This window comes from Mustela nigripes, chromosome 6 (assembly GCF_022355385.1).
Source record: "Mustela nigripes isolate SB6536 chromosome 6, MUSNIG.SB6536, whole genome shotgun sequence".
Taxonomy (NCBI): Eukaryota; Metazoa; Chordata; class Mammalia; order Carnivora; family Mustelidae; genus Mustela; species Mustela nigripes.
The window spans coordinates 87,425,012-87,489,858 of NC_081562.1; the positions used below are offsets into that span (position 1 = coordinate 87,425,012).

At 45.4% G+C, this 64,847-nt stretch overlaps 2 protein-coding genes across 4 annotated transcripts; both read right to left on the minus strand.

The window, feature by feature from the left end:
• Positions 1–29,820: 29,820 nt before the first annotated feature.
• LOC132020709 (keratin, type II cytoskeletal 2 oral-like) lies at positions 29,821–37,921 on the minus strand. The gene is made up of 9 exons (XM_059404861.1): positions 37,304–37,921; positions 35,991–36,211; positions 34,551–34,611; positions 33,802–33,897; positions 33,043–33,207; positions 32,816–32,941; positions 32,003–32,223; positions 30,666–30,700; positions 29,821–30,248 (listed from the first exon to the last, which is right to left on the minus strand). The coding sequence occupies exons 1-9, from the start codon at positions 37,919–37,921 to the stop codon at positions 29,821–29,823; spliced, it is 1,971 nt and encodes a 656-aa protein (XP_059260844.1).
• An 11,755-nt stretch (positions 37,922–49,676) lies between these two features.
• KRT3 (keratin 3) lies at positions 49,677–55,451 on the minus strand. 3 transcript variants are annotated; one of them, XM_059404864.1, is made up of 10 exons: positions 55,199–55,451; positions 54,792–55,003; positions 53,513–53,733; positions 52,893–52,953; positions 52,456–52,551; positions 52,022–52,186; positions 51,474–51,599; positions 50,968–51,188; positions 50,588–50,622; positions 49,677–50,129 (listed from the first exon to the last, which is right to left on the minus strand). In XM_059404864.1, the coding sequence occupies exons 1-10, from the start codon at positions 55,449–55,451 to the stop codon at positions 49,768–49,770; spliced, it is 1,752 nt and encodes a 583-aa protein (XP_059260847.1). In that variant the 3' UTR covers positions 49,677–49,767. The 3 variants fall into 3 exon arrangements, with proteins under 3 accessions (XP_059260847.1, XP_059260846.1, XP_059260845.1); XM_059404863.1 differs by having other exon boundaries at positions 54,792–54,997; positions 55,070–55,451; XM_059404862.1 differs by having other exon boundaries at positions 54,792–54,997; positions 55,034–55,451.
• Between the last annotated feature and the right edge of the window lie 9,396 nt (positions 55,452–64,847).

Here is a 64,847-nt window from a genome sequence, read left to right on the forward strand (position 1 = left end):
GAATCGAGACTTCACTCTGTGGACAGTGGCCCTCAGTGCTGACTGCACATCAGGACTTCTGGGCAGCTTTTCAGAATCCAGGTCCTCAAGCCTTGTTCCTGACCTTCTGAATCAGAATCTTAGAGAATGCTGGCCCAAGTGCTGGTGTTCTTTTAGAGCTACAGTTTACTTTAATTCTAAAGTACTAATTCCTATAACATAAACCACTGTATTAAAGGAGGAAAAGTCCCACGTCTTTATGAAAAGCTGGGGAAGCAATAAGAGAGTCACCTGCCCTGTTTTCAGACTAGATAGAGATTGCTGATTAGTCTAAGAGGCTGGGTAGAGCAGCCAGCCTTTATATGCAGGTGAATATGCTGAAGAGTGAGAGATACCACCAGAGTGCTGGAAAGGAGGCAGGGAGCTTTGAAACCCATCGCTGAGAAAAGGCAAGTAAAGGCACACCAAGACCTGGAGCATACATGTATCTGATGGACCTCAAAAACATCACAATGATGGAAAGAAGCCACACACAGAAAGAATGCATTCTGTATGATTTCATTTACATGAAATTCTAGAAGAGGCCAACTAACCCATAGTGACAGGAAGCAAGCCTCAGCCTGCACCTGAGGATTGGCAGGTGATTGACAACAAAGGAGCATGGGAGAAAATTTTGGAAGATGTCCTGTATTATAATTGTGGTTGTACTTACATGGGGATATACTTTTGTTAAAACTCATTGAAATGTATTCTGAAAATGGCTGCATTGTTATCATATGCAAATCATCCCTCAATGAAGTTGATTTTAATTTTTTTTTAGGGCGCCTGGGTGGCTCAGTGGGTTAAGCCGCTGCCTTCAGCTCAGGTCATGATCTCAGGGTCCTGGGATCAAGTCCCGCACTGGGCTCTCTGCTCAGCAGGGAGCCTGCTTCTCTCTCTCTCTCTCTCTCTGCCTGCCTCTCTGCCTACTTTTGATCTCTGTCTGTCAAATAAATAAATAAAATCTTTAAAAAGGTAATAAAATAATGTATTAAATAAAATTTTAATTTTATATATAATTATAATAAAATAATTCATTAAAATAATTTTTTAAGGATTTTATTTATTTATTTGACAGAGATCACAGGGAGGTGGAGAGGCAGGCAGAGAGAGAGAGGGAGAGAGGTGGGGAAGCAGGCTCCCTGCTGAGCAGAGAGCCCAATGGGGGGCTCAATCCCTGAACCCCAGGATCATGACCTGAGCCAAAGGCATAGGCTTTAACCCACTGAACCACCCAGGTGCCCCAATTAAGTTGATTTTAAAAAGGGAACAAGAAGAGGAGGAAGGAAAATTGAACACTCATGTTGAAGAGAACATGAGCTCTGAGGTGTCCTTTGCAATAGCTATTCCAAGGAACTTTACTGCAATTCTCTGTCACCATATATACCAAACTGTAAGTCCCTTAAAAGGATAGCCATGTTATATTCCTCTCTGTGGCCGGCAACTGCATGGTACATGGACAGAATCGGTGCTTGATGAAATTAAAATAAATAGATGACTAGAAGGGAAGTAGGCAAACTCACCCAGGAAGATCATGTAACATGAAAAGAACTGTAGATCAAAGAGGGAACCCAGGGAAATATCAATGCTTAAATATTTTTTCATTTTATTTTTAATTGTAAAATGTTTCAATCATACAGAAAACAATATAGCAAACACCTGTGTACTTACCACCAAGATGGTAAGTACATCTTAAGAGAGATGGACATGTCTCTCTTTTAATAATTAAATGTTATAGAATCTCCAATTTGATGTATGTGTGGGGGAAAAAATACATAAGAATCAACAGCAGATCTGAACATGAAAAGTGAAACAGTAAGCCTTTGGAAGACCCCAGAGAGTGTCTTCATGACCTTAGAGTATAGAGCAGAGTATAGGACACAAAAAGCACCACACTAAAGAAAAATATGATGAATTTATAAAATTAAGTAATTCTGTTGATCAAAAAAGCTCCATTAAAGAGTGAAAAGGCAACCCACAGAGTGGGTGAAAATATTCATATATCTAACAAAAGACTCATCCAGAACATATTAAGAACACTTGTAAATTCACAAGAAAAATAGAAAAATGGGTTGAAGATGTGCGTGAAAGAGGATACCCAAAATGGCCAGTGTATGTACAAAAGGAGCTCAACATCCTTAACTACTAGAGGACGTGCAAATTTTTAAAAATCACAAAGATATATATAGTATCCCCTCCAAAAAGGCTAAACTACCAAAGAAAGGAAATATTAAGTGTTAAGAGTATCTGCTGTAGCTGAACATACCATACACTATGGACACAACAATTCTACTGTTAGATGTACACAAACCATTGAGTGCGTTCATGTATTAACCACAAGACATGTACTAGAATACTCATTGCAGGTTTGTCCATAATAGCTGAAAATCTAACTCAGACACCGTGTCCAACAGTAGTAGAGTATGTAAATAACTGGGTTTAGCCACACAGCAGCATACTTTTTTTTTTTAATTTTATTTATTTATTTGACAGAGAGAGAGACAACGAGAGAGGGAAGACAAGCAGAGGGAAGTGGGAGAGGGAGAAGCAGGCTTCCCACCGAGCAGGGAGCCACTTAACAACTTAGCCTCCCATGCACCCTGAACATAGCAGCATACTAATGAGAACAAATGATCTGCAACCACAGAGTTGGTTTTGGAAGAATTTTGCTATATTGTGTTAAACAAAAGAGCCCAGACACAAACTGTATGATGCTACTGAAAAATGTTCATGAAATATGAAAATATTTAACCCTAACCTATGCTGTTAGAAATCAGATTAGCCCTTTCAAGGGGGGGGGGATGGGTGGGAGACATAGCTGGAAGAGAGACCAGAGTGGGGACATCTGGGGCAATGGGAATGTTTGTTTCCTGCTCTAGGTGCTGGTTACATGGATGGATGGAGAAGGCAGAGGTGCTCGGGACTGAGGGGTGGGGAGTGAGGGGGCACACAGGAGTATTAGAGGGTAGGTGGCCACAGCAGGTGGTGAGCTCAGCTGTGGCAGAGCCAGACATAAGGAATAACAGCAGATGCCTTCTTCTTTTCCTCCAGCTCCAAGAGGTCGGAATGTGGAAAACTCAGTAATGCCTTTGTTATATAGAGACCTTCCCTTTGTGAAAGGTTGAATCATTCTGCTTTATCCTAAGGGAAGTAGTTATGCAATCTCAGTAGCAATATTTAACCCAACCTCCAGGGAAAAAAATATGTAAGATACTTACAGATGCACAGAGTGATGACACACCCCAGACATCCTGCTGTTTAAAGGAAAAGAAAAAAAAATCACGAGAACATAGAGCCCCCTCCTACTTGAGATGTTACTTAAGAAACCTCAAAGATTAGAGACCTCCAAAGGTATCTTTGTAAAGATAAGGACCACGAGGATCAAAGAGGAGATGGAACCTGTTCAAGTTACACAGTGAGGACAGGTAAACCTCAATGATCATCTAGCAATTCGTAGGGTTCCCCTCCAGTGCTCTTTCCATGGTTCGCTCACCGAATATCCAGGCTTCTTTCTCTGGAGTCCCTCACTCAGTCTAGGCCTTGCACCCCCGCCACCATGCCTAAGGCCCAGCTCTACTGCTGCTGCTGCTGCTACTGCTGCCAAGGCAGATCTGGTCTCCAGACAGAGGGCTCTGTGGGAACCAGGGACCATGCTCCACCTTCTCCAAAACTTCCTCTGTTAATAAAGGAGCCTCCTCCAGAGCTACCTCTCATGTCCCTTCCCTGGCTCCTTACCATGGCACAGGCCATGAAAGCATGTTAAAGATGCTCCCCCCACAAAAAGATATAGTCCCAGAATTGCAGAATTTGGTTCTCAGACGATGGGCTGAACCGCTTCCCAACGCCACTATGTTGCTTAGCCCTCAGCTAGAATCTCTTTTTTGTTTAAAGATTTTATTTATTTATTTATTTACTTGTTTACTTATTTATTTGAGAGGATGGGAGAGCAAGTAGGGGAAGGGGCAAAAGAGGAGTGAAAGGGAGAGAATCCCAAGCAGACTCCATACTGAGTGGGGAGCTCAACATGGGGCTTGATCTCCTGACCCTGAGATCATGATCCTGAGATCATGACCTGAGCTGAAACCTCCTCACCCTCCTCTTCTTTCCATGGTCTGTTCTGGTCTTCTTTCCTGGATCTCCCATGAAAATTCAAAATCCCTCTAATTTTGCATGCAGCATAACAAAGGCCTGTTTGTCTCACCCTCTCCAGATTTCCATGGGGAGAAAGGGAGGAAGAGGATCTCACCTTTCAAAAGCAAAGAATCAATAAATTCTTCAAAGCAAAGAGCCACACCACTACATATGTCTTAGAACAGCTAAAGTTTAAAAATACTGACAACTTGCTCTGGTGGATGCAATTTAACTGCAATTCTCATACAATGCAAAATGGCACAACCACTCTTAAAAACAATTTAGCAATTTTTTTATAAAATTAAAGATACAACATATGACCAAAAATCCCACTGCTGGGTATTTACTCTAGAGAAATAAAAGCTTACATTCACATGAAAACATGTACATGAATGCTTATAGCATCTCCATTAATAATCACAAAAATTGGTGACAACTCAAGTGTCCTTCAAGAGGAGAAAACAAACCATAGTACATCAATTCGATGCAGTACTCGTGGCAATAAAAAGAAGCAAACTGTTGCTACAACAAATTGGATAAATCTCAAAGGCGTTATGCTGAGGGAAAGAAGTCAATATCAAAAGGTTACCCACTGTGTGATTTGATGGTATGAGATTCTCAGAAAGACTGAACTATTGTGATGGAGGACAAATCAGTAGTTGCCCCTGGTTAGAGGTGGAGGGAGTGTGTCACTATACAAAAGTAACATGAAGGAATTGGGGGGGGGTGATAAAACTGTTCTCTCCCCTCTTGTTGTGGTGGTGGCTTCACAAATCTATACATAAGTAACTGTATTAAAATTTATAGAATAGTACACCCAATATATGATCATTAAAAATAGAGACAACGGAAAAAGGAACATGTTAAACAATAGCACAGCAGAGGGGTGGAGGTGGGGGGCCACTAACTTAGTAGGACACTAAATCCACAAAACAAATGGCCAAGTTTCTTCAAGAGTTAAATTACAAGGAATAAAAAGGGGGGTCTGAACCAATTGCAATGCATGAAGAAGATGTGGTATATATACACAATGGAATACTATGCAGCCATCAAAAGAAATGAAATCTTGCCATTTGCGACAACGTGGATGGAACTAGAGCGTATCATGTCAAACAAGTGATTTTAATGAAAACATTCACAAGACATTACAGGAACTGTGAACCTCAACCAGAGTTTTTTTTTTAATTTTTATTTGAATAGAGATGACACACTGGACTGGATTTTTTAAATCATATTAAAGAATTAATGTTTATCTTGTTAAGGGTGATAATGTTAATATGGTTATCTTATTTAAAGAGTCCTTATCCTTCAGAGGAACTTAAACATTATATATATGAATAAAATAGTATGCTGTTTGGGACTTGCTTCAGCATAATCTGGAGGGTTTAAGGGAGTGGGGAGAATAGAAATGAAACAGGATAATGAATTAATTGTCAACCTGGGTGATGGATACAGAAGCAAGCATTCATTGTACTAGTCTCTCTATTTTTATATTTATTTGAAATTTTCTATAATAAAGAGGTTTTTAAAAAGCTACTTAAAATTAAATAGAACAACTTCCTCTTCTGTTATAAATAAGTCATTTTTCCTTTATAGTAGTTTTTCTTTCCAGTACACTCAAGCAAGGACAGTTGTACATATAACTCACATTAACAACTGGCCCGAACATGGTCAGAGTAATAAGAAGTTGGATGGCGTGATCACAATCCAGAAATAATTTGGCGGTTTAGAGCGTGAGCCAAATCTAACAAGGAAGATTTAACAGAGATTAATGTAAAATAAAATCCTACAGGTGTATTCAAGCAAAGCAGCAGTATGGTTCAGCATGGGGAAACACAAATTCCTAATGGCTTGTATAAAATGGCACCAGCTCAGGATGAGTCAGCAGCAGGAAGGAGATGCCAAACTCACCTACAGGGCTGAAGGATATACAATAGGAAGCCCCATGCCCACTCTTTTCCTGGGCTAGTCAGGCCACTCTTGGAAGTCTGGGTTGGGTTTTAGGCATCCAGAGGATGGGATGTCTATGGTACAGCATCCCAAAGCAGAGTAGGAAATGGAAATATTCCACCTGGAGAAGGAATCCAATGAAGAGAAAAACCATCCTCAAATATTTGTAGACTGCCATGCATAAGAGGACTTAGGGTTGTCCCCTATGGCCACAGAGGGAAAAAACTTGGACCAATGAGTAGAATTTATAAGGTAGGACTCACCTGAGCATCCTCTGTGAAAGAGAGGTATTACCTTCCACAGAAAGGTGGGCTGCTGATTGTGGAATGGTGTTTTAGAGAAGACTTCAATGTCTAAGTGGGGAATCCTTTTCAGGGCCTCCAAAGTCATTTCTTGAGAGTCTGAATCTTCATAAATTAATTAATAGTGGTAACGCTTGAAGTAATAATGGTAATATCTCCAATTTATTGAGTACTTATCTTGTTCTGAGAGCTGTGCTGAGCTCTGGCATGCATTATATTATTTAAGCAGTCCATCAGTCAACAAGTAAACACTTCCTGTCCAGTATTACATAACATACAAACAATATATGACATAGTCCCTCTCTTTAAAGAGCTTATAACCTAGTTGTTAATCAAAATTTGCATACATGAACGAATATGAATATAAGAGGGCACCTGGGTGGCTCCATCATTAGGTGTCTGCCTTCAGCTTGGGTCACGATTCCAGAGTCCTGGGATCGAGCCCTACATTGGGCTTCCTGCTTGGTGGGGAGGCCTGCTTCTCCCTCTCCTATTCCCCCTGTTTGTGTTACCTCTCTCACTGTCTCTGTCAAATAAATAAATAAAATCTAAAAAAAAAAAAAAAGGTATATGCTATGAAGTATAATGCCTTCATCAGAAAGGATGAATACCCAACTTTTGTATGAACTTGGATGGAACTGGTAGAGATTATGCTGAGTGAAATAAGTCAAGCAGAGAGAGTCAATTATCATATAGTTTCACTTATTTGTGGAGCATAAGGAATAACACAGAGGACATAGGGAGATGGAGAGGAGCACGGACTTGGGGGAAATCAGAGCGGGAGACAAACCATGAGAGACTATGGACTCTGAAAAACAAACTGAGGGTTTTGGAGGTGGGGGGGAGGGAGGTTGGGTGAGCCTGGTGGTGGGTATTATGGAGATATTATTTTTATTACTACAATACTGACAGCTAATATTTTAAATCACTCTCTTCCTCCGTGAGTGCCCATTTCCAAATTGCTCATCATGAGCCTAGTTCTAATCAAGAGAAGACTATTTTCTCAATTTCCTTTATTTTTATTTTCCTCTTGTCCCAATAATAAGAGGGTTACATTTAAAAAATAATAATAATACAGGGACATCTGGATGGCTCAGTCAGTTAAGTGTTTAACTCTTAATTTCAGCTCAGGTCATGATCTCAGGGTCGTGGGATCAAGCCCTGGGCTGAGCTTGGCACTGAGCATTTAGTCTCCTTGAGATTCTCTCTATCTCCCTCTCCCTCTATCCCTTCCCTCCAACCTTCCCCCCCCACTCTCTCTCTAAAAATAATAATATAAATAATCCATGTTTTTAAAAAGGAAGCAAATATTCTAATAATCTAATGAAAAATATTCCCCAGAAGCTGAGACAAAAAGGTAAACATGCTAAATTATGGAAGTTTTGTTATCCATAAATGCTTTGAGACTTTTTTGTTGCTCTTGGTTTTAAAGGCAACAAAACAAAATGGACAAGGTCTGGATCTTTTTTAAAGTTGAGCTTTGAAACAAATGTTTACTTGATTTTTTTCCCCTATATTTTATTTTATTTTATTATTCTACCCTCTGCTTTATTGAAGCTTGTATTCTTTTTTTTTTTTTACTTTTTTTTTAATTAATTTTTTATTTTTTATAAACATATATTTTTATCCCCAGGGGTACAGGTCTGTGAATCACCAGGTTTACACACTTCACAGCACTCACCCAAGCACATACCCTCCCCAATGTCCATAATCCCACCCCCTTCTCCCAAACCCCCTCCCCCCAGCAACCCTCAGTTTGTTTTGTGAGATTAAGAGTCACTTATGGTTTGTCTCCCTCCCAATCCCATCTTGTTTCATTGATTCTTCTCGTACCCACTTAAGCCCCCATGTTGCATCACCACTTCCTCATATCAGGGAGATTATATGATAGTTGTCTTTCTCTGCTTGACTTATTTCGCTAAGCATGATACGCTCTAGTTCCATCCATGTTGTCGCAAATGGCAAGATTTCATTTCTTTTGATGGCTGCATAGTATTCCATTGTGTATATATACCACATTTTCTTTATCCATTCATCTGTTGATGGACATCTAGGTTCTTTCCATAGTTTGGCTATTGTGGACATTGCTGCTATAAACATTCAGGTGCACGTGCCCCTTTGGATCACTACGTTTGTATCTTTAGGGTAAATACCCAATAGTGCAATTGCTGGGTCATAGGGCAGTTCTATTTTCAACATTTTGAGGAACCTCCATGCTGTTTTCCAGAGTGGCTGCACCAGCTTGCATTCCCACCAACAGTGTAGGAGGGTTCCCCTTTCTCCGCATCCTCGCCAGCATCTGTCATTTCCTGACTTATTGATTTTAGCCATTCTGACTGGTGTGAGGTGATATCGCATTGTGGTTTTGATTTGTATTTCCCTGATGCTGAGTGATATGGAGCACTTTTTCATGTGTCTGTTGGCCATCTGGATGTCTTCTTTGCAGAAATGTCTGCTCATGTCCTCTGCCCATTTCTTGATTGGATTATTTGTTCTCTGGGTGTTGAGTTTGCTAAGTTCTTTATAGATTCTGGACACTAGTCCTTTATCTGATATGTCGTTTGCAAATATCTTCTCCCATTCTGTCAGTTGTCTTTTGATTTTGTTAACTGTTTCCTTTGCTGTGAAAAACCTGAAAGCAGCCCGGGAAAAGAAGTCTGTAACATACAATGGTAAAAATATTAGATTGGCAGCTGACTTATCCACAGAGACCTGGCAGGCCAGAAAGAGCTGGCATGATATTTTCAGAGCACTAAACGAGAAAAACATGCAGCCAAGAATACTATATCCAGCTAGGCTATCATTGAAAATAGAAGGAGAGATTAAAAGCTTCCAGGACAAACAAAAACTGAAAGAATTTGCAAACACCAAACCAGCTCTACAGGAAATCTTGAAAGGGGTCCTCTAAGCAAAGAGAGAGCCTACAAGTGGTAGATCAGAAAGGAACAGAGACCATATACAGTAACAGTCACCTTACAGGCAATACAATGGCACTAAATTCATATCTTTCAATAGTTACCCTGAATGTTAATGGGCTAAATGCCCCTGTCAAAAGACACAGGGTATCAGAATGGATAAAAAAACAAAATCCATCTATATGTTGCCTCCAAGAAACTCATTTTAAACCCAAAGACACCTCCAGATTTAAAGTGAGGGGGTGGAAAAGAATTTACCATGCTAATGGACATCAGAAGAAAGCAGGAGTGGCAATCCTTATATCAGATCAATTAGATTTTAAGCCAAAGACTATAATAAGAGATGAGGAAGGACACTATATCATACTCAAAGGGTCTGTCCAACAAGAAGATTTAACAATTTTAAATATCTATGCCCCCAACGTGGGAGCAGCCAACTATATAAACCAATTAATAACAAAATCAAAGAAACACATCAACAATAATACAATAATAGTAGGGGACTTTAACACTCCCCTCACTGAAATGGACAGATCATCCAAGCAAAAGATCAGCAAGGAAATAAAGGCCTTAAACGACACACTGGACCAGATGGACATCACAGATATATTCAGAATATTTCATCCCCAAGCAACAGAATACACATTCTTCTCTAGTGCACATGGAACATTCTCCAGAATAGATCACATCCTTGGTCCTAAATCAGGACTCAACCGGTATCAAAAGATTGGGATCATTCCCTGCATATTTTCAGACCACAATGCTCTAAAGCTAGAACTCAACCACAAAAGGAAGTTTGGAAAGAACCCAAATACATGGAGACTAAACAGCATCCTTCTAAAGAATGAATGGGTCAACCGGGAAATTAAAGAAGAATTGAAAAAAATCATGGAAACAAATGATAATGAAAATACAACGGTTCAAAATCTGTGGGACACAACAAAGGCAGTCCTGAGAGGAAAATATATAGCAGTACAAGCCTTTCTCAAGAAACAAGAAAGGTCTCAGGTACACAACCTAACCCTACACCTAAAGGAGCTGGAGAAAGAATAAGAAAGAAACCCTAAGCCCAGCAGGAGAAGAGAAATCATAAAGATCAGAGCAGAAATCAATGAAATAGAAACCAAAAAAACAATAGAACAAATCAACGAAACTAGGAGCTGGTTCTTTGAAAGAATTAATAAAATAGATAAACCCCTGGCCTAACTTATCAAGAAGCTTGTATTCTTTTTTAAATTTAATTTAATTTTTTCAGTGTTCCGATATTCATTGTTTACCTGATCTTAAGCAGGTAATCTGTGAGCACATGCAAATAGTCAGAACTAAAGGTGGGACTGAGAAGTCAAGTTTGGAGGGACTGAGGCAAGTGTCAGCCTCCTGAAATAGAAGAGTCCCTAGGTATCTGGACCAGATTTCAGAACCAAGGACAGAGCAGGAATCTGAATAAACTAAGCCTCTGCCTTTGAAGACCAAAGATATTCTACCCCAAAAATCTCTCTCTCTCTCTCTCTCTCTCTCTCTCTCTCTCTCACACACACACACACACACACACACGAAGAAAAAACAAAATCACACATATGACATTAGTATAAATGCAAGTTACAAACATGGACTCTAGGACTCTAGGCTCCAACCACTCAGGTTCAAACCCTGGCTGTACCACTTGCTAACTGCAACCTCTGGCATGGAATCATCTTTATGTCTCTGTGCTCATTTTTCTTATCTATAAAGTGAGGATAATCATGCCTACCTCATAGGATCATTGTGAGGATTAAACTATTTATGTGTGAAATTCTCAGAACAATGTCTGAACAGGTGGAACTTACTAAGTAAAACTTGGTTTCATTTATTGATTTTCCAGAGCTTTGAGATCTCAGGTGGGGGGAGGAAGAGGGAGTCAGAATGCTGCAGAGTCTTACCGGGAAAGGGGGCAGCTACCATTGAATCATAAGGAATGAGGACACAGGGACAGCTTTTGGCCATGATCTCCCACCAAAGACCCCAAGGGAGGTGATAAAGAAAAGCCGCCCACTGAGGTGACCCAGACTTGGCACTGCAGTTAGTCAGTTGGCTGCCACTGAGCCATTTGGAATTCTTGGCAAGGATTACTGTTGTGAGTATGAGAAGTGTTCCAGCTCCAGGGTGTGGCCTGCCCTGAGATAGATCCAGAAAAAGTGAAGTGAACTGCATGGCAGCTGGGCTAATTGTGAAGTCTGACCCAGTTGGCTTACCCCCAAAGACTCCCTCAGCACCCTCATCCTCTTCTCAACTCTCACTCACTCCATGCACAGTGCTAACATAACTTCCTGCAGGCCACATTTTCAGTGTATTGCCCTCTGATTCAGCAAATATCATGGGTCCCTATTATTTTGAGAAACCCATAGAGTCAAATCCATCATCATCTATTGAAGTTTAATGAAGAAAAATTAACAGAGAGCAGAGAGGAGGCAAAGCAGAGTTTATATACAAGTGGACAATAGGTGGTAATGGGATGGGTGATGGGCTCAGGGACAAACTCCTAAACTGAAGATGTCTACTGGGCCCCTTCTTGGCTTTGAGCCTCCAAACATATGAGAGTATAGTATCACCAGCCCTGGGGAGAGAGGAGCGATTGTCGAGAGGTGTGGCTAAAGGTAGGGAAAATGTCTACAGTCATGCATCAGGGCCCAGTCTCAGTATTTGATGCAGGAACGCTGGTCACTACTGGCAGTGTTCTGCATAATCCTAGCTGAGGAGGAGGAGGAGCTGCCCAGTCTGGAACTCTGATCCATGGAGGCGCTTGTGCTTCTGGACTGGATGCCCTTCCTCATACTGGTGAATGCACAGTCCCCTTGGATGCCCTGGTCACTTCTGTTGCCCCAGATGTCATTGCTGCTGCTGCAACTGCTGCCCCCAGCACTAATGCTCTTGTTGCCAGCTGTGTGGTTGACCACACTGCAAAGAGAATGGGTTGTTCAATGCCACCTGTCTGTCTAAATGTCCATTGCATGCATTCCTATCTAAGGAATGAGTGGCAGAGAAAATCCAAAAAGAGGAAAATCTAAATATATATATCCATCCATCCATAGGTGGGAGTTCTTTATCTGAAGGCAAATCCAGGACATACACTGCACAGGACATTTGATAAGTCCTACCCAAATATGGATCTCCCTTTGCCCCTCCCTTTCTTTTACTCTGGCAGTGAGGCTATAGAAAAAGCAATTTTTCTGAAGAGCTGAAGCTCTTGAGAAATCATGTCAAACACTAGAAATGGAATGCATCAGATACTCACGGATGCACACTGGACTCTTGACACTCCCCAACATCCTGTTTAGGAAAATAAAGTAAATATCATGGAAAACTCATGGGGACTCCTCTCAGCATCTCTGTTCAGAGTTATCCCCTGTGATGCCAGAGTACAATATTACAAGCTGCAGCATCAGGGACTGAAGTTAGGCATGAGAAGGGATCCCCTGAGGTTCTAGGTTGGGGATGCGGAGAAACAGAGATATAAAGTATCTCTAGATACTTGACTCTGCCATCACCTTGGTCTTGGTTCCCTCACCGGCAAAACTGGAATAATATACTTCTTTTTCAGTTTGTTGAGAAGAGTGAATTAAGCCACAAAGAATGTCAAGCACAGTGTCTGACCTAAACCAAAAGTGGCACAGCTCTTATTTGTGCCAGAGATGGAGAGGCAAAGAAGAGTGACTGGTGTGGAGGGAAGTAGAAACCAGTTTGGAGAATAGGAGGAGCAGGCTGCTAGGACAACCTACTATCTATCTATATTCTCCACCATATCAGGATTGGCTGGCATTGGCCTTTGGAGTGTACTACATGCCTGTTAGGAAGCTTTAAGTATTCAGCTCTAACAAAGTTGGTATTCCTGAGCCCAAAGGGGTGAGTGCTAGACAGTATAATTCAGTTATTCAAGCATTTGTGGAGACCCTATTTTGTCCTCTGCCACTGTGTCTAACCAATGACCATAAAATCATTTGAAACTTGATTCTCGAATTGTCCTCCTTGCCTTAGCCAGAGTTCCTACCCACCAGCACCTCCATCACTCACTTCCTCTTCTACTCCTCCACAAGTGTTTGCATTGTGCTCAGTTCCCCATCCAGCTGACCCCACTCACTCAGCAGCCTATCCAGGTAGGCCTGGAAGCAGCTGGTATGAGACTCAAAGAAAGGCTGCAGGTCATTGGCACTGGCCCTGGAGATGGTCAATTGCTCCTGCAGGAGGCACCACTTGGTCTCCAGCACCTCGTTCTCCTACTCCAGGAACCGTACCTGTGGTCAACCAGGAAACAGAGGTCATGGCCTACACAGCCTCTGGTTCATGGGCAGACCCACGGCCCCAACCTACGCCTCATGTTTCCAGGCCCCCCTCCCTACCATGAGCCCTCAACTTGTCGATGAAAGAGACAAACTTGTCATTGAGAGTCTTGATCTGCTGCTTCTCTTGGGTCTTCATCTCCCTGATCTGAGGTCAATCCCCATGTTCTGGGGCTGAAGGAGGCTCTGGTTGATGGTCACTTCCTGGATATTGAGGGGAAAGCTCCCTGAGCCCCCAAGGCCCAAAGCTCCTCCAGGAATGCTTCCCAAACCACCAGGTCTTCCTCCATTGCTAAAGGAGCCTCTTCCAGAGCTACCTCTCATGCCCCTTCCTCCAGCCCCACATAGACTCCCTCCAAAGGCACCTGTGCAACCCCTGCTGAGCTCCCAGTCTGGACAGCACCTCTGGCCACACTGAGCAAGACCTTCTTGCTCCCAGCAAGATGGTACAGGCTCCGGCTGCCAAAGGTACCCAGTACCATGACACAGGCTGTAGAGTTCCTGCCTCCTCCAGAGCATGAGGCTGACTGCGACTTAGTGGGGCTGATACAGCTCTGGCCAAACACCACAACAGCAGAGCAGCCCCTAGAGCCCTTGGTGGCCTGGGACAGCCTGCTGGACTGCTGGCTCATCATTTTCTCTGGGCACAGGAAGATGTCCTGGGTCAGAAGCCTCTGAGGAAAAGGCACCTTCTGATGCAGGGAAACAGGTGGCCCCTTTTATAGGCTCCAGTGAACTGGTTCATTTCCAGGATTTCATTCACTGGCTACAACTAATCCCCACACCAATTTCCTTCACTGTAATCCCAGAGTCTCCATTTCAAGTCTTTCCTGTAATTAGCCTTGCGCTGAATTTGTGTACTACCAAACCAGGGCCCTCCCTTGATGAATGAGGTTGGTTCCTGCCAGGCATGGCCCAGTCCCAGGGCCCCAGGTACCAGCTTCTCAGGAGGCAGCAGGTTCAATTAGGTGACTCTGTGGCTTTTTCATTCCCCCAAAACCCTGGGCGTCCTCTCGTGTCGCTAAGCTGTCTGCCTCCCAGAATGAATGAGGCACACACACAGATTCCTGTGTTTAGGAGAGACAGAGTGGAGAGTTATCTCCCTCCTACCTGTAGCACCTCCATATCTCACAGTGTGTATCCATGGAACTCACCAGAAAGCCTCCGTTAGTTTGTCCCTGTCTCTGTGACACAAGCAGCTCCTCTGGTGTCCCAGTCACAGAGGAGCAGGTGTCAAGCGAGAATGTTCCAGACTGACCCAGAGGCCTAAGTGAGTGGACATTGGGGTGACCAAGAGAATTCTAATGTCCCTTTCTGTCTCCCCTGGCTCGCTGCATGGTGTTATTGCTCCTGTTCAACTTGCTGCCCAGATGGACCCACATTCCCTATTTCACTCCCACACCAGGTCTCTTCCTCTTTCAAATATGCCTCCTCCATCCCCCTTCCAGGAAGCCTCCCCCTTTCAGGCTCCTGTGGTTCCTGATGTCTGCATTCCCTTCCTTTCTCTTCCCTGCATGAAGGTTGTAGCCCTGTCCCTTTGACAATAGGCACCATGAGTGCTGGGTCTTATCTGTCTGGTCCAACAGTACCCCCATCGCCCAGCACAGTGCCTAGTCCTTCGTGGGCTCACAGGTTTTGTAGAATGAATGGCTGCCCAGTTTTTCCTACTTCTGGTACTGCCCCTCTATGTGGGTCCCTATGTGTGTCCTACCTCTATCATCACACTAGACAAGAAAGCCTTGTCCCTTAAGACACTCACCCATCCAATCCATCTCTCACCCCAAGCTCAGGACAAAGCCCTGTAACTGTGAACTCAGGATAGGGTTTTAAGACACAAATTGTTAAATTAGCTGCTATTTGTGTGGATGGCTTCCCTCTCTGCTAAAAATGCCACCTGTGTATCAGGCCCATTTTAAGTGTACAGGAAATGCAACCAGGTAGCCCACAGGTGGGTGAAAGGACCCAACTGATCAGAAGGCCTTGAACCTCCCTTAAACTCCTACATTCTATTACCCCTCATAAACGCCCGCACATCCCACCTTGGATGCTTGTGGTGAAAGTCTGACCCCCTTGGGGGAGAGAGGCTCCATTGTCCTCAAAATAAACAAAAGACGGATGATTCCATTAAGAACTCCACACTTGTGGTAATAGCAATAGCCATCCTAGCTACAAGAAGAGATCAGAATCTGGTGGTTTCTGGTGAACACGGGCTAAGGAAAAGGACACAATACAGTGAGGGGATGGGGAAGGCCTTCCCTACAGAGCAGTTAGAAGTGCTGGAGCACTCCTGGCTGCTGTAGCATCTCCTCTAGAAGGAAAGGAATTAATGATTGGGTGTCAGACAGAAGTCCACTGCCATCTGACCCTGTGTGAGGGACTTGAGTAGCTTCTAGTTACATGTGGTAGAAGGAAGGAAGAAAGAAAAGGAAAGAGGGAGGGAAGGAAGGGAGGGGATAAAGAAAGAGAGGGAGCGGATGGAGGGAGGCAGACAAGCCCAAGTGTACTACAGTTTATAGAGTTCTTCCTGCCTCTGGCAGGAGCTTACACTGGGCTTGGAACACACATTTGTTCACACCTTGGCATCTGCATGAACCTAACACCATGCCTTGCCTCTACAGACAGCACCATGGGAATAGCTCATGGGATGGCAAGTCAGTTCTTGAAGATGTGTGGGAAGCATATTCACTGCAAGGCTTATAAGACAGCATGAGAGCTAAAGTTTAAACAAAAGTAGGTCTATCCAGCATTTATTGAGTATCTATTATATCATAGAATAAGGAGTTCAGAGGAACTGAATAAGGAGTTCAGAGGAAGGAGAAGATGTCCTCTATATATCTAAGAGGCAGTCTGACACTCTTACTCAGAACACAAGACATGCACAGATGGAGCCACATGTATACTGCAGTTACAAGAGGGGATGGAATTGGGAACTGTGGTGGTATGTTAGCCATGGAAGACTTCCCTGAGGAAGCCAATTTGAAGTAGACAGACAGTATCCCATGTTAGGATGAAGAGACTTGCAAGAACCAGTCTGTGCAGAAAACATTATAGCTTTATTCGAAGCAAGATCATCAGAAGCTACTGAAAGCAACAGAGGGGAGCATGTTATATACAGAGATGCAGGGGCATGTGCCAGCCTGACCCATTGCGTGGGAAGAAATTATGCTGGTCATGGCAACCTGGCAAACTGTGGTGGGTCATGGAATTGGATGTGGTTCACTTCTCCTCCAAAGACCCACCCAGAGCCTCTAGTCTCTCCTTGCTCTCCCACCCACTCCTACATCGCTGCCAACATGATCTTATGCAAATACCACTTTTAACATGTCACTCTCCTACTCAGAAAATGACTAGGCTTCCTATTCTAGAAGAATGACCTCTTTACCTGTAACACCCTTCCACCTCTGCCCCTTGTTCCTTCCTTCCTCCTTTGTGCCTCAATTTATTATTAAGGCCTTACCACTCCCTCCAAGCCAATTTCTTGCTATTGTTTGGTGGGAAGTTGGGCCAAACCACCTCTGAGTTTTCTTCCACCCTTGGGGCTCTAGGATCCCATGATGCTCTCACACTTTCCCTCACCATCATCCTTGGAGAGGTCCACCTCTGAGAGCATGACCCACCCCACATCCTGGCCTGGGGATTCCTTGATCTTCTCAGTTACACTCATCTTCCTCCTCTACCTCAGCCACACACTCAGGGCCATGCCCTTGATCATCACAAAGAACGGTTCCCTCTTGGAAGCTTAAATATCAAATCCCCACTCTCTGGCCACAATCTTTCATCCTTCAGCTTATTTTCACCCACCTCCCACCACACCTGATCTTTATTCTTATAAATACTCCCATTGTCTCCATCCCTTCATTTCCTCCCTGTCTGTTAGCCCTCTCCTGGCCTCTTTTCCTGTTCTTCCCAATCTAAGTATTATTCATTCAACAAATACTTTTTTTTATTTTTTTCAGCGTTCCAAAATTCATTGTTTATGCACCATACCCAGTGCTTCATGCAATACATGCCCTCCATAATATCCACCACCAGGCTCACCCAACCCCCATTCCCCTCCCCTCCAAAACCCTCAGTTAGTTTTTCAGAGTCCATAGTCTCTCATGGCTTGTCTTCCCCTCTGATTTCCCCCAAATCCCTTCTCCTCCCCATTTCCTAATGCCCTCCGTGTTATTCCTTGTGCTCCACAAGTAAGGAAACCATATGATAATTGAAGCTCTCTACTTGACTTATTTCACTCAGCATAATCTCTTCCAGTCCCATCCATGTTGATACAAAAGTTGGGTATTCATCCTTTCTGATGGAGGCATAATACTCTATTGTATGTATGGACCATATCTTCTTTATCCATTTGTCCATTGAAGGGCATCTTGGTTCTTTCCACAGTTTGGCGACTGTGGCCATTGCTGCTATGAACACTGGGATACAGATGGCCTTTCTTTTTACTACATCTGTATCTTGGGTAAATACCCAGTAGTGCAATTGCAGGGTCATAGGGTAGCTCTATTTTTAATTTCTTAAGGAACCTACACACTGTTTTCCAACTTGCATTCCAACCAACAGTGTAAGAGTGTTCCCCTTTCTCCACATCTTCTCCAACACTTGTTGTTTACTGTCTTGTTAATTCTGGCCATTCTAACTAGTGTAAGGTGGTATCTCAATGTGGTTTTGATTTGAATCTCCCTGATTGCTAATGATGAGGAATACTTTTTCATGTGTCTGTCAGCCATTCGTATGTCTTCTTTGGAGAAGTGTCTGTTCATGTCTTCTGCCCATTTTTTGACATGATTATCTGCTTTGTGTGTGCTGTGTTTGAGGAGTTCCTTATAGATCTTGGATATCAGCCTTTGGTCTGTAGTGTCATTTGCAATTATCTTCTCCCATTCCGTGGGTTGCCTCTTTGTTTTATTGACTGTCTCCTTTGCTGTGCAGAAGCTTTTGATCTTAATGAAGTCCTAAAGGTTCATTTTCACTTTTGTTTCCTTTGCCTTTGGAGACATATCTTGAAAGAACTTGCTGTGGCTGATGTCAAAGAGGCTACTGCCTATGTTCTCCTCTAGGATTTTGATAGATACCTGTCTCACATTGAGGTATTTTATCCATTTCGAGTTTATTTTTGTGTATGGTGTAAGAGAATGGTCGAGTTTCATTCTTCTACACATAGCTATCCAATTTTCCCAGCACCATTTATTGAAGAGACTGTCTTTTTTCCACTGTATATTTTTTCCTGTTTTGTCAAAGATTATTTGCCCATAGAGTTGAGGGTCCATATCTGGGCTCTCTACTCTGTTCCACTGGTCTATGTGTCATTTTTGTGCCAGTATCATGCTATCTTGGTGATCACAACTTTGTAGTAAAGCTTGAAATCAGACAACATGATGCCCCCAGTTTTGGTTTGTTTGCTTGTTGCTTGTTTGTTTTTTCAACATTTCCTTAGCAACGTGGGGTCTCTTCTGGTTCCATACAAATTTTAGGATTATTTGCTCCAGCTCTTTGAAAAATACCGGTGGAATTTTGGTCAAGATGGCATTGAAAGTATAGAAGGCTCTAGGCAGTATAGACATTTTAACAATGTTTATTCTTCTGATCCATGAGCATGGAATGCTCTTCCATCTTTTTATGTCTTCTACAATTTCTTTCATGAGTGTTCTGTAGTTCCTTGAGTATAGATCCTTTACCTCTTTGGTTAGGTTTATTCCCAGGTATCTTATGGTTCTTGATGCTATAATAAATGGAATCAATTCTCTAATTTCCCTTTCTATATTTTCATTGTTAGTGTATAAGAAATCCATTGAATTCAAAACCCTCAGATTGTTTTTCAGAGTCCATAGATATTCCCATTCTTAATTCTCATGTAATCTGGCAAATTTCTTTTGGATGTGGTAGGTAAACCATGGATAGACCCAATTTGTCAGGAATATGGGCAAAGCATTCCTTGCTGTAGAGAGCACATACCCATCTTTTCAGGCTCAAGTGAGTCTAAAACCCTAAGACTCTGTGAAACCCTGGGCCACTGAAGAGAAGGTTAAAAGAAGTGGTGGTATTATTACTCTCTTGTTCTAGAAAGACAGTGCCAACCCTGGATGAAAAGCTGTAGAGGCAGTCCAGCTGCAGAGGCTAGAGACCAAAGAATCAACAAAGAATTAGAGATATTTCCCCTGATCCCCAGATCTCAGAGCTCAGACATAAACTACCAGAGCTGTCATGTACATTTGTGTAGATTATGTCCCGTACAAGAGTTACAGATGATGAGTGTGAAAAGGGACCAAAATCTAGCCCATACTCTGGTCACCAACCTGTGTGCTGTGGCATGAGCTGTGTCCATCCCAAGTGAAGGCATCTTTTACTTTACATAAAGTGCTGTCCTCTGCCAAGACTGAGGAGTTATATCTGCACAGAGAGGACACCTATTTCTAATTCACAAAAAAACTAGACAGGCCAAGGAGACCTTGGAGCACCAGATCTGGACATGATGAGTCTTGTTTCAGAAAATATCCTCTACTAGAAAACCTTCATTTCCCTTGTATCTCACTAGTCTTTGGGTCAGTCAAGCCATGTTGTAGTAAAACTGCCTGAGTTCCAGCTCCTAGTTATATGACTTTCATAAGTTGCTTAACATGCTGTGCCTTGGTTTCCATTAAAAAGATAAAGATAACAATATGATCTACCTCATAGTGTGGTTGTAAGGATTATTTTAGAACAGGTTCTGGGGCATAATAAGCACTCAGTACACATTAACTCTTAGCTAATTGTGTCATCCTATGTACAATGACAGATAATCTTCTCTTGAATATCAACCAAACATAACTGTCTCTCACCAGAGTCCTCATTGGGGTGTGTCTGTGTGTTTGCAGGGGTGTGGGGTGGAGGAAGGGATGGCCTATTGCTGTTTATTGTGTTAAAAAGAAAACTACAGGCCCCAAAATAGTATCATTTAGGACAAGACAGCAAACCAAGACTTAGTACCTAAACTAACTGCAATTTTTAACTGCCCCTTCCCAGGAGTATAACCTTTAGCCAGTCAATGCAGAATTTCCTGGTCAATACTAGGAAATTTACTGACAGACCACCCCCTCTTCCATTCCTAGGTCACCTTGCCTAGAAAATGCGTTCCTTGCTAATAAATTCCTTTCTCTCTATTTTTTTTTTCTTATGCCCTCTCTCTGCCTTTAAAATCCTTTCATTTAGTTCAGTGGAGCTCCCCTATACTTGATAGAGGGAATACTGCCCAATTCTTGAATCATTTAATAAAGCTAATTAGATCTTCACATTTACTCAACTAAGAAATTGACAACCTGAATAGACCAATATCTAGTAACGAGATTGAAGCAGTGATCAAAAACCTCCCAAAAAACAAGAGCCCAGGACCTGATGGATTCCCTGGGGAATTCTACCAAACTTTCAAAGAAGAAATAACACCTATTCTCCTGAAGCTGTTTCAAAAAATTGAAGCAGAAGGAAAACTCCCATTCTCTTTTATGAAGCCAGCATTACCCTGATCCCCAAACCAGGCAAAGACCCTACCAAAAAGGAGAATTTCAGACCAATATCACTGATGAATATGGATGTTAAGATTCTCAACAAGATCCTAGCAAACAGGATCCAACAGCACATTAAAAAAATTATCCACCATGACCAGGTGGGATCCATTCCTGGGCTACAAGGATGGTTCAACATTTGCAAATCAATCAATGTGATAGAACAAATTAATAAGAGAAGAGAGGGCTAGAGAGAAGAACCATATTGTCCTCTCAACTGATGCAGAAAAAGCATTTGACAAAAGCCAGCATCCGTTCCTGATTAAAATGCTTCAAACTATAAGGATAGAAGCAACATTCCTGAACTTCATAAAATCTATCTATAAAAGACCCACAGCAAATATCATCCTCAATGGGAAAAAGCTTGCAGCCTTCCCGTTGCGATCAGGAACACGACAAGGATGCCCACTCTCACCACTCTTGTTCAACATAGTATTAGAAGTCCTAGCAATAGCAATCAGACGACAAAGAGAAATAAAAGGTATCCAAATTGACAATGAAGAAGTCAACCTCCCTCTCTTCGCAGATGACATGATTCTTTATATGGAAAACCCAAAAGATTCCACCCCCAAACTACTAGACCTCATACAGCAATTCAGTAACGTGGCAGGATACAAAGTCAATGTACAGAATTCAATGGCTTTCTTATACACTAACAATGAAAATATAGAAAGGGAAATTAGAGAATCGATTCCATTGACTATAGCACCAAGAACCATAAGATACCTGGGAATAAACCTAACCAAAGAGGTAAAGGATCTGTACTCAAGGAACTACAGAATACTCATGAAAGAAATTGAAGAAGACACAAAAAGATGGAAGACCATTCCATGCTCTTGGATCGGAAGAATAAACATTGTTAAAATGTCTCTACTGCCTAGAGCAATCTATACTTTTAATGCCATTCCGATCAAAATTCCACCGGTATTTTTCAAAGAGCTGGAGCAAATAATCCTAAAATTTGTATGGAATTAGAAGAGACCCCGAATCGCTAAGGAAATGTTGAAAAACAAAAATAAAACTGGGGGCATCACATTACCTGATTTCAAGCTTTACTACAAATCTATGATCACCAAGACAGCATGGTACTGGCATAAAAACAGACACATAGACCAGTGGAACAGAGTAGAGAGCCCAGATATGGACCCTCAACTCTATGGGCAAATAATCTTCGACAAAACAGGAAAAAATATACAGTGGAAAAAATACAGTCTCTTCAATAAATGGTGCTGGGAAAATTGGACAGCTATATGTAGAAGAATGAAACTTGACCATTCTCTTACACTGTACACAAAGATAAACTCAAAATGGATAAAAAACCTCAACGTGAGACAGGAATCCATCAGAATCCTAGAGGAGAACATAGGCAGTAACCTCTTGGATATCAGCCACAGCAAGTTCTTTCAAGATATGTCTCCAAAGGCAAAGGAAACAAAAGCAAAAATGAACTTTTGGGACTTCTTCAACTGAGTTTTGTTTTTTAACAAGTGCTTCTCTATTTCAAAAAGGCAAGCATGTGGGTGTGAGTGTGTGTGTGTCTGTGTGTGTAGGTATATGGTGGGTGAAGCAGGGATTATAGTCAGAAGACTCAGATGTATCAGTCATGTGTGGTGGGGAGATTGGAGAGACCCACTCAACTCTGTTAAAATGTGTACTTGGGGCACCTGGGTGGCTCAAGTGGTTGAGCATCTGACTCTTGATTTCAGCTCAGGTCATAATATCAGGGTCATGAGATGAAGGCCCACTAGGTGTGGAGCCTGCTTGGGATTCCTTCCCATCCTCTAACCCTCATCTCTCTCTTTCTCTCTCAAAAAGGAAGTTGTACTTAATTCTAACTGAATAACAATAATTATGCAAAGCTGAAAACAACTGTTAGAAGCACCTCGTCCCAGGGATAATTGTTGGACAGCTAAGACCCTGCATCTTAATTACCAGTTTCTCTGGGCAAAGGGTACATGAAAAAAAGTTATGGGTTTTCAAATGTGGACTACATAGGCTTTGACTGAATAACTGCATCCTTAATAAGTCAGAACCTGGCTTGAAACAACCAAAAGACTAGTCTAAACAGTAGCATGAGAAAGGAGCTCTAATGCACACTTTTTGCCCACTGTTCTCCCCAGTTACCAGTAAAGGACAGATTGGAGGAGGTTAGCCCCCAACATCCTGGAGCCAGGGAAAATGCTTAGAAGTTTATTTCCATCAGCCAGAGATCAGTTAATAAGAGTCTTGACTTCATTGACCTTGGACACCACAGTGGAGTCCTCAGAAACTCAGCTAAGGGGAAGGAAGGGGGTGTCCAGAATGGACAGACAAGTTAGGAAGTGGGCTGGGGAGACTGACCCAGTTAGCACATCGGCCCCTGCCCCCAGCCCCAGCTCAGCTTTTCTGAATATCCCAGGCAAGGTTTACAACTAATAAGATTATAGCAAGTCAGGCAAGCCCACTTTCCTCGAAATCCCTGCAGAATTTTGTAATGACATCTTTGGTATAAGCCATGGGCTGCCCACTGCCCCTGGTTCTTCACTTCCAGGGGCTTCAAGGATCTTAGGATCTTCTCCACTCTCCCTCGGGGAACTGACTTTTACTTGAAGAGAGGCACCCTCCTCATTCAAATCCCAGTCAAGCAACCACCTGGCTGTTTCTTCTGCCCTTCTCCAGTCAGATTCCCAGGAAACAGATTCTGAGATGGAAATAGTGGTCAGAAAATGTGCTGGAGTGATCTTAGGACCAATGCTAAAGGGGAATAAATGAAGCAGGATTGTTTCTCTTTTAGCACCATCCTCCCCAACTCCCTTATCTCATCTACCACTGCAGACAAGATTTTGAGTTGGCTCCTCCCCACTTGGAACTTGGCCCAACTTCCCTGCAATCCTGTTAGCATCCACCCCCCCACACACCCCCCACACACCCCATCCCCCACACACACAAGTGCGCAGGCACGGACTTGCGGGCTCCTGGGCTCAGAGGGAAGCCTGTCCTCCACTAGCCGGGACCGGGTGGGAGCTGCAGAAGTCTCTGAAGAAGAGAGTATCGCACTATCTCTTCCGTCTCTGAAGCCGAATTTGATGCTAAGGTTGGATTTATGGAGGACGTTGTCATGGATGGAGAGTTCTACGTACTGCTAAGAAGTTTCATGGACAAATAATACCAGGAATTTGAAGACACAGAAGAGTATAGACTCGCCTACACACCAATTTTGACGAATACCTCTCTTTGGTAGAAAAGTATACTGAAGAACAGCTGCTGACGCGGGTTCCCAGATTCAACATGGCGGCTCCCATAGCAACAGGAAAGCACCACAAAGATGAGGTGGCTTCATGACCACAACATGCCACTCATATCTACAGACGTTCTGGCATTTAAACAGATGTTTCTGGACTACAGAGAAGAAAAAGAAGGCCAAAGACTGGCATTGAGTAGTGATTTAGTTGTGACTTCATTGTGCAAATCATCTCCCGTGGCAGCTTCCTGAAAATCCCTGGCACTAGCTCCCGCCTGCAGCCAACGGCGGCCTCCTGGACAACATGGGCCCAATAGGCCAGGAGAGGTTTCTGCTTGGGATGACTGGAGAATACACCCTAGAAAGAATGGTTCTGTTCTACAAGGTTTATTGTTAGGTATTGATTGGTCAGAACAATAATTACCTGAATTTCCCAGAACTTCTGCTTTTCCTGAAACACCTTCTTCTATTCAATAACCCCTAGTATTCCTGCCAAAGCAGACACCTCTCTCAGGTGGTTCGGAGAGTCAGACTGCTCTGGAACAAGACTATGTCAGGCATTCCACCTGGAAGATCCCTGCCCCAATACATGTTCCGGTGACAACAAGTGGAACAACACCATCACATACCCGCCCTGTCCGAAATACCACAGACAGGCTTTGCATAAAACTTCTTTGGTGCTCACAGTTCTTTCACTTGGTTTAGAGTCTCAGTCCGTCAAACCCAATGTCGCACCTGTGTGGAGTTTTTGACTATTTAGGAATGTTTATTTATGGTGTTGAAATAGCTGCCCAAGTATGTGCTATAGTCGGTGCTGTGATATGTTAATAAAAAATTAAAAATTAATTTAAAAAATAGCTGCCCCTATCTTCAGATTAATGAAATGCCTCTATTTTCAGCCCACCATTACGGGAAAATTAGAACTAGTCTTGACTGTGGGAATAAACTAAAAAAAGGATGTCTTTTACCCAAAAGCTACATGTAAAAATCAACTTCCAGTCTTGGGTTTGCAGTTCTTCTATCACTGGCTTCTTCTAGTCCTGATGTAGTCCCCCTGCTGCAAAAGAAATCTTTTTATTAATAAGAATCATTTTGGGGCAGGGGAGAAATTTTATCATTTTTTTTTTAAAGTAGGCTTCACATCCAATGTGGGACTTGATCTTACAACCCTGAGGTCAAGAGTCGCATGCTCTACCAACTGAGCCAGCCAGGTGCCCCTGAAAAAATATTTTTGTAGATGAATGCTCAGACTAATTCTGTAGGTTTAGTCTTAGAATTTCTGTGATTACCCCCTTAAAGATCTAAGTATTAAATGACTATAATTTTTAGCTGTCAGCTCTATGAAGGCAAATACGTTGTTCATTGGAGTTACTATTTTACTAGACACAAAGGAATATATACTGTATGCTGCAAATAGACTAAAGTTATCCTTTTCTTATGGCACATTGAGTATTTAGACAGATTTGCTTAAAATTCTTTATGTATAAATCAGTTTGTTAGGTTTTGGGTTGGGATTAAGACGCATTTGGTAAAAATGTGATTCTTCAAGCTCTGCTCTTCCAACTCTATTCTTCTCCCTGCCAAAGGGATGTTCACTGGTCTAACTCAGCCTGAATAGAGGAGGATACCAAAGAGCTTTAATGATCCTCTATCTGGCTTGGGTTTAATAAAATGTTTGTAGAGTATTAATGACCAGAAAACATGTATGTCACACCATTAGAAAGAAGGAAAAAATGTTTAATTCCCAATGTGTACTTCTGTGGGGGCTTTTTAAGTAAAAATAAGAATCCGAGGGATACTTGGCTGGTTCAGTGAATAGAACATTCAACTCTTGATCTCAGGCTTGTGATTTTAATCTCCAGATTAGGTATTGAGCCTACTTTTTTTTTTTTTAAGATTTATTTATTTATTTTTGGAGAGAGAGAAGCAGGCTCCCAGCTGAACAGGCAGGGAGCCTGATGCGGAGCTCATTCTCACAACCCTGAACATGACCTGAGCTGAAGGCAGACACTTAACCTATTAAGCCACCCAGGCACCCCAGGCATGGAACCTACTTAAGAAAAAATAAGAATCTGCATTGAAAAAGAAAATAATGATCTCCATCTATATTCGTTGTTATAGGAAACATTATTTGGTAAGTTTCTTCCCAGCTATACTGTAAACTCTTGAGAGCAGAGATTACCTGTGGTCCCCATTCTATTCCTGATCCCGGCACAATGTCTGGAAAATGATAGGCATTCAGTCTAGTTGTTGAATGACTAAATGGATAAATTCCACAACAAAGTAAAAAATCAGGTTGTAAAACAGTATGTATTTTTAAGACCCTATTCTGTAAAAGATGATACATTTACACATACCTATCTCCATGTATGTGCAGGCACATGTGTACACATAGAAAAATCTCATAGAAAGGTGGAATTATAGATCATCTTTCTCTTTTCTACTTTCCTAAATTTTATGTATTTCATACAAGTATGTGTTGTTTTTAAAATCTAGAGGAAGATTTTTAGAAGAAGGAAAGACTAAGGATAAAGAATAAAAGACAGGTGTGCTTGGGTGACTCAGTTGGTTAAGCATCTGACTCTTGATTTCAGCTCAGGTCATGATCTCAGGGTTATGGGATTGAGCCCTGTGTTAGGCTCTGCTCAGTGCAGAGTTTATTCAAAATTCTCTCTCTTCCTCTCCCATACCTCTCTCTTCCTCTCTGTCTCTCTCTCAAATAAATAAATCTTGGGGAAAAAAAAGGAGGAGGAGGAAAGTTAAAGGATGGAGAACAAAGAAACAGTTGTCTCTAGGAGACAGATTGTTTAATCCTAAGGACACAACTGGTAGGATTTCAAGCTTCCATTTGGGTAGACTCCTGTCACCCCTCTGACCATTCCATAAAAGTGAATACCTACTCTACGTACCCTGGCTGCCTTCAAAAGCAGCTGTGTTTTCACATGGGAGATGAATTTCAGGGATTCTTCATGGCTCCAAAAGCTCAGGATTGCCACCTTCCCAGACACTTAGGGATAATCAATTTTCTCCAGCCCCTAGCCTAGCCTCAGACATGATGGCCTCATCTTGGAAGCTTCCCTGTTCCACTAGCATGTGGCTTAGTCCCAGCCTGTGTCAAGAACATGAAACATGATGCTAGTCCTAGATTCTCCTGGGCTTTGGTCTGGATATCTACTCTATAACCTTCCCCTTCCTGCGTGTCACCCAGATTCTCCTTCCCAGGCCGCTCCAGGCTTCTTCTCCAACACACCTGATCATCCCCATCTCTCAATTCCAAGCATCCCGTAGTCTCTCACTACCTCCTCCCTCTGTTACCCTCTCCACCATCTCTCCTCAAAAGCACTCATAAGAAGGTGCCAGGCTCTCACTGTCAACTTTCGGCTTCATCCTGCTTGGGGTGTGACTTATTCCAGGCTGAGGGAAGGAAGGTCCTGCTCTTATCACTCTCCTCATTCTTTCAGTTAACCCCTGAAATGTTCACTGCATGTCCCACATGCTGTGCAGAGCCCTAAGACAACACTCAGGAACAAACTCTCCATACATGGAATGATGGATAAGGGTCTGCACAACCATCCCCGAACCCTGCTTCTTCAGTCTGATAAGAGCTGGGTTAGTGCAGTGCCGTCAGCCTCTACACAGGAAGTTAGGCAACGCAAGGAGCAGAGTATCTGGGATGTCTTCCTAGGAATTGGTGATGCTTCTTGTAAGGTCTCCAAAACACCAGTAAGAGCAACAAACCAGGTGGCCTGTCCTGCTCCCACAGTACCCAGAACTGTGCCACGAGTAAATTGGGAAGGGGCTACCTCCTGCCAGCAGGCCTTGAAAAAAATCAGCAAGGATTTATTACACTCTCAAGTGGGAACTTTAAAATTAGTCTCCTCCAAGTCTTGAGACCAGGGCTGTTATATTTCAGGGAAGGCAATAATGGCCCTATATTATGTCTGCCCAGGTGGGAAATCTGGCCTAATCCTGAGGTCCTGTATTAGGAAACCCATTCCATCAGAGGTATAAACTGTATTCACCAGTATCGTCTTTGTTGGTAATAAAAGCAATATTGGGTCTCCATTTGCTCATTCCTTTGTTTTATTTTTTAACTGGCTCAGAACCTGGCCAGGGAAAAGAGGGTGTTTATGTATTGACCCCTCCAGACTCCAAGAGCTGTGTTTTCAGCAAGAGAATGTGCTGTGCTTGTTGCACTCAGCATAATCTCTTCCAGTTCCGTCCATGTTATGCTGAGTGAAATAAGTCAAGCAGAGAGAGTCAATTATCATATTGTTTCACTTATTTGTGGAGCAGAAGAGATAACACGGAGGACATGGGGAAATGGAGAGGAGAAGGGAGTTGAGGGAAATTGGAAGGGGAGGTGAACCATGAGAGACTATGGCCTCTGAAAAACAATCTGAGGGTTTTGAAGGGGCGGGGGCTGTAAGGTTGGGGGAGCCAGGTGGTGGGTATTATGGAGGGCACATGTTGCATGGAGCACTGGGTGTGGTGCATAAACAATGAATTCTGTTACGCTGAAAAGAAATTAAATAAATTAATTAATAAAAGAGAATGTGCTGTGTCTGGCTGGCATGAGAGTTGAAGAAAAGGGGCTGCACTCCCTGTAGAATCTATTCCCTTGATGAACTGTAAAACTATTTTTTCCAAAACTGGATCCCAGAGGCCTGCTCAGAGGCAGGGAGGATGGATGGGAAGACCTCCTTGGGAATGGGGGCCCCCACTTAAGCAACATAAATACTCTTGGGCCGACCTATCACAAGAACCTGGCTAAACTGATCATGGAGAAGCCAAAACTACTGAGTATCCTTTATACCCACCACTGAACTTTGGAAGACCACCATCCACACCTGATTTCTCTCCACTCTTGGATCTCGGTCTATTCTATGACCCCTTGAATGAAAGCCAAACACCAGAATGTGAAATACAGTGCAATTTATTGAGAAAAGAAAATGCAACATGATCATCACCAGAGGATCCACAGTTGGGGGAATTAAAGGGACAGAGATAAGTTAGGACATGATGCCCAAATGTGGGAGGGCACCCTGCAAACCAACAGTCCAGAGAACTTAACCATTCACCCTCCAGCACTCCCCTCCTCAGCGGGGCTGATATATGCCTGCTTCAGGCCATCAGCTCCCAGTGAGAGAGGCAGATGGGCCAGGGTGGAACAGGCCAGGCTGGGAAGGCCCACAGGAGTTTGGGCTCAGGTATCATTACCATCGTCAGGGGCATCGTCATCTGAGATGAGCAGCTGGACCTCCCTGGCTTAGGAGAGATCTGAGGATGGAGGAGCCAAGAAGTTCAGCCCTTTCTCCAGGGAACTTGAAGAAAAGCGAGGTTGAGTTTGGCATTTGTTGATGCCAAGCAGAGTGGGAAGTGCTGTGGGCAGGCTGAGAGGGTTGCGAGTGGGCACAGACACTTAACTCCAGAGGATCACTTGGAGCAGTGCTGACTTGAGCTGGTGGTCTGGGAGAAGCGGATCCCAGTGCTGCCTCCACTGCCAGACTTATAGCTGCTGCCTCCTGAGGTGTGGATGCCACCAGAGCTGGAGCCAATTCCACTCTGACTCACAGAGGTGCTGCTTCCGCTACTAAGCCTGCTCCCACTGCTACCACTCTGGTAGCCCCCACTGCTGCCACTCTGGTAGCCCCCACTGCTGCCACTCTGGTAGCCCCCGCTGCTGCCACTGCTGATCCCGTAGCCGCTGCCACTGCTGCCACTGACCCCTCCGTAGCCACCACTGTTGCCTCTGCTGCTGCTGCTGCTGCTGCTGCCTCTGTAGCCACCGCTGCTGCTGCCACTGAACCCTCCACGGCTTCCACCAGAGCTGCTGCTTGTGCTGGTGACATTGCTGACCACTGCTGTGGAGAAGAGGTACTCAGTTCAGGCAAAGGCCCGGGTCTGGATCACAGCTCTACCCTGCTTAGCTGTGCAAATTTGAGAAAGATACTCAACTTCTCTGAGGGCTAAGCTGGTAAATGATAAGAGTGAGCCTGGCCCTCTGGTGTCCCCCAAGAACAAGAGCCAGCAGCATCCACAGAAATTTCTGGTTCTCCAATCTTGGGAACTCTCCAAGACCATGGGCATTTTAGCTTTGGCCTTAGAGTTTCCCTGCTTATGCTCGCAGGGGATTGTGTGGTCATAGCCTGAGACTCTGGCACTCTTTGGTGGCCTGGCCTCCTTGCAGGGGTCAAGATGTCCTGCTGTAGGCTGGCAGTGAAGGAGTTCCTGGTCACCCTTTTTGCAACCCAGGGAGAAAGTTTTGAAGGGCTACTTACAAATGCTCACAGCACTCTGACACTCTCCGGACATCCTAAAAAGGAAAAGAAGGAAACATGCATTATTTCTGCCATGAGTCATTAGCCACAAAGCTGAGGGTTCATAACCTTGGGAGTCACACACCCCCATTTGCCCTATGAGGGGTCAAGGCCCCAGGGGAAGAAAGGCTATTCCAAATGTCTCTATGACCCAGTATCCCCAAGAAAAGAGCCTGCTTCTGGGGAGTTGAGGTGTTCAGGAGCTTCACCAGCCACCCTCTATTTCTCCATCTGTCTATCCTCTTTCCCTTAGTTTCCAGAGCATCTGTTCCAGGTCAACTGCTCAACACCCAACTCCCAGTTGGTTAGCCCTTTAGTGGTTCAGATGGGTAAAATGTGAGAGGGGCTGACACTCAACACATGATGAGTTTGAAAATGTCCCGCCCACACAACCCATCTTTCTATGCCTTGTTCTTTTTCATGGAGAAGGCATGTCCACATATCTGAGAAGACGTGGAGCATGTCTGCACACCCTACCAATGTGGGACCTACTGTTGTTGACCACTTCACCCTCATCCTGCAATTCCCAGTACACATAGCACCATCATCACTCCCACTCCTTTTCATAGAAACTTATAAAAAAAAATCCTTAAGTTTCCTTCTCACACCTGAGCTCTGCTTCTTCTATCAAATTGGAAGATGTCTGAGGACAGGATACATAGAGCAGCTTTCAGCAGAAAGATCTCTCGAGCCTTGACAGTCCTTTGGCATTTGATATCCATTCACTAAACCCTTATCTGCTACTTGATACTGTGCTATTTTTTCCAGAGTGTGTGTGCATCAGCCACTTTCCCTTTGGATTCAGTCTCAGGGGTGGAGGGCTACAGGACTGTCTGTACTGTGCTGTCCAATATGGTAACTGCTAGCCACTTGAAGCTAGCCAACTTTATTAAAATTAAATTAAGTGTAAAACTCAATTCCTCAGTTTCACAAGCCACATTTCAATACTCAAATGAGTAATAGCTACTGTATTAGATAGCACATAGAACATTTCTGTCATCTCAGGAAGTTCAGTGGACAGCACTGTAACTTTTGTTATAACCCCAAAGCACTCCTCCTTACTCATAAAGAAGATCAACAGAGCTATGTAATACAACACCATTGGCCACGGTAAACTGGAGAACTGGATGATCTTGATTGACAAAAAAATGGGGGCACTTGAATTCTAAATTCCGTCATTCAGGAGATTCCTTACCCTTTGTTTGGGTTGTCCTCTCCAATCATCTTTTTCTCTTTCTTTGTTATAAAAGGTCACTCTAAAATCCTTTCAGGAGAATGCTGACCCCACAGCACCTCACCTGCACTCCTCGCCCTCCAACAGCTTCCTGTAGGTGGCAATTTCCACATCCAGTGCTAGCTTCACATTCATCAACTCCTGGTATTCTTTCAGCAGCCGGGCCAGGTCATCCTTGGCCTTCTGTAGGGCAGTCTGCAAGCCTTGGAGCTTGGCATTGGCATCCTTGAGGGCCATCTCCCCACGCTGCTCAGCTTCAGCAATGGCCGCCTGCAGGTTGGCATTCTAGGACAGGAAGAGGTAGGAGACCAATTAGCATAGTGACCAAGAAACAAACAGCTGATCCTTCCTGAAAGTTCTCTTCCCCGTCCCACACCCCCGTCCCACACCCCACTGAAATTAACTCATGTCTCATCAAGCAGAGGAACATTGATTTGCTGGTAAAGGGAGTAATGGTCTAGTAACTGGGTGGTTTTTTTGGTTTTTTGGCTTTTTGTTTTTTGCAAGACTGTTAAAAACTCCCTTGCCTAATTAATCACTTTGGTCCAGTAATACAAATTAGCCAATGAGGTTATGTGAAGTGCATGATAAATAGTTCACTGAAGGCAGATCCTACTGAAACCAAGTGTTTAAAGCCATCCCTACAGTTGCAAGATTTACTGGGAAAGCCAGAATGAGCAACCATCTCTCCTTAGGAAACTTTCCAAGAAGCTCAGATTCAAGAAAGAATCTCTGGGAGGATGGACTCTCCCAGCTACCCCACAAATGACACATATGAAAGGACAGAGAAAGCATGTAGCAGAGGCATAATCGTTGCTTCTCTTTCTCTTCAAGACCCAGAGGACCTCCAGGATCTCTCCATTAGGTCCGGACCCACCTGCTTCTTAACATTCTCAATCTCAGCCCGCAGCCTCTGGATCACCCTGTTGAGTTCCATGATCTCACTCTTAGTGTTCTTCAGGTCATCCCCATGCCTTCCGGCGGTGGTCTGCAGTTCCCCAAGCTGACAGAGAGGAAACCAGTCAACATAGTTTTGCAGGGTTAGAACATTCTTGGTCAGCAAGACCTAAACCTAGACTATGAGGGCAAGGAGAAGGCTCCCACCTTGGTCTGGTACAGTGCCTCAGCCTCTGCCTTGCTCCTTTGGGCAATGTCCTCGTACTGGGCCTTGACTTCGGCAATGATGCTGTCCAGGTCCAGGCAGCGGTTGTTGTCCATGGACAGGACAACGGACGTATCACTGACATGACTCTGCATCTGAGACAGTTCCTATGGGGAACATGGATGGTCATTTTCACCACCCCTTGGTCCCAGAAGATGCTGGGAATGAAGAAGTCCAAGAATCTTTTGCCAGCAAAGATATCCCAACAGTGGCCAGGAATGGGACAGTTAGAAAACTAAGCTTGCGTTTCAGGCCTGGCTATAGCCTAAGTGATCCCAGACAACAAAGTTAAAGAGAAAGGCAAATGTGCAAATCCAATCATGTTGTCAGCCTGAGAGTATCAGGCAGTAAGCCCAACTGTGTGGGTTTCCATGGGACTACAGTAGGAAGGAGTACTCTGAAGGAGCTATCTATGATAACTGGTATAGGACCAGAGGGAAAGTATAGAGCAAAATAGACTGAGAACAGCGGGAAAACAAAGACAAAGAGGGATCTTGGCCCTATGGTTCAGGTCTATGCAGTCTGGGAAAGCAAAGTTAGCATTTTCTGGGTGGAGCATAGCTGAGTTCTGAGCCCTGTTGTTTGTTTTAGGCAAGTTCTGCCACTTGACTATCCCCTAAAGTCCTACTCAGGAAGCATGTCTGGGAAAATGCAGACAGGAAGGCTCTGGACCTTGGCAAACCAAGGAATCAAAAAATCACCATCTCATAGAGGGTCCTCAAGAAGTTCAGTTCATCTGTCAGGCTGTCCACCTTGGCCTGCAGCTCCACCTTGTTCATGTACGCCGCATCCACATCCTACAGGGTGTGAAGGCAGGAAATTGGAAACCCAGCAGGATGACCCACTCTACCCCAAACACCACAGCTCTTTCCTAAGCCTTTGTCCCTCCTCCTTGTCCTTCCCCTGTTCTCCTAATTTCCACTCCTCACTTTCCCTTCTAAAAGAAGATCAAAGTGGTTTTCTTCCCTTATATGCCTTGACCAGTTAAACCCCAATGCTTTAATAAGATATACACCACTAGCAAGACACTGGAGTAAGGGTAGAAAAATCACATTTATCTAACTGTGACTTTGGGTTTGGGGTGCTATATAACCAACCTTCTGAATAGAAATGAGGATATTCTTCTCACTACCTCATCTTTATGATGATCTACTGGATGATTGTTATTATTAATAACATCCAAGGTGCTCTGGTAGGCTGAAGACCTTGATTAATGCTACACATAAAACCTTCATTAGTTCACATTACTAATCAATTCATTAATCACAGTAGCATTGTAAGATGTCTCCCTCACCAGTAATGTATTTAGAGCAGGTTCCTTTGTTTCCAAAAATGTAAGGAGAAATGTAAACCCCACACACAGCATAGGGTCCTTATGCTCCAGAGCAGCTGACTCCATGGGTTAGTGCTCAGAAATAAAGCCTCATCATTTTCTTCCCAGCTCTCTTACCTTCTTGAGCCCCACAAACTCATTCTCAGCCGCATTGCGCTTGTTAATCTCATCTTCATACCTGGTACAGAAAGAAGCACACATTTGGACAGTGACATTCCCAAAGCAAAAGAGAGAGAGAGAGAGAGGATCCCAAGTACTCACACAGAATCCACTCACCCAGAGACAAGACAAGCTTCATGTGACCTGTGCAGTTATACAGGGCCCTAGGTTCAGAAGGTCCTCACATTCATTCAGTCTAATGCTCTGCTAGGGCCATCTTGAAATTCTTAGTAATTTCTTTAACAAGGGCCCTGCATTTTCATTTTGCACTGAACCCCCAGAATTATGTAGCCAGTCTGGCTTAGAGGCCTCTCAGAGCTGAGGCCACTGTCTCACCCCTCTCCCCCCAAGTCCTGGTGATAGGCTGAAGTGTGGGTAGGCAGAGTGGGAGAAGACTTCAAGGAGCCTGACTACTTGCCTGGCTCTGGCAGACATCACAAAGCGTAAGATGTGTATATGAGACCCAGAGAGGTATGTGCTCAGACCAGGTTTTCTGCCTCTGTTCCACTTCTTTTCATTAATTAGAGTTGCTTCTTATGGAATTTGGGTTAAGAATAAATTCATGTCTTCTGAATGCATCAAGGTTATGAGATTCCTGCTTATTCATGACAATAATCTCCCACCAGGGGTCTAGATCTCATGAAGATTGAAAAATGGAATGGTTCCAGGAGAAGAGATGTCTGAGCAATGTCAATCTGAGTTGCCACTGGATTCCCAGTGCTCAGCACAGAGCCTGGGTGTCCGCCAGGTTTGTGCAGTTAAACCGGAATGGGGCCTCCTCAGAACAGGTGTGCCCACCCCGTGGGTCCTGACCCTGGTTATGTCCGGAGCGCCCTCCCCACCTTGAGAGGCCAAATTTACCTCTTACAGACCTCAGATGGTGTCAACTACAGCCCCAAACATGCAGAAGGGGGCTGATTGAAGCTCCAGAGACAGGGTATTGGGCACATTGAAAGAGTACTTTACAAAGTGTGGCCCTAGAGCATCTGCCAGGAACTCCTGGTGCTGTGGGGCACTCAGACCCCTGGGACCTGCCCCACACCTACTGATTCAGAATGTCTAGGAACCATAGCACAGGAATGTGCATTTCTGACAAGCTTCCAAGGTGATCCCTATGTACAGTAAGTGTGAAGGGCAGACTCTGTCTGGGTAGATTCTCTTATCCAACTAGACTAGTGCAGGAGGGGTCCCTGAAGCCTGAAAAATCTGTCATAATCAACCACCTTGAAGTCTCAGTCCCCACCCTCTTATCCCCTTCCGCTTGGTCATGTCTCACTCAGCAAGTCCATCTAAGAGTATTGACTGAAGGTACAATCTGGAACAGTTAAAATCTCAAGCTGGGGCTACAACTCCCTGCTAATCCCCCATAAGGGGTAACTCCCCAGTTGAGGCCCTTACTTCTTTTTGAAGTCTTCCACAAGGTCCTGCATGTTCTTCAGCTCTCCTTCCAAGTTCCCTCTCTCCCCCAGAGCCAAATCCAACTGCCTGCGCAGGAAGCTGATGTAGGATTCAAAGAAAGGCTCCAAGTTGTTGGGTCCTGAGCCAGAGCCTGTGGTCTGTTGCTGGAGCAGCTCCCATTTGGTCTCCAGGACCTTGTTCTGCTGTTCCAAGAACCGCACCTGTATCAGGTGAAAAAGAAAAGGAATTAGCCTCTTGAGTTGGGCAAGTGGGACCATGCATTTCAAAGAGTGGAGATGTGGAAATGAACCCAGTTCTCCAATCTGCAGTAGCCTCTGGAGTTTTTTTTTTTTTTTAACTGAGAAGAATGAGAATTTAGACAAGGGAGAGACACAATGTATTGTTTACTCTGTACCTACCATTTTCACTTATTCTATCTCATTTAATCCTCACCACCACCTAAAAAGGAAGTGTTATTATCCCTTTGTACATAGTAAATGGAATCTTAAACAGTTTAAGTTGCCCAAACTGACCTGATTACTAAGTGACCAAGCTAAGTAAGAGTCACAGCCATCACTGCCCTAGTCTATGGTGATCCTTCAGAACACAAGTACAGAAGATAGGCATAAATAAAGTTACTTATAATTGTTTTTAAGTGAAAATTTTGCCATCCTATAGGCAGTGAAAACAGTCAACAGGGTCTAAATTTTCCTAAGTTGTTTCATATTTCCTCTAGTTTTTTTCCCCTTCAGTTACTCAGCATATAGCTGATCTGGGTTTAACTTCAAACCCCAGGCTTATTACCCCAGACCCAGCACACCCTTCCTTGCCCCAGCATAGACAACACAAATTAATATCAGTTAAAATGCAAGACCATTCAGATGATAAATTAGTTGCCAACACTCATCACTGAGAGGCAGTCCCAAGATTCTTACTAATACAAGTTTGATTACCAGCTAGTTTATATTATCAGGAAGTTGCTTTTCAAGAGAAATTGAATGTTAACTATAATGATTTCGTGACTAATGCCCTGTTCTTCAAATGACAACAAACAAGTTTGGACCCTCACTTCATTTTCCCTAGTCCTATCCCTAGAAGAAAATCAGAAGCTAGAATCCTTTCCCTATTTCACAGCGGGGAAAATAGGGCCTGAAGAGCAAGAGCATGCCTGCTCTCCTGAAGGGCCCAAGGCAAAACCAGGACAGGAAGCTAATACCCCTGCCTATAAGCCTAGCAGATCCCCCTGGCATCTTCATACACCAACACCCTAGGCAGCCAAAACCTTCCATGGCACCTCTGAGCTCTGCCCTTACCTTGTCGATGAAGGAGGCAAACTTGTTGTTGAGGGTCTTGATCTGCTCCCGCTCCTGGGTCTTTATTTGTCCAATCTGGGGGTCAATCTCCACATTGAGGGGCTGCAGGAGGCTCTGGTTGACAGTCACTTCCTGGATTCCTCCAGGGAAGCCACCAGGACCAAAGCCACCAGGCCCACCAAAGCCACCAAGCCCACCAAAGCCACCAGGCCCACCAAAACCACCGGCTCCACCAAAGCCACCAGCCCCTCCTAAGCCACCAGCCCCTCCAAAGCCACCTCCCATTCCTCTACCACCACCAAAGCCACCACCATAGCCACCTCCATAGCCACCTCCAAAGCCACCTCCAAAGCCACTGCCACAGCTGCTACGCCCTCCCCCAAAGCCACCAGCCCGGGAGCCACCAGCCACACTGATGGAGATGCTCTTGTTGCCACCCAGGCTGTAGAGGCTGCGACTGCCAAAGCCGCCTGCTCCGGCCCGGAACCCACAGGCTCCTCCGCCAGCTCCCCCAGAGCGGGCCACACAGCTCATCCTGCTGCTGCCGGAGACCACGGCAGAGCGGCCCGAGAATCCATGGCTGCTGCCACCAGATGTCTTGCAGACTTGTCTGTTCATGGTGAGAGAGCTTGGAGGTCAGCTAGCAATCACTTAGCAAGGGCTGAGAGGGGTGAAGGCAGAGGATGGGGACAAAGAGGAGGGTGGCCTTTATATACCAGAGAGCTAGGCTTGGCACAAGGAAAGGCAAGCAATTAGCTGAGAGTCATCTTGGGTTTGGTTTGCCTCCCAGGCAATAAGTTACTTGTAGACTTACAACACACCTCCAAACTAATCCTCTGGACCAAAATGACTTTGCTTTTTTAGCTTAATCACCCAAACTTGCCACAGTTTACAAAAGACTGGAACTCTCCTCTCTTCTTCCCTGTGATTTCCTCAAGGGGGCTTAGGGAACTCAGACAGCACCTGATCCAGCAGAATAAATTGGGTTTTGACGCCAGGGTCTTACGACCCATGGAACTCCATGACACAGAGGTGAGGACCAGACAAATTCTTCCATGTGAGCTGGATCCCTCCCTGCAATGCCAGAGTACCATAGCCCAGTGACATATCATCTATGCCCACCGCTGCAGAGAAATGTCCAGAGGAGGGCTTGGGGTGGGGGAATGGGAAAGCAGAGGTCCAGTCTGGCACCACCTCAGCCAAGGGCATCCATTCGAGCCAGCCTGCCATTTGAGCTGAGCAGTGCTGTTCATGGGAAATAAAACAAAATAAAATGTCTGACCTTGGGAAAAGTGGGGGTCATATATGAAGCAAACAAGTATGAGGCTTGGAAAGTGGAAAAGGACAGGTATAGGGAGGAGTCTCCATCTTTGACCTACCATCCATACCCTTTTGCCACCATCCTTGTACCCACCACCATCCTTGACCCACAGGAGGTGATTTCTGGATCCAAAAGAAAGAGAGGACACAATGTGGGGACCCTCCAGTTGGCTGGTGGAGTAAAATGAAAGATCCCATTCATCTCAGGATAAGAGTGCATGCTATGTCAGATTTGATGGCCTTAAGATCTGCCAACCCCTCCATCACCTTGTTTTCCCACCACACCCTGTACTTTTCTCACTATGTCTTAAAATAAACTTATATGTTAATTTTCAGTACAGTCTGTAGGCTCCTGAGCTCATCAAGGAAAGGGAATGAGTCCTACTCATTTTGAATCACCAACTTCTTGCATAGGGTAAGCATTGACTTGTGTTAACTGACCCATAACCAGTGCCTAAGAATATAAATATCTAGACTGAGGTCTCACCCCAGTCTTAAGGAATACAAATCTTCAGAGGAAGGGCTTGAGTGCCTACATTTTTTAACAAACCCTTCAGGTAATCCTTATGACCAAGGAAGTTTGGGATGCACTGGCTAACTATGGGTATTTAATCTGAGCCCAGGGATTTAGGAGAAGGAAGGATGGAGGACCCTTGGTGGTAGAATAGGTATGCTGGTACATTATTGCTCTAACTTCTGACAGCTCAATTATCCCCCATTCCCATGCCAACCCCCCTCCACACCCAACCACACCACGCATGGCAAGAATATGTTCTCAGGTTTCTATTCACATTCAGGACTCTATAAAATATGACAGAGTAGGAGGAGGTGATTCTAGACTCCCCAAGAAATAAGTGCTTGGTGTATCTCCGGTATATCTCCAGATTTCCAATCAAATCAATAGTGAACACTGTCTTTCTGGGATGATTTTCAGACAAAACATTCTAGGGCAGCGGATAGGTCTGAAGATCCTGAAGTCAAGCAATTTTAACTGTTCTGTAGCCAATTCTTAATTTTCTGTTCTGCAGGTTTGTCTAGGGCCAGTCTGCCTGGTTAGAATCCCAGCTTCACCACTCACCAGCTCTTTAACCTTGGACAAATTACTTAACTTTTATGTGCTTTGTTTTCCTCAACTATATTAACAAGTACTCCATGGGCTGTTGCAAGTATATATAAATATACAAATATATATATAAATAAATCTATAAATATAAATATGTAAATATATATTATTTACATAAAATAATATATTATAATAAATAAATAATATATATATAAATATAAAATGTGTAGTATGGCTTTTTACTCCAAATAAGAGGCTATACACTAAACTATTGCTAGTACCCTACTTGGGGACACAGGGAAAGGAAATAAGTTTAACCTTGGCCGTTCTCAAAAACAACTTTGTACCCCTGAGCAACCCACCAAAGGATAGTAAGAAAAGAAAGCTAACTGAGGGTAAAGAGTAAGAAAACCAAGTCAGGATAGTGGAGGGCAAGACCTCTGCTAGGAGGGATTAGTGTCGATGACCTTGTGTTGTGATTTAACTCACTAAGTCTGTGTTCTAATCTGTCAAATCCTTTCCTACCTCAGTAGTTTGTAGGGAGCCTCACAGGATATAACATAAGTGAAAGTCCCTTGAAAATTATAAAATGCCACACAAGAGTAAGGTAATTGTGGTCTAACAGAAGACCTTTCATCATGAACTTCAGAAGACCTGGTTCAATTCCCTTGTCTACCTTGCACTCATTAGTGACCTTGGACAAGGTACTTGACTTCTTTGAGTCTCTCTTTCCTTATTTGTAAAATGAGGATTCTACCTCACTTGCGGGATTGTTTGGAGATTTAAATGGGGCCCAGAAACAAATATTTGGATTTTTAAATCAACATTATCTTTCCATAGAAAATCTATGAAGGGGATCTCTGTTGGGTTCTTCTTTGAGACACTTACTCAACCTGTCAGTTGAATGTCAGTCCTTCTTGGTGAGGTTTTTATTCACATTCTCCGGAACTCCCTTAAAAGCAGAAGATCAAATGCCTCCCTGAGAAGAAAGCTTAGACAGGCTCTCCTGAATCCCCAGGTGAGAGCCCAAAGCAAACAAGAACAGACATCAGTGACTCTGATTCCCTTCCCCTCCCTTGGCTCTAGTGCTGAGGCAGCGGGTGGCAATCTCCTAAGTATGGCTCACCTCTTCCATCCTGGCATATGCTGGAGAAGAGGGATAGAGAGAGAAATGGGCAGGTCACAAAAACACAGGTTTGGGTTGGGTTGCCTAATCCATATCTCCTGAGCCTGCCAAAGCATCACCCTATTTAGCCAGTTGAGATTGTTTTCTCAGCAGTTGACTGAAGCTTCTGGAAATAACTAGTTAGCATCCTCGGCAATATTTCTCTTATTCACTGCAGGATCTTTTAGAGCAGTGGCGTCTAAATGTGCTGCCTGCTGCCAACTATCTGAGTTCTTCTAATCCCTTGCCTTGCAGAACCTTCCATGTCAAGGTTGCCAAGTGGCTGAGTGCTCTGGATCCTTATTTCCTCACCTATAAATTAGGGGTAATTGTCACCAAGCAGAGTTATTTCCTCTAGACAGATTGTTCTCTAGTGTTCAACTGCAATGAGAATGCTTAAGAATTAGTTGCCCATAATATAATTGGGAGTAGAGGAACGAATCCTGAGACAGCAGTCACTACCTCTAGGTCAAAGTATGCAGATATCCCTCTCTACCTGGGAGCTGAAGATGAAGGGGTGATCGTTATGTGACCTTTGTATATGCAGATTCACAGATCAAATTTCCAAGATAATCATTAAATTGTCTTCCCCCCAAAAAGAAAAATAAACAGTCATTCTGGGTATACTGCCCCTGGACTAAATCGTGTTCTACTTTCTACCATGTTAAAATAAAAACTTATATTGGACACTACACAGTGTGTGAACCATCATTCAAGTAACATCTTCTTTCAGTAAGATACACAGTTTTTTAAACAAGTGATGGGGGTGAAGGAGAACACTTGTTGTCATGAGCACTGGGTGGTGTTGTATGTAAATCTTGAATCACTATATTGCACACTAGAATCTAATATTACAGTACATATTAACCAAATGAAATTAAAATAAAAACCTTTAAAATATATAATTAAATTAAAATATCGCTACTGAAATAACTTTATTTAACAAATGAACAAAAAATATATATTACCACATAGGGTTAGCTCCCTTTATAGCTAAAGTTTGATTAAAAAAGAAAAAAAAATCTAAGTATGGGTAAATCCTTATGTTACTAAGTCTTAGTAACATTAACAATCATAATTCAGTCTAATTCTGGTCTTCTCTCCAGACTCGATTACAGTGCTCTTCAACTCACCCCTAAATCTTTATCTCATACTGGATTCTCTCCCAGGGCTTATTTGGGGCCAAATACTATCCCCCAAGATAGCCTTGATTTAAAAAAAAAAAAAAAAAAAAAAAAAAGTTCTTTGGCCAAATAAGTTTGGAAAGCGAAATTTCTATAGCTTTCCCTTAGGGTTTTTTTTTTTTTAAGGTTTTATTTATTTATCAGAGAGGTGGGGGAGAGCAAGCACAGGCAGACAGAATGGCAGGCAGAGGCAGAGGGAGAAGCAGGCTCCCCGCTGAGCAAGGAGCCCGATGTGGGACTCGATCCCAGAACCCTGGGATCATGACCTGAGCCAAAGGCAGCTGCTTAATCAACTGAGCCACCCAGGTGTCCCTCCCTTAGGGTTCTAATAAAGCACATTTAAAAGCCCTAAGAAGTCACATAGAAAAAAATAATTTACTTTTACTATATTAGAGTTTCCCAAACAAACTTAACAACAAAACCTTTCTATTTTAACCCTTATCAGTACACACTTAGAGAAGCATTAGTCCAGCTATGCATCTGGAATGGATGAGAAGGGGCACATAGGGCAGCCAAGGGGTTAAGGCATAAAGTTAAAGAAACCAGTCTTATGCTCAAAGAGAAAGCTCCATGCATGAGAGAGGAAGCTGAGAGCAGACTAAAGCCTGAAGGTAGATGAAGTTAGGAGAAGAGCTCTGGGATGCTGGAAAATGGAGTAGGTCCCCAAGGACCAATTCCCCTGTCTACACAGATCTCTCACCAGCCATGGTCTTGCTGCCTTGACCTTCCCTCAGAAAGCACCATGGGGGAAAGGCCTCGTCCCTTTTCATTGGCATTCTGAATATTCTGGACTTCAAATGACCTCTTCTCTTTCTCTTTTTTTGCAGGGTGGAGGGGTGGAAAACATGGAGACCTTGGAGTTAGGCAGGTGCTCAAATCCCAGCCTTGCCGTTTTCCAGTAACAATGCCTCCAGTGAGTCATTTTATTCTCTGCCCTCGGTTTTCTGTTTTCTAAATTTGTGTTAGCATAACCACCTCATTAGTTTGCTGTGAGGACTAGAGGAAGTAGCATTAGAAACCCCTCCACAGGGCAAGTGGTCAGCATATGGTAGCTCCTGTGATGATGATGATGTTGATGTAAGAGCCTTCCTAGAAAATACCAGTCTAGAGGCTAAAAGAGGGAGGAATGTTAAAGGGTAGCCCAGTTTAGGGTCAATGAAGCACTGAAGTCTGACGATTTTTGTATCCAATTGCAAGGAATCACAGTGTCAGCATGGCGAGTTCCATAAAAGCCAGTCTTCCATGCCTGGTCAAGCCAGTTTCCCACTACAGGGGCTCATCAGTAATGCCGTCGCCCATCAGTCAACAAATATTCATTGGGCTACTGCATACTTCCAAGAATTGTGGGGGCTATGCTTTAGTGACAAGAATGTCCTCTTTCTAATCTTTGCTCTTTTTACACATCTGTAAAAAGGATATAAAAATTGCTAATGTGGACTGAGTGCCTGCCATACACCAGGCATGAAATTAAGCTGTTTATGAGTATAATTTCTAATGGTCATAAAAATGCCACAAAGTCAGAATTTTCACTCTCATTTCATAGATAAGGACACGAGCTTAGTGAGGTCAATTAACTTGCCCCAAATCAATTAGCTGACTGACCTAGGGTTTTGTTTTGTTTTTTTAAGATTTTATTTATTTATTTGTCAGAAAGAGTGGGAGAGAGCACAAACAGGGGAAGGGGCAGGCAGAGGAAGAACCCGGCTCCCTGCTGAGCCAGGAGCCCAAAGTGGGACTCCATCCCAGGACCCTGGAATCATAACCCGAGCCAAATGCTTACCTGACTGAGCCACCCAGGTGTCCCAGACATAGGGTTTTAATTAGGCTATCCAGATCCTGTCATGGATTCATGTGGGCTGCAGCAAGTCAAATCACACCACCCAGACTGAAAAGTGAAATGTCCACTTGGACATTTAAAGAACCCACCCACAGAAAGTGATGGACAGACATGCCTGGAAGTATCCACTTGCATGAATGAAAATAGTTTGAAACCTTGCGAATTCCTCTTTGGCATCAAAGAGAAACACCCATCATTATCAAGGTTATTTTTCCTGGTTGATCTCTGGCTTCTATACTGGAGATCAGAACTCTCTAGAGTTGAAGGTGGACCTGCCCCCCTCACGGGGCCTCGGAAGCCGGAAAAAAAACCTCTCCTGCTCGCCTAGGAACTTCAGGTTTGGTTTGGAACCAAACCAGGTTTGGAGCTTCTGGCTCCTCGAGACTCCAGAGAGCTGTTAGCACCATGCTCCGGAGCTAGTACAAGAGAGGGCATCCCAGACAGGGCAAAGTCAGCCAGCCCCCTTCACTCCAGTGGTTGCAAGAGTAGGCTTTGGATTAGAGGCTCAGATCTACCACTTCCATTGCTGAGACCAGGCGTGTTACTCTGCCTCTCTAAGCCCCAGGTTCCTCATCTAGAAAATGAGGATAATAACTACCTGCCTCCTATGGTAAGGATTAAATGAAATGACACGTGCAAATTACCTGGCGTACGACTTGCGCCAGTAAGTACAGAACAACAATGAGTTGTTTAATCGCGTTGTTTTTGTGAAATATGTCAGGACAGCGTTGCATTGAAGAGCCCACCCTATCCTTTTCCAGTACCTCATTAGCTCAGTAAAATTCACAGTGTCACGTGAGAGACACTGTGAGCATGGGGACACACAAAGACGAAGAAGACACATCCATCCCTTCGAGTTCCTTCCATGCTAGTATGAAGAACAGACATGAAACTGGTCATCTTAATACAAAAGGGCAAGGGAGGAAAGGGGGTTAACAGGTCCCGTGGGAGCACAGGCAGACCTCAGGGCCATGTGGTGGTCCAGCAAATCCTGTAGGAGGTAGAACCTGAATGATCATCAATGATAGTAAGAGCTAGTCAAGTAAATCAAGATGGAATGAGTATTCCTAGCAAAGGGGAAGACTGTCAAAGGCACAGGGCATAAAACGGCCAGGTTTATTCCAGAACTACAATACTTTGCAGTTCATTGGCACAGGTCTTGCAAATGCCCACATAGGGCCACACTGCTTGACTGGCTTCTTTCCTGTGACTTTGTCCAGAGTAGAGGGACATTTCTGTTTTAAAACAAACTCCTAAAAATATCTACTTCCCTCAAAGGGAAAATTGTCTCTATGCAGCTCAGCTATAACCAAGATCAGTATAACCAAGGATCCTTTCCTAAAGAGAGGGGTGAATGCGATGACCTCTTACCTGCTTTCCCAGTTTCTCCACAGCAGCCCTACTGACACTTTGAGCTGGAAAATTCTTGATCAGGGGTCGGTCCTGTACGTTGTAGGTGCTTACACTCTAAATGCCCATAGGACTCCTTCTGTTGCAACAACCAAAAATATAACCAGACATTGCCGAATGTTCTCTCTGGAGGGGGAGGGGAGATTGCCCCCTATGAAAATTTCTGCTTTACTGCCATCTAGAACCATCCTCTCCTGCCCCCTTCTTCTCCAGAAGTTGATGTCACCACTGATTCTAAAGATAACAGATTGCTCCCACAATACCCCTATCAGTGGTATCCTAGGAAAACCAACTAGCCTTCAGCCTGGGTTGGAAATATCAGGGCTGATTAGACTGATTTTAGGCATAACAGAGATGTTCATTGTACAGTTTGCATCCCAAAAGGGCTTGTGAAAAATATAGATAAATATGTGAAGAAGTACTTTCAGAACTCAAGTGAGTTTTTCTCAGTCTTTCCAAAATTGTTGCAGGGTGTCTACATTTCTGGCCTCGGAAGCAAAGGGAGAATGCACAGGGGCCAAAGTGCTGAGAAGACAGAGAAGGGGCAGCCCAAATTCCAAGAGATGAGATTTCTGATGTTTGCCCAACAAGCCCCACCCAGCTCTAGGCGAAACAGAGAACCGTCACACAGAGAGCTTCCTACAAATTACCCAGAACTTTCTATGCAAATCCTGATCATCAGCAGTCTGGATTATCCAGAGGCAGATTCTTGTGGGGGAAAACAATCCCCTGGTTCCCTTAACTGAGCCTTTTGTGACTGTATCACCATCACTGTTGATACTTGTTCTGACCCATAACCTACATCCCAGAAGGAGAAAGAATGAAATAACCCAAAATCTAAAAACCCATTTTGGTTTCCTTGACCTGCAGGAATGCGTAAACCAATGAGTCAACAAGCTCTTGGAACAGGAAGGAACTGTTTGGTGTGTTCTTCCTTGGTGGGGTGTGGGGAGGGAGTAGGCAGAGAGGAATGGATGGGGATGGGAATGGGGTGAGGGACTGAAGTTGGGTCCCCGTGGCATCACAGGAGGGTGTACCACTCCACACCCAAGGAGCAAACAAAATAGGAGTGAACCAAAGCAGAGAGAGCCCCAAATTCCAGTTTAAGGCATACAAGTCAGCATTACTCAACAGTCATGGAGAGTTCCCCTGTGGCCAAACAAACGTGCCTCAGAGGATAGGAAAAGAATGGACAACACAGCACCAATTGGCTCCTTGCTCAAAAGATTTTTTAAAAGTCTAGTCAAGTGGAAGAAAGCAAACCCAAGCCCAGAGACTTAAGAGCACCTGAAAAAATCACCATAGAATTTCACAAATAAATTCTGTAAAAGCTGAAGTGAAGAAAAAAGAGGAGTCCTCAGAATCAGTCAAAGTTCCCTGGAAGTGTTTCCAGCCTGGATCAGAAATGATCAGGGCTAGGTAGAGAATATCCAGCCACACATGGAGTTAATTCCTTCAGTCTCAGGTCTTAGCACTGAGTTCACCTGCTTGGTCATTTCTTTTCTTTTTTTTTTTTTTTAAAGATTTTACTTATTTATTTGTCAGAGAGAGAGTGAGAGTGAGCACAGGCAGAGTGGAAGGCAGAGTCAGAGGGAGAAGCAGGCTCCCCGCGGAGCAAGGAGCCTGATGTGGGACTCGATCCCAGGACGCTGGGATCATGACCTGAGCCGAAGGCAACTGCTTAACCAACTAAGCCACCCAGGCGTCCCTGCTTGGTCATTTCTTTGGGACAATGACACCTCCAAGAAATGGCCCTCTCCATGGTGCCATTCCTCCCGAGCCAGCCTATCCCTGGCTACTCTCCCCTTTAAGAAGCTGCATGGATTCCCCCTGCCACCTGAAGGCTACTTAGATGGTTGGGGTGTCCTGAAAACCCCCACAGGATGCACAGGGGCCAGTGGCTAGAGTCCAGGGAGAACAGCAAAGGAAAGAAGCCATTGGCTGAATGTGAACTTTGATACGTGGACAGTGTCCCAAAAAAAGCTAGCCCTGATCTGGGCGTCCCTTGGAGCCCATTTAGAAACCCCTTGACTTCTCAGGGGTAGGTATTCTGGAAAACTTGGCCCAGCCTCTACTGCCTGGCTGATTGTTCTCTTCCCCTTGACTCTGGATTCTGGAGCTCAGCCTGGGCCCTCTTCTCTTCCACCCACCTGGGAGAGCTCAGCAGTTGCCATGGCTCTAGAAACAACCCTAACCATCCTTATATGGATGATGTCCAAATGGGAGTCTCCAGTCCTGATATGTGTCCCTTCTGAAGCCACATTCACTGCTCCAGCTGTAGGCCAGATGTCTATCTTGTGAGCAGCTCAAACTTATCTAGAGCTGAACTCCTGAAGGGCCTCCTCAGATCCATCCTACCTTCGGCCCCTCTCTTCCCCTCCCCTCTGCAGACGGCATCAGCCGTGATGCAGCTGCTCCTGCTGGAAAACCAGGCAGCACAGGCACATCTTCCTTCTCCTACATGCTTTCATCCAATCTGTTCACAAGTCCTGCTATTTCTCCAGGTCAGCCGCCAGGTTCTCTTCCCCATACACTTACCACAGAGCTTGAAGTTATTTTGTTTGTTTGTTTGTTTACTTTGTTGTTGTGCTCCCTTATTAGAACAAGAGCAACGCAACATCTTATTTTTGCTCACCAGTGTATCTCCAACATTTAGCCCAGTGCCTGAGAGTTAACTTAGTGAATATTGGTTGAAGAAAGGAATTCATTAACAAAGACTTCATGTAAGGGGAAGCAGCTGTCCCATCACTGGCCTGGCACGTTCCCGTGCACCCAACCCTCTGAGCTCTGAGGTGGGGCAGGTACTCGGTCTCATCTGATTAGCCTTGTCCATGAAAGGGTGCCAGTCAGAAAAGACACCTTCCTGCGCAAAGATGAAGCAATAGCTACCAAATCCCACATCCTGCAAAGAGTCTTCCTGACCCTTCCTGGCCCTGGATTGCTCTGCTAAGTGAGAAAATAGGATGTCCATGTGAATCTCAAGCCCCAGTTGCTGGTTTTCTCTGTTTAATTATCATTTCCCTTCTCTGGAAGAAATTCAGCTTTGGCCTAAGATGGAAATATTGCATCCCTGGCCCAGCTTGGCTTTTCATTTCTACTCCATTGCCTACGTGTTCTCTGCGTACCCAGGCAGCTGGCCATGAGGGGAGCAAATATAGCCTCAAAGACAGTGTGGGGCAGGGGCAGGAGCTCCAGGCGTAGGATGCTTGGGTGCACTCCCAGCTCAGACCTTCAGAGGCTCTAGGATCCTAAGCAAACCACCAGACCTCTCTGACCCTCGGTCTCCTTCTTTGCAAATAAAGCTTTTGGACTCCTTGAGCCTGAGTTTCTTCTAGCCAGCCAGCACTTCCAGACAGCACTGCCATGGCTAACTGATACTTAATCAGGGCTTCCTGGTTCTGGAAGCTTCCATGGCTGGCACACAAGCAAAGGACCCAGTGTGCATGCAGACAGGTGTAGGACATTTTCCCACCAGTGTCAATAGTTGTTTACCCAGAAAGAAGGCTTCTGTGGGCAATGCTGGGTTAAAGACAGCTGACACGTAGTCTTTGCTACAAACCTTCTCAGAACCTCTAATATGTGCTCCAAGGAGGAAAGATTTAAAAGACACAGAGCTCCCTCAACAGAGTGGGGTTTTGGGGTCAGACTTTGAGATAGGTAGCTCCAGGAAATCCCTGCAGCCCTGGAGGTCTAGCAGCTCATGCTTGCCCAGGTGTACCTGGATGGGGTGGAAAGCTTTCAGCTCGTCAGCTGGAGTAGGGACCAGCGCCAAGGAAAGAACTCCTCCATCCCCAAGCTCTTCAACAACTGAAGGCCCTCTTAGGTTCCCCCACATGAGAGAAGGCAAGGGGGAGATGAAAGTCTACAAGGTCCCACCTTCCCCTCTAAAAACTGTGAGTCAACAGGACCTCCCAGAGTGTGACCCTGCCTCTACCATGCTCCAACAATATAGAAACCACCCAATCTTGCCCATTTCAATCCCATACGGTGGGTAGGAGGGAGTGACTGCCTTAGAGGCAAAGAATCAGCATTCCAGCTGTTCTGCAGACAGACAGCACTGGAAGAGGGGAATCTCCAGTGGGGAGAAAGGTGGCCAGGGAAGACGCAGAGGCTTGATGTGAAACACAATGCACTTTATTGGCGACAGAATGGTTGGCAGAGGGGTCCGTGTGTTATATACATCAGAACTGGTGACCATTTCCCCCAGGGAGGGGACCCCAAGGGCAGGACAAGGTGGTGGCTCAGGCCACTCCTGGACAACCAGGCAGAGACGGGAGCCCGAGAAAGCACCCGGAGTTCTCGAGGCTGCGCTCTGCCAGGAGTCCGGAGGGAAGAGCCAGAGGCCCGGGTCTTCGAGCTCCAAAGAGCGGCTAGGAGGGGGCGGTGCTGGGATGGGTGTCGAGGGGTGGGTGGCGCTGACGACGGAGGGAAGGTGCGGCTGGGGGCATGAGGCACCGGGGAGGCTGCGGGACCCAGGCGCAGCGTTTATCTCGAGCAGCGCTGCGAGGACTGCGAGAACTTGACGCTCCCGCCCCGGCTGCTGCCGGAGCTGAAGCCTCCGCTGCTCACCCCGCAGCGAGCCCCGGAGCCGAAGCTGCTGCCGCCCCCGAAGCCGCTGCTGCCACCTCCAAAGCCGCTGCCGCCGCTGAACCCACGGCCGCCGCCGAAGCCGCCGCTGCCGCCGCCGAAACCGCTGCCGCCGCCGAAACCGCTGCCGCCTCCGAAGCCACTGCCACTTGCCCGGCCGAAGCCACTGCCCGCGCCCCCTCCCGCACCGAAGCCGCTGCCGAAGCCGCCGCCTAATCCACCTGCCGAGCCCGATGTTGCGCCGCCACTGCTGACCACGGCTGCAGGGGAGAGGACAGAATAGTGATTAGCGCCCAGCCCCCACCTCCCTGTATCGTAACTAACGGGCCCGGGATGATGGGCAGGAGACCAAGGCAGCTTTGCTCCTGATGATCACCATGATGCAGTTTAATGACATAAGGTGCTCGCCCCCTAGTGCTAAGTCATTAATGACTCTCCCAGTGGTTCCTTCTACCTATGGTCAATTCTTGATGACACCGTTTGAGATGATCCAGAATTTCTCTGCCCATTAACAGGCTCCCTGCTGGATATTCACCGTCCCATATAGATCAATTAATAGTGCCCTGAACCCAAAACAATGACAAAAGCTGCCCCTTCCACCCATGGAAAACCTCTCCAACTCCCATAGAAATATTTTCTAAGTAAGGTGCTACTGCCCTGTGTGAGTATAGATATTTCAGAATCGGTTCTCATTGTCATAGTTACTTTGGCTACTTACAGATGCTGACAGCGCTCTGGCACTCTCCAGACATTCTGTAGGAGAAAGCAAGAGAGAGAGCTCTGTCACAAAGCAAATTCCCAGCAATATTTCATAGATGAAGGTGTTGAACAGCAACCAGAACTAATTCAGAAGCCAAGCAGATCAGTGCTGTTTCTGACCCTTCTGTGGACCATAACAGTGCGCACTGGTTTCACTTGAACTTTGGCCATCTATGGAAAGAGTGGGCTGGTGAAAGCAAATGCTTCTCTGCAGAGCCTGTGGAAGGCGGAGGCCTCTCTCTATACAGCAGGCCTCTGTTCTCATTTTCTTGGTCATTTATCAGGCTCTCAGCAGGTGCCTTCTGTCAGGGAGGGTGGGGAGATGGAATTAGAGCCCACCTGCACTCCTCCCCCTCCAGCAGCTTCCTGTAGGTGGCAATCTCCACGTCCAGGGCCAGCTTGACGTTCATCAGCTCCTGGTACTCCTTCAGCAGCCGGGCCAGGTCATCCTTGGCCTGCTGTAGGGCAGCCTGCAGCTCTTGGAGCTTGGCATTGGCGTCCTTAAGGGCCAGCTCCCCACGCTGCTCAGCCTCAGCGATGGCCGCCTGCAGGTTGGCATTCTGGGGCAGGGAGAGGCAGGAGAAGAGATGAGCCTGGGAGGGTCCCATACTCTCTGAGTCTTACAATAGCTTATCCCATAGCAAGCATCTTCAAGCCAGGCAACAGCACTTCCCAACACCTACATCTTGTCTTCATCTACCAAGATATTTTACCTATCAATTACCAGCCCTCTAGACTGGCCTGGTCTTTGAACTAACTGGGGATGACCCCAGAAGTCCATTCCAGACTAGGGCTTCTGAGATCCTTACCCCAGCCCCCGCCAGTCCCATCCATTGCCATCCCACCTGCTTCTTAACATTCTCGATCTCAGCCCGCAGCCTCTGGAGCATCCTGTTGAGCTCCATGATCTCACTCTTGGTGCTCTTCAGGTCATCCCCATGTCTGCCGGCCGTGGTCTGCAGCTCTCCCAGCTGGGGAACAGAAGACACGAAGAGGTGTTGATGTAGCTTTGACTGACTTGTTTCTCCATCCCTAACATCACCCACCCATCCTTGAGGTGCTCAGAAAGCATTTGTTCAAATGACATTGAGTATGCTTCAGCAGGGACACTTTGGAGGCCACAGGGAAAAGAACCGTCTGGGTTGCCATGGTCAGCATTCTCCCACCCTTCAGTCCCTGAGCAAGCTAGAATCTGTCCCATGTGGTCTGACAGGGGACAGTGGAATCCATTTCCACCAGGGCCGGCACTTTCTGCAACTGAACAACCATTAGAAAGATGTCCCCAGAGAGTAGAACCAAGAGGAGTCCACCCAGTGACCGCAGGGGACTCACTACCCAGCAGGCCCATGGGCCATGGCCTCCCTGAAACCTCTCAGAGGTGTCTAGCTCCCACCTTGGTCTGATACAGCGCCTCAGCCTCGGCCTTGCTCCTCTGGGCAATCTCCTCATACTGGGCCTTGACCTCGGCGATGATGCTGTCCAGGTCCAGGAAGCGGTTGTTGTCCATGGATAGGACCACGGATGTGTCGCTGACATGGCTCTGCATCTGGGACAGCTCCTACCAACACAGAGCCTGTTAATTTCTCAGGGCCTCTGGAACAAGCATAGAGAGGCCTGGAAACAACAGACCCATTCTCTGACTCAGCACTGAAGGTACATCTACCCCACCCTGACCCGCAGCTCCTCAGAGAACCCCAAGTCTGTCATCTACCCTGTGGAACCCCAACAAGGGGCCCTAACTCTTCCTGGGCTCTAGATACCAAAGTGCCCCAGTCTTGAGACTATCTCACCTTCCCTTGCTCCCCTCTTAGGAGGTAACGTCCTCACCATATCATAGAGGTTCGTCAGGAAGTTGATTTCATCCATTAAGGCATCCACCTTGGCCTGAAGCTCCACCTTGTTCATGTAGGCGGCGTCCACGTCCTGGGAAAGACAGAAGCATAAAGGCCTCATTCCCCCAAGGAATAAACAACAAACTGCACGTGCAGCAGGAAAAAGTCAGGACAGGCTGGTGACTGACCAGTCCTTGTCCGAGGCTGGTCTGCACGTGAAGGAGTAACTCAAATCCCACTGGGATGATTCAAAATGGAAAACAAACAAACTAACTCTTTCAGGGATCTTTCCAGACTACAAAGAACCTGGCTTCTCTTTTTTGCTCTAAGTGCCTGAATTTGGCAGCTCCATGGCAGTGGAGTAAGAAGATTTCCCAGCTCAGCTGGAAACCTGAGCCCACAAGCCCCAGGAACCTCACACACAGCCCTTACCTTCTTCAGGGTCACAAATTCATTCTCAGCAGCTGTACGTTTATTGATTTCATCCTCATACCTGTAAGGATTAAAAAGAAATAGCTGAGTTTGGGTTTTGAGGTAGTCATACACACCACTTTCGTCTGAAACTGAAAGTTCATCTCTCCATCCCTGTCCCTCAGCAGCCCCTCTCAGAAGAACACATCCTCCTTACCATCCCCCTCTTCGTTAGGGGGACCGGCCGTTCCAGTTTGCCCCAGCACACTGGCCTTGTTCTAGCACTGAAAGTCCCACATCCTGGGAAGCCTCTCTGTGCCAGGGAAACTGGGACGGTTGGTCAGCACATCATGAGTTGTCCCAGCATTTCTTCAGATCCTAGAACCAGAATCTTCCCCAACATGGACCATGAGGAAGTGCTTCCTCAAGCCTACACTCATGCCACTTGCCATAACTTCCCTTGTCCTTGGGGAACGAGGGTGAGCAGGGAGCCCAATGAACCAAACTGCCCTCTGTAAAGGTAAGGAGAGGAAGACAGTCTAGGGGGGTGGGGAGAAGGTGGACAGAAAGAGTGCTGGAAGAGCTGGGCCTCGAAACCTGGTTGCCCATGGCAACTTCCCATTCATGCATCTGTCACTCACTTCTTCTTGAAGTCCTCCACTAGGTCCTGCATGTTCCTCAACTCTGAGTCCAGGCGGCCCCTCTCCCCCAGGATGCTGTCCAGGTAGCTCCGCTGGTTGCTGATATAAGTCTCAAAGAGGGGCTCCAGGTTATTGGTGCCGGTCATGGAATTTGTGCCCTGCTGCTGGAGCAGGTTCCACTTGGTCTCCAGGACCTTGTTCTGCTGCTCCAGGAACCGCACCTGCATCAGGAGGAAGCCGCATCAGGCAACACTAGTGGCAGAGGCACGGTGTGGAGGAAGTTCTGAACCACCAGTAGTTCAGATAAGATTAAGTGTCTGAATCTCCCATCCCCCAGCACAAAGGCCTAGAAAGAATGTGAAGTTAGGTCCCTACTGTAGTTGGAGAGGCTATGGGCAGATGACTGCTTGATTTGGGCCACTAAAGATGCAGCATGGTTTGGAAAGTTCTAGAAGGAGGAGAAATACGTGGGACAACTGGAAGTAACCCTTGTCTGGAAGCAGAGTTTTAAAGATGACTGCTCTGCATCACCAGGGGACTTCAGGACTCTAGCCCAAACAGTGTGCTCTGCAGAAATGTACTTGAACTCAGCAGCACAGCTTCTACCTAAAACTCTGCTGACACTCAGCCCTTCAAGGGATGTGAATCACTGGGAACTGATACTGATTGGAATGCCATAATCAGCATGGCAGGAAGGATCCCATCAGTGTAAGCTACCCTGATCTGGAGGGTACCAAGCACCCCTCTCTTCCAGACCAGGTCAATTTAGGGATACAGACTCACTCCCAGCTTCTCTGCAGACCTGTTGGGACTAAGGTTCCAGGTAAGCCTCTTTAATCCCTTCTTTAGGGCATCCACCTCCTTTGTCTGGCACAGGGGCAAGGAGGGAGCAGGCCTCCCAGAAAACCTCAAAGGGTAGCTCATGTCCAAAAAATGCCCAGTCCTGGGTCAGACGCTGCCCTGCCAGGAGTCGTGGCTCTTGCTGTGTGTTGCCAGTGCTGCAGCCTAGGCCTAAATAAGGCAACAGTCAGGAGACTAGAGCAGGGAGCTAGAGAAGCAGGACTTGCAGATGTCCAGGTCCAAAGAGGAGCCCATTGTCTTCCCTACACAAGGGACCATGTAGGCAAACTCATCAGCCTTGAACGTCTTCCCAGACCGTAGAGCTCTGCCTAACCATCCCCCTACAGCCTGGCTCATCCAATATTGATCCTAAACACCGTCTAGAAGTCAAACTCAAAGTCCCAGCCCAGAAATGGGGGCCCAGTCCAAACTTCATCACCTTGTCGATGAAGGAAGCAAACTTGTTGTTGAGGGTCTTGATCTGCTCCCGCTCCTGGGTCTTTACTTGCCCAATTTGGGGGTCGATCTCCACATTGAGGGGCTGCAGGAGGCTCTGGTTTATGGTCACTTCCTGGATTCCTCCAGGGAAGCCACCAGGACCAAAGCCACCAGGCCCACCAAAGCCACCAGGCCCACCAAAACCACCTGCCCCTCCTAAGCCACCAGCTCCTCCAAAGCCACCAACTCCTCCAAAGCCACCAAGCCCTCCTAAGCCACCAGCCCCTCCAAAGCCACCAGCCCCTCCTAAGCCACCAGCTCCTCCAAAGCCACCTCCCATTCCTCTGCCACCACCAAAGCCACCACCAAAGCCACCTCCATAGCCACCCCCAAAGCCACTGCCACAGCTGCTACGCCCTCCCCCAAAGCCACCAGCCCGGGAGCCACCAGCCACACTGATGGAGATGCTCTTGTTGCCACCCAGGCTGTAGAGGCTTCGACTGCCAAAACCGCCTGCTCCGGCCCGGAACCCACAGGCCCCTCCGCCAGTTCCCCCAGAGCGGGCCACACAGCTCATCCTGCTGCTGCCGGAGACCACGGCAGAGCGGCCCGAGAATCCCTGGCTGCCGCCACCAGATGTCTTGCAGACTTGTCTGTTCATGGTGAGAGGGCTTGATGAAGGAAGAGCACAAGAGTTAAGCAGGACACTGAGAGTCAGAGGAAGAGGGAAGGGAACTGAAGACTTGTGCAGAATAAATCCCTTTATATACCTCAAGGAGGTAGCTGGGCTCAAACCAAGGAGAGATAATTAATCCCAAACAGTTATGGGTGGGGTTTGCCTCCAAGGCAATAAGTTTGTTCCAGGCTACTAAACACACCTTGAAAATAATCTGAAATGGTAAAAATGCTAAGGTGGCAGGCTTACCTGGCAGGGGGTGGCGCCTGGCGTGCCCCATGCTTGGGCATGGCCACCTCCTAGCTTTGTCTGACAAGACCCAGGAGGCACACTCATCCCTGCCAGGTGCTCAGCGGCCATCTCTCTGCCTTCCGCTGTGGAACAACTGGACTGGAAGGTGGGTTCAGGAGGTTCTGGTTGTCTGGGTAGTGGAAACAGTGAAGCCCACCCAGACTCAGTGCAAGGATCTCGACAGAAGGGATGATTCAGTTCACTCCACAGCCAACACATGGCCATCGAATGCCCACTGGGTGCCCAGCTCGGTGCTGGGTTTGGGAATGAAATGATGACCTCTCTTCCTCCCTTTCTGGAAACAGAGCTCAGAGCCATGACAAATCTTCCTCCTATCCCATGGTGCAGGTCAGGAGGCAATGGCATTTGGGTTTGTGACGGTCTTCCAAGAAAAAGGGCAGTTAGCACCTATGCACTTTGATGAGACATCAGCAAAATTCAACATGAGAAATGTTTGTTTGTTTGCTTGCTTGCTTTGAAATTTCCCGGAGAAACTGTACATTATTCCATATCTTGGCGGATCTCGAAAGCTTCCTTTCCTGCTTCCCACATTTTTGCCACTTCTCTGGTTTCAGCCCAAGTCCCAGAGGACAGGAAATTCAAATATCAATTCTACCACCTGTTCACCAAGTAATTACTGATTTTCTAACTCGTGCTAGGCACAGTGCAAGGTACAGATTCTCTGTGGTGAACAGGACACACAGGGACCATTCTCAGAAGGGACTATGCTCCCAGGAGTCTGTAGCCTCAGTATCCAGACCCACCCCCAGCCTCGGGAAGCCGGACCAGCAGTGCCATAGCACAGCCATACGTGTCTGACTCTGAAAGCCTGAGAACTTGCCAGCCTGGTGTTTTTCAGAGGCTTAGGACTGGACTTGGCTTGTCCAAGAGGAAAGCCTTCCTGCCAAATTAGCCGCTTATCTCTCCAGGACAGGTCTTTTTTCGTTCTCTCTGCCACACGTTAGGCCCTGCTAAGGGTGTGGCTTGTGCAGAGCCCGCAGAAGCTGGCTCAATGAGAAGGGAGGAAAGGACAGGGGGTTGATCAGGGCTGGGTGGGGCTGGGAATGGCCCAAGCACAGAGGAAATGAAATTTTCTTCTGTGACCTGGTTCTCGCATTCTGTCCTTCTCTGCCATTTGTTATTCACAGGCTACCCATCATCTTGGCCCCTTCCTGAGAATGAAGTCATAAGCTTTCCAGGAGTTTACGATCTTCTTAACGTACTGGATCCCTTGCTTCTTAGCACTGTGCTTTGCCAATGATAGATGCTCATAAAAGTTGTTTGGTTGAATGAATCAATCAATTAATCAACTGATAAATTCATGAATAAATTAAGGCTTTACTGAATTACAACCAAATAAAACCGGTCAAAAGTAGGTTCAAATCCCATGACATGAGGTAACCTAAACTAATTGAGATTATCTTAGCATGAGGAATCCAGACCTCTCAAATCTGGTGTGCAGATATACATGCACAATGAATGCCTCCTCCTTTCCAGTAGAAAAAATGTTGTGGAATCACAGTTCAGGAACCAACCAATTGAGAATCACTCCATCAGAGGGGTGGGGGGATGGGCAAAATAGATGAAGGGGATTAAGAGACACAAACTTTCAGTTTATAAAATATTTATTTAAAAAATAAATAAATCTCAGGAATGTTAAGTACTGCATAGGGAATATAGTCAATGGTATTGTAGTAACTTTGCATTGTGACAGACACCTGGTGAGCATTTTATAATGTACGTAATTTTAGAATCACTACTTGCACACTGAAACTAATGTAATTTTGTCTGTCTATTATATTTTAATTTAAAAAGAATCAATCAGGGGCACCTGGATGGCTCAGTTGGTTAAATGTCTGCCTTCCGCTGGGGTCAGGATCCCAGGGTCCTGAGATGGAACTCCCGAGCTGGGATCCCTGCTCAGAGGGGAGTCTGCTTCTCTCTCTCCCTCAGCCTGCCCCTCCTCATGTGCTCTCTCTCTCTCTCTCTCTCTCTCTCTCTTTCTCTCTCTCTCCAGCTCACTTGCTCACTTGCTCTCAAATAAATAAATAAAATTTTAAATAAATAAATAAAGTCCCAGAGTCGGCTTGAAGTTGACTGGGTATTTGAGATCCTACAATCTGCCTCTTGCCTTGTACTGGGATCCCCTCCCTAGCAAGTCTAAACTGAAACTCTGACCTTCCCCAGCCACTGGCCCAGACTTCATGACATGTGAAATTGGCCCAAGGCCGAGACGGTGGCCACCAATAGCCACCCTCCTTCACTTTTCTCCCTCAGAAGAACCACACTTTAAAGAATGAACCAAACCCAGAGCTGGGCCAGCCCCACCCCATGACTAAACATGACCAAAGCTGTTTAGATCCTCTGGGTTTCAGCATCATTAACCATTGAAGATGGCAATCACCTCGGCCCCTCTGAATCTCACAGGAACAGAGCTAGATGAGTGGGATCTGTCAAGTGTGTCAAAAAATATTTCGCAGGGGCGCCTGGGTGGCTCAATCCATTAAGCATCTGACTCTTGATTTCAGCTCTGGTCTTGATCTCAGGTCCTGACTTCAGGGTCGTGAGATGGAGTCCAATTTCGGGCTCGGCACTCAGTATGGAGTCTGCTTAAGATTCTCTCTCTCCTTCTCCCTCCGCCCCTCCCCACCCCACACTTTCTCTCTCTCTCACTCTCTCTCTTTCCTTTTCTCTAAAATAAATAAATAAATCTTTTAAAAAATGTGCCACAAAAATTGGGCCATATTTATTTTTCTTAGTATTAAAAACCAAGTACTTTAGAGCCAAATGGACCCAGTTTTTTCAAATTTTTTTAATGGAAATCTAACTGACATACATCATGGTAGTTCAGGTGTACACAGACCCAGTTTTTAAATCTCAGTGTTGTCACTGCACCTCCCTGAGCAAGGTTTAACCTCTCGAGGCCTCAGTTTCCTTGTCTATAAGATTCAGTTATTAATGATATGTTTCTCATAAGGTCATTGTCATGCCTGGAAAGTTACCTAGCATACCCCCTGAGTTCAGGCCATGTTCACTCTCATTGTTAACTATTCTTGTCAGCTTTCTTGCCTGTCAAAAGAATCAATTCCATAAAATGATTATTCCATTTGCATTTATCCACGTAACATCCCCCCCCCCCACAGGGAATGGGAGCACAGCTTGGGGCTGGATAGATAGAAGCCGTATCAAACTCCATGACTTAGGATGAGGGGAAGCGGGGCCTCAACTGTCAGCCTTCCACAGAAAAACCAGTGAGCAAATATGAAGAGTGTTTTCTGAGCCTTGACTCTCTCAGTTGCCATGTGTTAGAATCGTTTCCAAAGAGTTCACAGTCTAGACAAGCCAAACCAAGCAAGACTGTAAAACTGTTTGTTGTGTAGTGGGTGCTGTGAGGGCGTGGACAGTTGGAAAAACAAGGAATCATACAGGAAAGCTTCATGAAGAGACGTGGGCCAAAACTTCTGAGAAGGGCAGGATTAGAGACAAGGAAAAGCATTTCAACCTGGGTGGTCATGAGCCAAGTCTCAGTGTTGAAAACGAGCATAGTTGGATTCAGAAAGTGATGACCATGGCAGACTTTTGTCATTTGTGGCTACACAACATCGTGAACACGATTCCTACATTTTGGCTATTTCCCACATTGTGATTCCCACCTTCCTAGGGCAAAATCCAGAAAAGATGTTCCCAGACTCCTTTACAGCTGAAGGCCAGGCCTCTGGGCTAGATTCTTCCAATGAGGTAGACCCTTGTGAGACTCAGACTCTGATATAGATGATGTAAGGAGATAGCCATGGACAGACAAAGCAATTGGGCTTCCTAGAGAGTGCAATGACAGACACATCTGGGCCTCCATGGGCAGAGGTGGGATGTTGTCACCTTGCCCCAAACATCATGGGCACAACAGCAATGGCCACGTCGTTGTCAGGAGAGCAGCCCCCAGGTGTGGCTGAGCATGACTCTAGGCTACCCAACTCCCAGAGATGCCGGGGGCAACGATGTCCCTTAATGCACTATTTTTCATTTACATTTGACAGAATGGATGTTCATATTTGCAGGAATGAGCCCTGACCAATACAGGGATGAGGTAGCCCTGGCTAGAGAAGAAAGGCACTGGAGGGTGGAATAGGATGGAGGGCCTGCCTGACAGAACGAGGTTGTTGTGTGGCTGGGTGTGGGCCCTGAAGTCTAGGGTATGAATCCCTAGGATTCATAAACCCACAGTGAATCAAGGTACCCAACTGTCCCCGAACTGGGGGAGATTCCAGCCATGGCCAGAGCCCACTGATTCTAAGCCATACTTGCTATTCCTCTGGGGGGAATTAGCTTGAAGAAGAATCTTTGAGAAGCAAAGTCACAACCCACCATTGTTTTCACCTAGTTCTAGAGCTGGGACCTTTCCAGACAGTAGCAGAAGGAGTAGAAGGAAGGGCTTAATCTATTCTTGTTCTGCTGCCACAATTTCAGAGCAGGCATTGCCCATGAGGGAACAGGAAGCCAACCAGGAACTAGAAATGTATTAGCAGGACTAGAACATTGATTCGACTGAAGAGTCCTCAGTGATACAGGTGATGGAAGTGGAGGAAGCAACCCTGGGTTGAAATTCATGATGGTCCTGCCCAGCCCTCTGGATTGGCAAGACCCAATAAATATTTGGAAAAAACACAGTTGACTTACACTCACCCTGTACATCTGGATTATTTGAAGCTTAATTAAGCATCCTAAGCTCTTCTCCCTAGATAAATGAGTGAGTCACTGTTTTACAGTGTATAAAATCAGCCTCATAGGACGCTGCAACCAGGAGGCTGGCCAGTGTACTGCTCTGCCTCGAGGCAGTCCCCTGTCTTTCCACGAAGCCTCTCCTGCTCTTCAGGATCGCCATGGAAGGCTATTTATCCAAACTTCTGGCATATCCAGGCCATCAAGGCACCACCCTAAACTGAGGAAGTTCTTGGATCTAGCTTCAGTACCCTCTGCTCCAGCAGGAGGCCACCTCTTTGTGGGATCAATGAAGTCAGGGTCTACAAGGGTCTCACCCACCTGACCATGATGCCACTTTGGCTCCCACCCCTGTCCAGATCTGAAGGCCCCTTTTCACATCAAAAACCTATATTGACATTCATATAGATTAGAATTTGGGGGTGCCTGGGTGGCTCAGTGGGTTAAGCCGCTGCCTTCGGCTCAGGTCATGATCTCAGGGTCCTGGGATCGAGTCCCGCATCAGGCTCTCTGCTCAGCAGGGAGCCTGCTTCCTCCTCTCTCTCTCTCTGCCTACTTGTAATCTCTCTCTGTCAAATAAATAAATAAAATCTTTAAAAAAAAAAAAAAAGAATTTGTACTTTCAGGGCACCTAGGTGGCTCAGTGGGTTAGGGCCTCTGCCTTCGGCTCAGGTCATGATCCCAGGGTCCTGCGATCGAGTCACGCATCGGGCTCTCTGCTCAGCAGGGAACCTGTTTCCTCCTCTCTCTCTCTGCCCGCCTCCCTGCCTATTTGTGATCTCTGTCTGTCAAATAAATAAATAAAATCTTTAAAAAAAAATTTGTACTCTCAGTATTATTGGAGAACATACACTTTTACTGTGAACTCAACAATGCTTTTAAATAAAATTACTGTGAACTCAACAATGCTTTTAAATAAAAAACTGATTTTATACACTGTAAAACAGTGACTTACTGTTTGACATGCATTTCAAAATGGTAATACACATGCATGAAAAACATACGATTTATTCAGTCTACAAACATGTGTGCACATTTGGATGCTTGGAACCCTGGCAATTAACACAACAGCCCCTTGAGACCTTTAGCCTCAGGGCTCAAACTCCTTCCAACTCTTCCACTGTTGGACAGCTCTGTCCCTTAGACAGATCTCGCTGTTCCCAGGTGAAGTTCCCTGCCAGGCTGTGTCCTCTGAGTGCCGGCACTGCCATCTTCCCTGCCTTTGTGTCCATCAGCATTTGGTCCTGGCAGGCCTTTAATGGATGTGACCTGAACTGACATGACTTTGCTTTCATCTGGCCTTCCAGAGCAACACTCACAAACCTCCCTGGTTTCTGTAGGACACCTATTCTGACATAAGAAAATACTGTTGAATTTCCAGAAGCTGTTCTCAACTGGGTTCAATATACCCAGCTGCTTCTCGCAGTTTCCAGCACTCTTCACTCTATTTTGTGAATGAAACTCTTAAAATCTCGGTGCCTCATTAAGGTATAATACTCAGAGGTGATGTAATGTGTGACAAAACTGCTAGAAGGATCCTTACTGTCTGTGATGTGGACGCTATGCTTCTTTCAATGCAAGTATAGGTTCTGTCTCCTTCTTCATCTGTTGGCTCACATGGATCCTGCCTGGGGGAAAGCTACAGGCTTTCCCCCAGGTAAGCCAGGTAGTCCTGGGCTTGAATCCTGGCTCTGCCTCTCATTTGCTTGTATTCTTGGGCGAATTACCAAACCTATCCAAGCCTTAGCTTCCTCATCTGTAAGATAAAGTAATAGCAGCTTAATCTTCCTTAGCTGTTGTGAGAATTGAATTAAATAATGCATGGTAAACACTAAGGATGGTACCTAGACATCCTGAATACCCAGAAAACGTTCACTATTATTTTGTATTTGCCATTTTGTGCCACTCTGGGATGTGTTCCTGTTCTCACATGAGAATGAGCACTAACATGGGTACTTCTGTTGCTCTAGAATAATCACAGGTTAATTAAGTGAATTAATTGCTCCAGTGTGACCCAACCACCCATTTTCTGCATCAATCTTTTTTTTTCTTTCTTTATGTTTATATTTCCCTGGCATATTTTTTTTTTATTTTCAGCATAATAGTATTCATTATTTTTTCACCACACCCAGTGCTCCATGTAATCCATGCCCTCTGTAATACCCACCACCTGGTACCCCAACCTCCCACCCCCCTCCGCCACTTCAAACCCCTCAGATGGACTCTGAAAAATAATCTGAGGGGTTTGAATTCTTTTTTTTTAATATTTTATTTATTTATTTGAGAGAGGGAGAAAGCACAAGCAGGAGGAGGGGCAAAGGGAGAGAGAGAATCCTCAAGCAGACTCCCCAGTGAGCACATAGCCCAACCCAAGGCTTGATCCCAAGATCCTGAGATCCTGGACTGAGCCAGCCAGGCCCAACTCTCCATCATATTCTTGACTTAATGTCCTTCTTCCACAGATGCAAAACATCAGCCCTGCTCAGCCTTCCCACACTCTCTATATTCATGAAATGAATATTTATTGAGCACTTACTATTTACCAAGCACTGTTCTAGGCACTGGGAATGCAATAGTGGAAAAAAAAAAAGATGACATCCCTAGTCTTCTAGAGTCCCTGTGCCAGTAGGAGACAGACAATAAAGAAATAAATATATATTTTTCAGGCTGTGAAAGGAACTACCAAATAAATGCAGCAGGAGAGGGGAGTAGACATGACCAGGGGTGCTATCTCAGAGGGTGGTCTAAGGGGACCTGAGCTAAGAATCTACATTCAATCATGTGAGTAAAGAACATCCTGGCAGAGGGAACCACAAATGCAAAGGCCCTGAGGCAGGAGTGTGAGGACCATGTGAGGAACGGTATGGGTCTAGCACAGCTGAAGCAGAGTGAGGGAAGAAGAGCACAGTGAGGTCTGAGGCAGCTGGGATGGGAGACAAGTCAACGAGGCTTTGAGACACTGAGTAAGGCCAGCTTTTACTCTGAGAGGAGAAGTCTCTGAAGTGTTTCAGCAAAGGCAAGACATGAGCTGACTTTTAGAAAGATGAGTCTGAGTGCTGTGTAGAGATTCAGTTATGGGGCCAAGGGAGAAGGTGTTGAGACCGGCTTCCTCTTCCTAAACTTCTAGGACAGGCACTTGCCTCCCAGTTTTAAATAATTCACTTCCACATCCTGCAGTGAGAATGAACTGAAGGAACAGTACACTTACAGAGAAGAGAAATGAGATAAGAAAACTGAGAGAGATGCTCTCCCTCAATAATCGTTTATCTGTAAGCTTCTTCCTGCACAATAGGAGCTCTCCACCGTGTGGGTGCTGAGTCATATTTGTCCAGCGTGCTCCTGAAACTGCAGGTTGTCTACAGCAGAAACCACATCTTGTCCTCAGCAGGAGATTCCAAAAACCACTTATGAAGTTATGAAATAAATTGCCTGAAACAAAAGCTAAAAGGGAAGGAGGGGAGAAATGTCAAGTGATCATTTAACCCAGGGAAGAAAAAGTTAACAAGAAACTTAGATTTCTTTTTCCATGCAATGATTTGAAAAGCAGGGCTCTCACTGTCTCTGCTGCAGACTTCAAGGGAATCAGTTGGACATAAAGCAGAGGATGTGATCACAGTGGGAAATAAGGTGACCATGGAATACTACTTAAGTTCAGATTCAGTGTTGACAGCCCCCAGCATATGGAAGGTACACAGCAAATACTGAAGGAATGGATATCAGTAGGAGGAAAACGCTTTTGCCAGGAGACAATGGAGTGATGACAAGCCTCTTAGGTCCTGGAACAATACCTCATAGTAGAGAAGAGCAGGAAAGGAGGCAGAGCAGTAACAAGGCTTAGCATTACAGTTGTTTGAAGCTCCCGACGTGAGTCCAAAACACAACCTGAACCTAAAGGCCACACCCTGAAAGCAGGTGGCCCAGAGTTCCCTCTTCCTCTCATCCAGAGCTTGTTCTCTCAGACATGCCTCAGTCTGAGCTTGTCTAGTCTTAGAGCACAAACCCCAAGCCCCAAAAAACTGGACAATGGGTCAAGCCATGGTCCTCCACAGCCTGGCCTCAACCCAACTCCCCAGCTCCCACTCCCACCACTCTTGTCCTTAAGAGTGGAATTATAAGGATGCTAAGCTGTTTGGCATACTTAGCTGTGCCACACTTCCCTTCTCTTGTGCTGATATTCTTGCTACCTAGAGCACCCTTCTACCCTGTGCCTCTCACCCCAGCTCCAGGTCCATACCCCTTTTACCTGCATGACTCCTACTGTTGCTCTTAATAATCTCCTAAAAGTATGGAAAATCTGTGTCTAATGTGTCTGCCTCCCTGACAGTCCCCATAGGCTCGCGAGCACACACACACACACACACACACACACACACA

Excerpts from the sequence above, each read along its gene's own strand:
- KRT3 (XM_059404862.1), bottom strand. The coding sequence starts at position 55,451 with ATGAACAGACAAGTCTGCAAGACATCTGGTGGCGGCAGCCAGGGATTC. Across the intron at positions 51,600-52,021 it reads AGGCGCTGTATCAGACCAAG|CTGGGAGAGCTGCAGACCAC; the intron begins GTGGGAGCTAGA and ends TCTGTTCCCCAG. Across the intron at positions 50,130-50,587 it reads CCAGAGCGCTGTCAGCATCT|CCGTGGTCAGCAGTGGCGGC; the intron begins GTAAGTAGCCAA and ends TCTCCCCTGCAG.
- LOC132020709 (XM_059404861.1), bottom strand. The coding sequence starts at position 37,921 with ATGAACAGACAAGTCTGCAAGACATCTGGTGGCAGCAGCCATGGATTC. Across the intron at positions 36,212-37,303 it reads TTGCCTCCTTCATCGACAAG|GTGCGGTTCTTGGAACAGCA; the intron begins GTAAGGGCAGAG and ends CACCTGATACAG. Across the intron at positions 32,224-32,815 it reads TTGAGAATGTTAAGAAGCAG|AATGCCAACCTGCAGGCGGC; the intron begins GTGGGTCCGGAC and ends TTCCTGTCCTAG.